General features: G+C 38.8%; 1 protein-coding gene across 1 annotated transcript; it reads right to left on the bottom strand.

Moving 5' to 3' along the window:
- Positions 1-57535: 57535 nt before the first annotated feature.
- On the bottom strand, positions 57536-70173 carry LOC120451974 (monocarboxylate transporter 13). Its single transcript, XM_039636004.1, has 5 exons — positions 69899-70173; positions 63993-64095; positions 59590-59814; positions 59392-59518; positions 57536-59335 (listed from the first exon to the last, which is right to left on the bottom strand). The coding sequence occupies exons 2-5, from the start codon at positions 64090-64092 to the stop codon at positions 57814-57816; spliced, it is 1974 nt and encodes a 657-aa protein (XP_039491938.1). The 5' UTR covers positions 64093-64095; positions 69899-70173; the 3' UTR covers positions 57536-57813.
- Between the last annotated feature and the right edge of the window lie 1916 nt (positions 70174-72089).

Here is a 72089-nt window from a genome sequence, read left to right as displayed (position 1 = left end):
CGGTAAAATAGCAGGCGATTCGTCTTCAAAATCAGTACAGCAGCGTTTGAAGCTGATTGCTTGCGTTTCGTCTTCATCTTCGTCTCAGCACGCACTATGCTTGCGGGCGAGCGAATTCATATGATTTGTTCTGCACTGTTTTTCGTCTTCAGCTTCGTCTTCGTCTCAGCGCGCACTATGTTTGCAGCCTACACGGAATGATATGGTAGGGAATGGTATGGCTGTGGGGCTTGCTCGGTGCGGTCGGAATACGTAAAAACGCTGGGAGGGACCCTGAAGTCATCGATTACGCGTGGGGGTGTTGGTGGTAGGAGAGATAGGTAACAGACCCTTAGGTCAGCAATGGGGAAGGTACGGTTGTTGTTGTAATCGGACCCGAAAGTCAGCGGGGAGAATTGTTGTTAGTGTTAGTGTTGAACCCTGAGGTCAGCAGAGGGAATTGTTATTGTTGTTGGACCCTGAAGAGAGAGTTGTTGTTGGACCCTTAAGTCAGCAGAGAGAGTTGTTATTGGACCCTTAAGTCAGCAGAGAGAATTGTTGTTGGACCCTTAAGTCAGCAAAGGCAATAGGAATGAACACTTACTATACTGGTTTATTATATTTACCACTGGGAGATCCTGCTGTAGAGCTGGCTGGTCGCTGTTTGTTGATGACTTCCATCCAACCGCTGCCGACCACTGACTGAGTTCCCAGAGGCCAGCCGCCCGCTTTATATAGGGATTGGCTGGGTCTATCGATTTTGCTTGTGCTATCGTTTTACCCGATTTAGTGTGGCCGGGTTTCTTGTTTAGTGCGGCCCGTGGCTCGTTTAGGAGCGCGCGCGCGCCTTGTTTGAACTCGAACTGGGGCTGGTTATTGTGTATGATCAAAGACATTATAATAACAAGATGCGTAACGGCCATACATTGGTTTTGCACTATGCAGCCACTTTTTTGGTGACGACCAAAATTGCTCTCTTTTCGATCTCCTAAAATCGAGAGCGTTAAAATCTAAAAATAGAATTGTTTCGCTTGTATGAGTAAAAACAATAAAGGAGATCGTGTGCATGTGTGCGTGCTTATGCTAGAAGACGATTTTAGGGCCGAAATCAATTTTGATCTAAGAAACAAATTTGATTAATGTTTTGGTCAATTTCGATGTGTAACTCTTATGGTTAGAAAGAAGGTTTTTATACCCGTTACTCGTAGAGCATTTCTTACCACCCATAAATGCGCGCTTTTTTAAAAATATCAAAATAAAATTTAAAAAAAAAATTTAAGTGAATCTTATTTGCATTTTAAATACTGAAAATTGGTAATTTTTATACTAGTAATTTGACTAAATAACTATAGTAAATAATTAAAACGTATACAAAGTAAATTATTAAAACTACTGTAATTTAAAGCAAAGAATTTTCAAAAAAAGAAATAACATTTAAAATATTTCATAAAAATAATTCATAAACTAAAATATTATTTATAAAATAAATAAAAATATGGAACTCTTTATTGCCAAATTGATTTCATTGATGCACGAAGTGCGGACATAAGCACCGAAGAATCATTGACGTCTTATATTTTTCACACGTCGCACGCTGAATACTCTAATGAAAACTATTCTAATATAAAATCATATTTGAAAATTATTATGCATTATTAGGTACATAGATTGTGCTATTATTATTTCTATGTTGAATTTAAATAATTGTTATGTTAAGGCAATGCAAAACTATAGTTTTTAAGTGGTGGCAATTTTAAAAAAAAAATAAAGATTTAAAGTCTAAGAACTTCAAAAATGAAGGGCATATTTTGTCATTTTTACAATGCATGTGTGTGCACCAATACAGAGGTATGATGTATGATGTATTAGGTATTATTTATTATTTGTTGTTTTATTAATTATTTCTTTTATTATTTATTCCTTTTAATATTTTGTTTTTTATTATTTATTCCTTGTGCGCGGCCCGCGTCACACTCTCCCCTCTTTTGGATAGTTGCGCCATATGGTGACAAAGTTATCCCCGTTTTACACTATCCCCCACCACCTATTCCCATCTCTCTCCAGCCAGCGTTTTTGTGTCCTTTTAGTATTATTTAGTTTTGCCCGTATCCTCGCCATTGTATTCTCTGAGATCCTGGCTCCAGCTGGTATCGACTTGCCTAGCTCATCTGGTTCCATGTGTAGCTCCAATACGTCTCGATCAGGGGATGTATATTCACGGACGCTTCTGGGTGTTGTCTCCGGCGGCTGTGGTTTCTCCGGTGCCGTACACGAGACTGGAGGTGTGATGGCTGCCGTTCTTAAATTGACGGGTCGGGGTTGAATCTCCGCCGCTCGTGGCTGCCCCGTCATCGCACTGGTGCCTGCCGTTGGTCCGGTGTTTACAGTTCAAACCCATACCGGCTCCCGACATCGCCCCTGGTGCCCTCCGCCAGCCCTCGGGAGGTGTGCTACTCTGGTCCGTCCCGTGTTTGCCCCGCGCATGACATCCCACGGCAGGTTGGCCCCCCGCTCTGGCCCGGTCGGTCGGTTTCCGTCATCGTTGGTGCTTTCGCGGGCTGACTTTTCCCCCCTTCGTCGGTTGGACGTTATCCGTCATCGTAGGGACCCTCGCGTCGCACCCAACTCCCTCCCGGTCAGCCAGCGATATTTCTGCCCTCATGCTGCTCCATCTTCCTTGGACCCTTAAATCTCGGAACGTTTCTACTCAACGCGCTTCTTAATGCTCCAGTGTCTACTATGCCTTTGGCGCTCCTATTCCCGATTCCGAAGCGTGCTATTATCTGGTAGCCATCGCAGATTAGGTGTTCGCCTGCCGCTGGACCTATCCTCCTTGCCTGAGTTGCCAGCTTTATCCGCTCAGGCCTCCTCCGTTTCCCGACCCAGTTCGGCAGCACTTCCTTCCTTCCGGTTCCTCCGCATCGCATGCATATTTCCGGCCTCAGTTGCTGTGGTTCTGTTTGCCCGGTTTAAGTTCCACTCTCCGTTTGTTCGATTTCCTCAACTTCCTCGGCTAGCGTTGTTACCGTTGTAAATCCGTTTCTCCTTGTGTACAGTTTCAGTTTGATCCTACAGTTTTTGTACACCCAGTCGAGTTTTTCCCTTAGACCCTTAAGTACGGTTGGACCCTGAAGTCAGCAGAGAGAGTTGTTGTTGGACCCTTAAGTCAGCAGAGAGAGTTGTTGTTGGACCCTTAAGTCAGCAGAGAGAATTGTTGTTGGACCCTTAAGTCAGCAAAGGCAATAGGAATGAACACTTACTATCCTGGTTTATTATATTTACCACTGGGAGATCCTGCTGTAGAGCTGGCTGGTCGCTGTTTGTTGATGACTTCCATCCAACCGCTGCCGACCACTGACTGAGTTCCCAGAGGCCAGCCGCCCGCTTTATGTAGGGATTGGCTGGGTCTATCGATTTTGCTTGTGCTATCGATTTACCCGATTTAGTGTGGCCGGGTTTCTGGTTTAGGCGCGCGCGCGAGTGAAGGCATGCTTGTGCCGTCACCGATAACTCCTCCCCCCTCAAGACGGAACGAGGGCCATAGCGAAGGTATGGCCGGAGTTCCGGTAGGGAGGACATGCGTGGCGGTGTACGTCGTTTTTTTCTTCCTTAACGTCCAGGCGGCGGCGGCCAATGCCGTGGAGCCGGCAATCAGGATGTAGATGACTGTAAGGTGTGTTGTTGCGTTGTCGTAAATTTCTGCGATGTCCTCTTCGGTTTTCAGTGTATTTATTTGTAGTTTCCGCAGACTGAGTGGTTCTCCTGCGGGTATGGTTTTTACCTCCTCGGCTTTGATCGAGTTAATCTGTAGTTTTTCTGTGATCGTCGTGATGGTGTCGGCATATCTCGTTCCATTTGCCAGGATAGAGCAGTTGTCGTATCTTACGATAAACGAGCCGTTTACTATTCTTTCCGGTGCGCAGTTTGTTGTTATGTTGAGGTTTACTGCGTTGGTGATGATGAGTATTCCTTCTATTGGGCTGTATATTTGCTGGTTCCTTGCGGTTTCCACCGTGTCGCGCTGGTTTGTTGTTGAGTAGGTTGTGGAGGCAGTGCTGGTTACCGGGGGTGGTGGGGGTTTCGCATACAAATTCGGAGTTTACTTTGATACATGGGTCTTGTACAATATTTAAGTCTTCGTTATTTCTTAGTATGTAGTTGGGTAGGTTTACTATCTGCGTACCGTTGAACGGTATTGCTATAACTTGGTACAATTTATAATTTATAATAGACAAAATTGGGATCTTGATTTCGAATGTTAGTGTTTTATTACTGGTGCTAGTATGAAGTGATAATAATTCATAGATCTCGTGGTCTGCGTTGATTTGTATTCCCTGTGTCCTTAGAGAGTTTCTGATTTTAACTACTTCGGGATTGGTTAGGATGTATTTGGGGATTATTTTTCATTTTGCGAATAAAAGGCTTTCCGCTACGCTAGTCAGATGAGCGTAGAGGAGGTCCAAGTTGATATTTAACCTGTGGATAAGACGGTCTAGCTCTAGGTCCCTTTGTCCTGTGTTTAGTTCTTTAAAAATTTTATTTTGATTTGAGTTAATGATATCAGTCATTACCTCCTGTTCTCTATTAATGTGTCTTGCTATTTCCCTGAATCTAATTATTGTTTCATTTTTGAATCTATTCATTCTCTCCTCGTTGTTATTTAGGTTTGTAAGTTTATTCTGTCTTCGTCGTTGGCGTCCATGTTACCGCTTACTATCTTCACTATTGTCCCTAGACCGTTGATCAAGCCTCTTCTAATTCTACCGCTATTGGTGTTGGGTAGCAGAGAGGCTAGCCTATGGTTGATGAGGTCAAGTTTCGCGAGTAGTAGGGATTTAAGGCTAGTGGCTTCCGATTTGTTCGGGAGATCCCCTATGAGCTTGTGCAACCCTTTGTCTGCGATCTCGTACTCGTTCAGGTGTATTATGTGTTGTATCGTTGTGAATGCCGATACCGTTCAGGCCTTTCCTAGTTGGACTTTTATTATTGCTTGGTCGTTGGACAATGGTTCGAATGTCAGTTCCTTGGCGTTGGTCATCGTAAATCTGTAATGGACGTCAGTTAAGTGTTTCTAGTTAGTCATCGCTGGTGTAGTATGCGCCGCCAATAAGCTTAGGCTAGTAGCTCCTAATGTAAGATTCTGATAAAGGTATCAACGCAACGAAATCCCTGGTCAAAAGGTTGGTAATAGAAGTTGGCCAAAAATATTTTAGTGGAAGAATATAAAACCCATTGGTGGTAAGAAAATAACACGGAGCCCCAAAATCCAAGTCTATCTAAAGAAAAAAAAAATGTAATTTAAGCCGCAGAAATAACTTAATCGGAACTCAAAATTTAAATCCCCAATACAGGAAAAAACATATGCGAAAAAAGGAGACCTATGTGTATTCCCATGTCGGTGGTCATTTTGGTAGGGAAATCTTCCTAATCTTTTGTTTGTGTATTTTTTGGTTCCGTGTCGTGTGGAGTGTGTGTCCGCTGTCCCGTAGTACTGTTTGTCTCGTGAAACGGGGTGTTATTTTATTCCTCCCGTTCTCCTTCCGGAAGACTGTGTTTCCGGTAGGTAAGGTAGGGGGGTCCTCCCTCGTTTCGTTGAGTTTAGACGTGCGCTTTAAAGCGATGTCTTCCAAGTGTTTTTTGACCTCTGGGTAGATTTTGGTTCGAAATTCATTGAGTTTATTTAGGAAGTCGTGTCCAGTGTTGAACTTGACTGTTTTTATGAAAACGTGGGTACGGCCGCTGAAGAGTTCGAACGGTGTTAGGTTCGTGCTCGAGTGGATCGCATTATTGTATGTGGCAACTGTCTCTGATAAGATTTCTTCATGGTCCAAGTCCAGTTTCCCCTCCTTCCTTTTTGCGAGGATGATTCGGTATATTTCCGTCAGTGTTGAGTGGAGCCTTTCGACTGTCGAGTAACTGCTTGACTGTTGAAAGGATGTCGCGTGCACCTCTACGCCGTATTGCTCTAGGAAATCCGTGAAAACGGTTCCCGCGAATTGGCAGAAGAATTTTTTAAATGCTTTGGTTACACTGATGGAATTCCTATTAGGTAGAGGGAATGCTTGCGCGAATATAGAGAATTTGTCTATGATTGTGAGGTTGTAGTTTTTATTGATTATATAGATATCCGTATGCAGGTTCGTTCGTTCGTAGTGGTTCGTTCGGGATTTCGGGCATTATGTAGGGTGGTTTCTGCGGGTGCCTGAGTGTGAGGCAGGTCTCGCAATCCCGAAATGCCTGTGCGATGAGACTTTTTAAGTGGGGTACGTAGATTTCCCTTTTTAGGTGGGCGTACATCTCGTCTACCCCTCGGTGGTTTTTGTTTACGTGAGTTGTTTTAATAAGTGATACTAACTCGCCGGTGCTTGAAGGTTCCTTAAGGAACGTTAAGCACCTGAGGATTTTATAGTTGTTAGTTCCTGTGAAATATTCGGAATAAGCTTTTTTAATTATTTCGAAAATTTCGTCGGTAGCGAACACGGCTAAGGTTTTTTTTGGTTCTAACGTTTCTTTTAAGATATCCGTAACTATCTCTAAGGTAAAGAGGTTCAGAAATCTGTCTTTTGATTTTATTTTTGGATGGGACACAGATCGTACATGACGAGTCTGGTGAAACCGTAAGGGTGGCTTGCGAATTAAAAGCGTTTAGTGGGCTCTGGGATACCGGAATGTCTCCTGGTTCGCTCGGCATAGCTATGTTTATGTGAGTGTTTGGTTCCACCCTGCTTAGTGCGTCTGCGACGACGTTTTGGAACCCTTTTCGTGTTCCAATTCGTACGTGTATTCGCTCAAGGCATCCCGCCAGCGAATAAGTTTTGCGTTCTGGCCATTGAAATTCCTAAGTCCTAATAGGGGTTTGTGGTCGGTAACTAGTTTGAATTTCCGACCGTAGAGGTATGGTCTGAAATACTTTACTGCCCACACAATTCCTAACATTTCCTTCTCTATCGTCGAGTAGCGAGTTTCAGCCTCGTTAAGGGTTCTGCTTGCGAAGCATATTGGTCTGTCACAGGTTTATGGTCCTTGCGACAGCACCGCTCCCAACGCGACGTTACTCGCGTCTGTAGTTAAGGTGAAGGGTAAGGTGAAGTCTGGGTTCTCAAAATTGGGTCGTTGACTAGTAGTGTCTTGCAGATTTCGAAGGCTTCGCGGAATTCGTTGTTGATTATTACCGACTTGCCACCTTTTAATTGGTTGGTGAGCGGTTTAGTAATTCGCACGAAATCTTTAATGAATAGTAATAGCCTATAAGTCCCAGGAAAGACTTAATTTGTAGATTGGTCTTGGGGCATGGAAATTCTTTTATGGCCGCTATTTTATTAGGGTTCGTCTTGATTCCTTCTTGAGTGACTACGTGGCCCAAGAAGTCTATTTCCTTACGTAGGAAGTTCGACTTGGTGAGTTGGATTTTCAAATTTGCTGTGCGGAGTTTTCTGAAGACGGAGCAATGTCATCCAAATGTTTCTGGAGTGAAGCGGAGAATATTATGATATCGTCTAGGTGTACTAGGCAGATATCTTCTATTAGCGTGCCTAAGACGTTATCCATAACACGTTGAAATGTGGCGGGGGCGTTTCTCAGCCCGAAGGGCATTCTGGTAAATTCATAATGGCCGTTTTCGACCGAAAATGCTGTCTTAGCCCTATCTTCTGGGTTCATCTGAATTTGATGGAACCCACTTTCCAGGTCCAGGGTGGTGAAGTACTTGGCCCGGCCTAGGCTGTCGAGGATTTCATTTATGTTGGGGATAGGGTATCGGTCGGCGATGGTTTTCTCGTTCAGTTTCCTGAAATCTATAACCAGTCGCCAATTCTTGTTGCCGTCCGAGTCGGTTTTCTTGGGTACTACCCAGACGGGTGCGCCCCAAGGTGAGTGGCCAAGGTCTATGCCCAGGAGCCCGTTGAAGTATGGGTGGAATTTGAAGAGTAGAAGGTTTATTTCGCCCTGCTCTCCAAATTTCTTTGGCATGGACAAGGTTGTTGCCATTGTCAGTGTATAACTGTCCATGACAGTGGTTATTTTGATTTTCCGGTCGAGTGTGCGGGTTGATTCTTGCGGACTGATGGCCGGGTCGATGAAGGAGTATGAGGAACCGGTGTCGATAAGGAATTTTAGGGCTTGAGGGGGGTCAAATAGGTTCAGCGTTATGTAGGGTAGAGTCGAGCCATGCGTCATGTTACTTAGGTAGCCGACTTGTCGGTCGAGGATCCTGGTTGAAAATTTACATTGTCGTCGATATTGTTAAAATTGGTTGGAGCCCTTGGAGGGGGTCCGTTGCGTCGGTCTGGGTTATCTTGTCTCGGGGCCAGTGGTCCTGCCCTGAAATTGTTATTCCAGCCCCTATTGTCGTTGTTGCGGAATTCCCCTTGTCGGAAGGGGTTATCCCTCCGGTTATCCGTCCTGTAATTGTTTTGGGGATAGTTGCGGTATCGTTCGAAGCGTCCCCCTGGTCTGTTTGGGGGTGCCCTGTTGTGGTCGAAATTGTTATTGTAATTATTTCTGGGCCTATACTGTCTTTGGTACATGAAGCTTTGCTCTGCCTGGCACCATTCGTGGGCTTGTTCTATGGTCGACGGGTTCCTATCCCGGATGACCGTCCTGAGCGGATCGCGGATGCCTACTAGGAAGGCATTTAGGCAAATGCCGTCGTAAAGAGCTCTCCTCGATGCTGCACAGCACCCTTGTTCGGAATCGGTGGCCAGTGTCAGCAGCTCGCTTCTCAATCTATTAATTTCATGAAACAATTTCCCGAAGGGAAGACCGTCCGGCTGATTCTGTATTTCGGAGATTAAAATAGGCTCCGATTTCTTGCATGCGTACATGCGTTTCAGGTTATCCCTGATGCTGTCCCATTCCAATTTTGTGTCCAGCAAATTCAGGGCCTCGTCCGCCTTTCCTATCACCTTGTTCCTTAGTGTGCGTAGCAGTAGCTGCCCGTACGGAGTCTGATCAGTGCCCCTAATGAGCATGATCACTTCCTCCACGCTCACTATGAATTTTTGTAGGGTCCCCGGTGCACCCTCAAAGGTCGGCAGTTGTTTTACAAAGGCTAATATGTCTTGGGGATTCAGTGTCATATTAATCGATGTATTCATTGAGGTGTTTAGTAGTGTGCTAGCGTTGGCCATGTTTATTACGTGGGGTGCCGGACTAGTCGTCCTCGATCCCCCTGACCCGTTTCCGGAATCCATAACTATAATTTCTTCCTCCCTTATCTCCGGTAAACTGCTGCTACTTCTAAGGCCTAGCCTAGACTTTGTCTTATCCACGATTGTTTTTCTGGACATTTGCAAGGGTACTAAGAAGTTTGAGATGTATAGGTGTGGACTGTCTGAGAGAATGACGTATATATGTATTGGTATAGGGGTTGATGTATTCTAGTAAAATGTATATAGGAATATTTGGGTAATAAGGGTATAATAAAAAAATTTTTTTTTGAATTCACGAAAAATATATATATAAGGTATAGAAATTTGTAAAAATGTGTGTATAATGAATGTATGAATATGTTAAAAAATAATTCGGATAATATATAGTTTAGGGATGTAGCGTATTCTTTTCTCTTTCCCTTTTCTTAAATTCTTTTGGGTATTTTTTCTTAATTACGTGTATCTTGTTTGCTTGTACTCATCGATAGTGGGGTGCGTTGTCGATCCTAACGAATACGTTGGGATCTGTAATTTGATATTGTTAGTGTATGTCTAGTACAGTTTATGTTGTTATGCGACACCGTCTACAATGTAGCGGCCGGACGCTGAGGCGTGCAAATTAAAATTGATGTTAAAAAATTATTAAAAAAAATATTTTATTTTTATATTTTAATAAATTTATTGGTGATAAACTTTTTCACTTAAACAATATTACAAGACACTATTATCTGATTTTATTTTCGATCGTTCTCGATCCGATCCCGAAACAGACTGACTCTTAGATTCTAAATCCTGATCCATTCAACCTCGGCCAGAAGCTTTTCTTTGGAAACTTCTTGAACTTTCAATTATGTTTAGAATAAAAGCTTGATGCTGAAATTATTTCTCTGCATTGTGAAATTCAATTATGCTGACCGATGCAGTTTGATTGAAGCGCAATAAGTTGACCATGGTTTGGTCTCCAAGCGGAAGCTGCGTTTTTTTTGGAGATTGATTGTTTATCTTAGCGGGTAGCTAAGTGCTGGCAAAGGCAATGACAAAAACAAAGACAAAGGAAATGCCACCTAGATTGAAATTTAAAATTTGTTTATAAACTGGGATAGAGTGCTATGTTTACTGGTTGGATAACTTGCATGCAGGTATGTGTGCCCACATAAACAACTCATGCACACATGCATTAATTTAGGTGGCGGAGCACTAGCATTTGTTAAGTTGTGGCACATAGGTTTTGTTATGCTTTCCCCTTTTTTTTCAGTGTGGCTATATTCACATATTTATGCGCGATGCATGAGCGGCTATTAATTATTATTGATTGCCGCCTAAATATGTTTGTATAGTTTTTCTTTGTGTAATATGGGAAATTATTTATTTTTTATTGCGGCACATATTAGACGTTTACATATTTTAATGCGCGATGCATTATGTAGCGGCAATCAGCGATTGATTGTTGCTAAAAATATGTTTCCATAAATTTTATTTTTTTTTGTAATATGCAAAATGATTAATTTTTTATTACGGCACATATTAGGCGTGTACATATTTTAATGCGCGATGCATTATGTAGCGGCAATCAGCGATTGATCGTTGCTAAAAATATGTTTCCAAAAATTTTTTTGTGTAATATGCAAAATTATTTATTTTATTTTTTTTTGTGGTAGCTCGGTAGTACGAAATTTAAATTGTGAATTTTTCGTTTCTTTATTATTTTACATTTGCACTCACTTATTGAAGTCACTTGGCCGGCTGCTTACCTGCATTACAGTATAATATTTAATAATATCCCGGTGATCTTCATATCTTTCTTCTTTTGGATACTCTATATCTCCTTTAGGTTCCTTTTTCGGCTGCGCCAGTTAAGTCGGGGTCGAGGATCTGTTCTGTTTATATTAAAGCCAAGGAGGATTTGTGGTATTGAAGTGAGTCGCTCGAAGTTCGGTGACAGAATAAATTTTATTTTCAGAATAATTTTCCTCTTAGCCTAGCGTACAATTCTTTTGTTCTGCGAAACCCCTTGCGTCGGCACTTTTCACCCGGATGCCCCTTCCAGTGCTTCGGTTGGATTCTTGGGAATCCTGACTCTGCTGATCCAGAGTGGGTTGATGACTTCGCTGCGGTGTGTGTCCGGGTTGAGTGTCTCATAAGTAGGTCGCTGCCCGTGGGGGTTTCGGGGGAGGAGGTGAAGGCATGCTTGTGCCGTCACCGATAACTCGCGCGCCTTGTTCGAATTCGAACTAGGGCTGGTTATTGTGTATGATGTATGATGTATTATGTAATATTTATTATTTGTTGTTTAATTATTTATTCCTTTTATTATTTTATTGTTTATTATTCCTTTTAATATTTTATTGTTAATTATTTATTCCTTGTGCGCGACTAGCGTCACAAGGTTCTCCAATCTTTGTGAAGAAACTGTTTTGATTCTCTCTGTCTCCACCGGTGTTAATTGTATGATGGGTGCATTTGGCTTGTCAATGTCACATGGCTGTTGCCGAATTCCATATCGTTTATCATTACAGTCTCGTTGAAGAATTTTTTCACATATAAGCCCACCAAATGCTTTATTTTATTTATCCACCTCAGCGTGCCATTAAAGTTCTTGAGCATTAATATTCCAACATCGACCTCTTCGATCGTCTTAATATGATCTTCATTACCAAATCCGCACTGCGACTGCTATCAAAAGCACAGGCAACCATAATGTCTCACTTAGGTGTACGATTTCGTTTTTATTATAAATCTAAATATAATTGTTGCTTTCTGACGGTGATCGATAGCCGCGGGCGAAAGAAATATCGTCTGGAATGAACACATAAGGCGAGGTTGGCAGTCCCAAGAGGAGAAGGGGAAAGTGGGATGGATGTAGAGCGCCCCCTACCGTCCACACCCAAGAAAGGGGAAGTGTGGATGGTATGTGGAGAGAGGAGAACACCGACGAAGTGCATCCACACACACTAAGACGGGAAATGAGCACTGGCATTGGCCTTGAAGTCGGTTCTCGACCTATATGAAGGGAAAGGAGAAAACAAAAGAATAAGAAAGGGAACCGGCAGAGCCGAGCCCATAAATAGGGCAAGGTGACCGCCATGTGGGCCAGAGAAAATTTGGGAATCAGACGACCCGCTGCCGCGAACTAAATTTAACGGCCGTGTTTTAAAATCGGTGGCGCACATAAACGTGTGAGTGCGGTCGGTCTACCGGAGGTGAAAGCTCCGAGGAAACGTTAGTGATGTTTTTTTTATTGTTCTTATAGGGAAATTAAGATAATTTAACCCGATCCGGAGATCGACGGGAGCAGGACAGAAGCAGAACAGGAAGACCCGGCAGCCGGAAGTGGAAAATAAATGTGAGTCCGTTCCGAGAGGGCATAGACATAATATTTATATATCTGGGCTGCAGAGGGTATGCATGCATTTTCTTGACTTCGGGATATCCACAGTTTGGACCCGGGGAGACCTTTTCTGGAACCCGTGGTGGATTCCAACCTCAAATCCCGCCGAGGACCAAGCCAAACCGCCCGGGAGAAGCTCGGCCAGAAAAAAATTAGAATAATTATTTATTTATAATTATTTATTTATTTATTTAATCCGCCTTATTTATTCGCATTTATTTATTTATTTCTATTTATTTATTAATCGTTATTCATTTATTTATTTAACTTATTTATGTGCCCGTGTTAAAATTATGTAAAATATTCGTCTGTGTAATTATTTACTTATTTATTAAACAAAAACACGAATACTTGTTTGAAAGACGATAAAACCTAAAGCACGTAAACACGGAGTAAAACCTAAAACACGTAAAACGATGATCAAAAATTTATAAATATGATATAAATAACCAGTAACTTATGTACAATTAAATCGAGCCGAGTCCAAGCAAAATTAAATCTAAATCTTGGAATACGACCTCAGAGAAGACCAGGCCGATCCGAACGGATGAGCCGATAACCTGGAGGAAGCCGATGAACCACATGCCAGGGAGATCCTCAAATGGGAAATAGACGGATCCTTGGTAGGGAGGGTGCGTCAGGGTCCTTTCCATCGAAGACCCAAATCTGCGTCGTGTCGTCCGGTATTAGTCCTTCACTTGTAGTTTCTTTTGATGTTTCTTTGTTGTTTTTGTGGATTCCATGCCGAGTGGAATTTATGGTGCGACCTGTGGGCACAGGGGAAGAATCCGCCCTGTTGATGACTGGCTAGCCGGCCTAGCCCCATCGAAATCAGCAGGCCGTAACATAATTAAAAGTTGCACAATTCCACAAATTTCCACAAATTTATTAATAACTCTCTGAATTTAACATTGATGATTGTATATTTTCTTACGATTGGCTTGATTAAAATGTTTTCGTATTTGTTATTCTCTAGATTTGGAATTTTAATGACATATCAAAGTGTCGTTCCGAAAAACTTAGCATTTCCTTTATGGATAACGACGATAGATTTCCTTACCATGGCATCATGGTGCCTGAACATCGGATGCCCCTCCCTCGGCCTTAGTCCTTACCCGGGACACGGGCAATAATACGCCGACGTAACAAAGTGATAATTTATTCTAATAAAATAAGTTATGGAATAAGTGGCACTAGACAATTTATCAAGTATGACATTAAATTGGTTAATAACAGCTTGTTTATTATTGTTAACTATTATCTCGTTAACTTTGTTTTCTAAGGATGTAAAGTCGTCATGATCTGGGGTACCTGCCATGTATTTCCATTCGATGCCCAGTAAATTAATGGCTCTAACGGGTCTACTATAATGAAAGATGGTGTTAATGGTTAGGAAAGTTTAGGAAGTTGAATTCATTTCGTGGTGCAGGGTATGGAAGTTGTCCGTAGTTTTTAGGCTATTTTCTATGTGTCCAAATCGTTTATTTAGTGTGTCTTCGATATTCTTCAGTTCAATGACATGTATTAATCTGGTTGTTGATGTTCTTATTTAACCTATACCCTTACGGATCGTTGCCGTTTCTACGTCTGTATAGTTTGTAATTTCCGTGGTTGCTTTTGCTCCGGTCAGCGTTCCCAGAGTCAGTATTCTGCAAAAAAAAGGGTCAGTCATTTTTTAAGATACTTTTATGTACTGTCCGGCTCTGTTATTATAGTGCTTTCTTTGTTCTTTTTAACTATTTCCCTTTTGAATTTGGATGATAACTTTGAACCTAATCTGGAGATAATTGTAACGTAAACTTCGTCGCCTATCCTTTGTTGTTTTAGTAGGTTTTCGTATATTATTGTGGTATTGTAGGTCCTGACTTTTTTTTTTGTCTTAATCTGTCTATATTGTGTATTGGTTTTTTCGAAGTCTTCGGGACTGACTGTTGATATTCTACCAAAGAAAGCCTCGATTGGTTTTTTCCTGTGACCAAATGGATCGAGAAAATATACTCGTACACAGCTCTATGTAACAGTTCTTCGAAATTCCTATGAACTCCATCCTTCTTAATACACCTCATTATATCTGAGAGTGTAGAATGAAATCTCTCGATTTGTCCATTGACAGTACTCTTATAGGGTGGTACTCGGAAAACTTCAATGTTAAGCTGATCTTTGAGCATAAAAATGATTAAGGCTGAGTAAAGAGCTTTTTCGTTGTCCACCACAACGTACTTGGGAAAGCCGAAATAAAAGACAAGGTCTCTTAATGGGAGTCGAATGTCTTGCACCGTTTTAGATTTATTTATTCAAGGTTAAGCCAATTTGGAAAATTTGTCAATTGAATAATATGACCTGGGTAATTCGGAAGAGGTGTGTGTCTTAATTCCGGGTTTGGGGGATGGCTGTCGTATTTTCCCTCTTTGCAAATTCTGCATTGACCAACTATCGTGTCTATCTTCCTCTCCACTTTTGGAAAATAAAATCCTGAAGCTTATTTTCGTGAGAACCATTATGAGGTCTTTCATGAACTTTTAAGATTTCTTCAACTTGGTCGGCTTCGTTTGCCAAATGTGATACCTTTGATTGGGTGAAACGAATCCTATACCTATTAAAATGGACTGGGTTTATTTCTTGAATTTTACCCCTAATTGGTTTAAAGGTTTGTATGCCATGATGACAGACAGGGTTGAGGTATGTCTTGAGGAGTTTTATAAATTCGTCCTTGTGGTATTGTTCCCTGTGAATCTCGTGCCTATGGAATTTAGGGAAGGGGGTACTAAACTTTTAGTGGTTGGATTTCGAAGTAAAGAGAAATATTTGGTGTTTAAATAAGATTATGGGGACTTCCATGCCAGGAACTAAATCGTAAGTTGAACTCTCGGCACTTTGCTAGGTTGAAGTTACTGAATTAATCTGGTTAGGGGAGCTCGTGGAAGAGCGTCTGCTACTACGTTTGCTTTTCCAGGTTTGTATTCCAACTAGTAGTTGTAACGGGTGTTTTTTTTAGAGGTATAGAACTTTAAGTTGGCATTACTGTTCAAGATGGCGACCGATTTAACAGCTGTCAAGTGATTTATTCTCAGTTTGGTTTGGCAATTCGTCATGCGTGCTTACAAAATCCAACTCGTGCAAGAATTGAAACCAAACGATCATCAAGCAAGGCGTAGATTCGTCGAATGGGCCCAAAACGAGATTGCTGTTGTTCCCGATTTTTCATAAGCCTCCAAGATCTTGTGATTTAACACCGCTAGACTACTTTTTGTGGGGCCATGTAAAGTCATTGGTCTATGCGGATAAGCCACAAACGCTAAACCATTTGGAAGACAACATTCGCCGTGTTATTGCCGATATACGGCCAAATATTGGAAAAAGTCATTGCAAATTGGACGTCCAGATTGGACTACATCCGAGCCAGCCGTGGCGGTCATATGCCAGAAATCATATTTAAAATGTAATGCCACAAGATTATCTTTCATGTCAATAAAATTCATGTCAATCGAATAATCCATCGTTGTTTTATTGCAATTTAAAGTTCTATACCTCTAAAAAAAACACCCTATATTATTCCAAAGTCGCCTTCCACCTTTTGATTCTTGCATTACCATTCCAATTACTCAAGGAATGGGGCAAGGGTTGGTGGTCGGTATAGATCTTGACTCTACCATAAAGATAATTCCTAAGAGTCTTCAATCCCCATACCAGCATTACTTTCTCGTTGGCTGCATAGTTTACAACCTCTCTTGTTAATGTTCTAGACAAGAAAGATATGTGCTTTTTATCATTATTATCGCTCCCAAAGCATAATTGGAGGCATCGGTTGTCAATTAAAATACCTTCTTAAAGTCAGGATAACAAAGTACGATAAAAAATATATAAGTTCACACATTGAGCTAAGCCCAAAGCTCAATACTGAATCTGATATAGAGAGCTGCACGTGTGCTCTTACTGCAACGCCCAAAATCACAAATACTACAATTAGTTCAAAAAAGACCAACGCACAAATCGAGCAACTCGTCCACGTAAAAAGACGCTTACGCAGATAATGGCAATCTTCTAGATCTCCAACTGCAAAACAAAAGCTAAAAGTAGCCACACGAAAACTGGCCAACGCTCTGAAACAAGAAGAGGAAGACGATCAGCGCCGATACATAGAGCAACTCACACCAACAGGCACGAAACATAAGTCACTGTAGTGAGCCCACTCAACTCTTCGCCCACCGACTGAAACCGTTTTGCCGATAAGGAATTCCTCAGGCGGCTGGGCCCGTAGGGATGCAGACAGAGCCACCACATTGCCGCTCACCTACAAAATGTGTTCACGCCAAACCAGGCTACTAGCACGTTCGCGCTACCGTCCTGCGACCTTATAACACCGGAAATGATCATCCAGCTGCCTCACTCTGCAGTTCGCTACATAACCCAGCTCTTTAATGCCATCACCAAACTTGGTTACTTTCCACAACGATGGAAGAGGTCGATTATCATAATGATTCCAAAGCCTGGTAAGGACCACACAGTCCCTTCATCTTACAGACCAATAAGTCTACTCTCATGTATTTCGAAACTATTCGAAAAATGCCTGCTGGTCCGACTTTATCTACATCTGAGATCCCACAACATAATCCCAGCCCATCAATTTGGATTTCGCGAATGCCACGGAACCATTGAACAGGTGAATCGTATAACAACGAAAATAAAAACTGCATTCGAAAATCGCGAGTACTGTACAGCAGTATTTTTAGACGTATCCCAAGCATTCGACAGAGTCAGGCTCGACGGCCTAATGTTTAAAATTAAAACAGCCCTACCCGAAAGCACACACAAACTCCTAAAGTCTTAACTCTATGACAGAAAGTTGGCAGTGCGGTGCAACACTGTTACTTCCACTGATCATGTAATTGAGGCTGGAGTCCCCCAAGGCAGCGTTCTTGGATCAACCTTATACCTCATCTACACAGCCGACATCCCTACAAGTAGTCGCTTAACGGTATCCACATTTGCCGACGATAAAGCTATCCTTAGCCATTCAAGGTCCCCTACCCAAGCCACAGCACAGCTGGCATTGAACCTCACCGACATTGAGAAGTGGCTCTGACTGGCGAATAAAGGTAAACGAGCAAAAATGCAAGCACGTGACGTTTACTCTAAACAGACAAGACTGCCCTCCGCTCTTATTGAACAACATACCACTCCCGAAAGCAGATGAGGTAGCGTACCTAGGAGTACACCTTGACAGAAGACTCATATGGCGCAGGCACATTGAAGCCAAAAAAACTCTACTGAAACTAAAAGCCAACAACTTACACTGGCTCATCAACTCTGGTTCTCCGCTCAGCCTCGATCACAAAGTCTTACTCTACAATTCTGTATTGAATCCTATCTGGACCTATGGCTCACAGTTATGGGGCAATGCCAGCAACAGCAATGTTGACATCATACAGCGAGCACAATCAAGGATTCTGAGAACCATCACTGGGGCACCGTGGTACGTTCGGAATGACTTAAATATCCTTTCAGTTATCAATGCAATTACGGAACTTAAGGAAAAATACCATAGCAAGCTTTACTCGCACCCCAAGCACCTAGCGAGAGGTTTAACCCAGCTCAGCAGCCGTTCGCCGAAAAGACCTACCAACCCAGCGAAGAAATTTTTAGGGTCGTTTAATCATAGAACAGTTGGAAAAATAATACAACTGTTCAGAAAAAAATACTTATTATATTTAAGATTTTTAAAATTACTGTTAGTTCTTAAACAAGAAGATACAATAAATAAAAGCAAAGTAATATAAAAAAAAAAAAAATGTTGGAGAGGTGAGGGGCTTACCAAGATCCCACGACCTAAAATCGACGACCTTACGCTGGCATCATGGTGCCTGAACATCGGATGCCCCTCCCTCAGCCTGAGTCCTTACCTAGGACACGGGCCCTAATGCGCCGACGTAACAGGCAAATATACGATTGTTAAAAAGCAGTTTTGCTAATAGGCGTTTAGTTATTCAGGCTCATGTCACTGAGATTTTGGGGCTAAGGGCAGTGCAGAGTGGTTCAGTTTCAATGCTTAGTGAGCTGTTGGATAAATTCAACGCTCATACTCGTGCGCTAATTGGAATGGGTACAAATCGCTGGATGCATTATCGCCCAAGTTCTTGTCCAGAAGCTGTATCCGGCTAGTCAGGCGAATGCTTAGAGGATCCAGTCTTCAAAAATTCAGTTACTACGTGGGAATCAATAGCATAATTTCTGGAGCAGCGATGCAATCAGGCAATCAGGTGGGAAGCAACAAAGCATCTGATTTGCGTAGGTCATCGCTTCTACATACAAATTTCAGCCCATTGACCTGTGCGTTCTGCCAATATTCTGAACACTCAATATATTGTTGCCAGAGCTTCAAAAACCTGACCCCAGCTAATCGATTTAGAAAAGCAAAAAGGCTTGCACTTCGAATAAATTGCCTCAAGACAGGGCATCAACTGAGCACGTGAAATTCCATCAATTGCCGTTCATACGGAACTAAACACCGCATTCTGCTTCCGGACGACATCACTGCTGTTATTGCCTCCAATATTATTGAAAGTTAGTCCTGCTTAGAGATTTACATTTGCAACTGGAACATGCCCAAATAACTTAAATTCGCGGACCTAGAGTTTCAGTTTTGGAATTCCGTCAAAGATCCTCTCTTGGAAAATTTCCGCACACTATACGATCAGGACAGCCATCTAGGTCAAGTGCCTCGCTTTCAGCCTCTGTTGACAAGAATGCCCTTTTTTGAGTAGCTGGGGAAGTCTTCGTTGGAGACTGTGACCGAAAGATCATACAGCAGCAAAATCGACGAAGCGATCGGTGAATAAGCTGCGCCTTAAAAACTGTTAAAAACCATTCTTCCATGGGGGAGTATGTCGGGTCTCGCTGCTGCCAGAAATTCCTAAATTTGTTATTTGTAACCATGCCAACTTTGGAGACACAGTTCAATAACATTATCTTTGTTTTCTGTGCAGATCAGCTGCGTGAGAATCTAAGCTCTTCCCCTTCGCGCTCACTCCATTCTACTGCTCGCTCTGCATTCTCACTCTCGTTTTCGTACCACAGATTATGCAACAAGTCCAGAACGTAGTTATCGAGACGATGGCAGATCAATTGCCAGCATTGTTTCAACCTTTGATCACCACACAAGCGGACTTCACACACTCTGTGAACTAGGGAATAGACCCGCAATATCGCGCGAATCTAGCAGATCTTGAGAGAATCCCGAATATCGTCAAATGTATCCGCGAGTTCGATGGTAACCCATCAGAATTTAGTTCCTGAAAATAAGAAATAGATGGAATACTAGAGGCTAAAGCAGGTCAGTTAGGCACACCCAATTACTTGGGTATATTACATAACATACGGAATTAAATTTCGGAACAAGCAGATACTGCTCTAGAGTCCTACTAGAGTCCTTGGTACTCTCGAATATCAAATGACTACCATATATCAGATTGTTTAACAATAGGTAGAAGAATTCTAGACGATTTGAGTCTGCTAGCACTTGTCGCTTATTTTAAATAAAATAAGTTCAAATGGCCTTGACGAAGAAGCAGAAATGGTCATGACAAAGTCCTACAGAGACAAAGCCTTGGATAGCTTAATACGCGGATTGCGAGGCGATTGGCTTCGACTTCTCGGTATCAAGGATCCAACAGACTTGCCGTTATCGCTCCATTTATGTCTTAGACACATCAGGTAGATCACATAATATAAACTTTAGGAACGTAGATCCACGATCGGTTCCTAAACTTCGATCATTGCTACCACCAAATACTTTGGGCTACCGCACACCACCACCCACTCCTCCACGAAATCCTATGCAGAGTTTTTCAAATAATAATACCTTCAGACAGAATCACTGGTACTCCGGACAATCAATATAACCAATACCCACAATTAGTACCGTTCCCACACTTGAGGTTTATGGTAATTAAAGGAATGACAACAATACCCATACAAGAAAGTTATTATGAAACAACATTGTAACCAGAGTAGGACATTTGAATAGACCAATAGACCAACTTATCAAAACCTATCTTAGATTTTTTGCCGACCCGAGTGAAAAGCTCAATTACGCTACAAGAGTGGAACCTAAATTTAGAACTTCAACAGACTGACCCATCTACTTAAAATTTTATCAGTTTTCCATGACACTAAAATACGAAGTTAATAAACAAATAGGCAGTCTGCAAAGACTTCCACAACTCCGTAAACTGCCCCGCAAAAAAAGAAAACCCCTTAAAGAAAAAAGTACCCCAGACGTATTTTTCGGCAAGGCAGCCAAATCTTCATTCGCTCCTCTAAATGACATAAAGGACATCTCCCACGCAGAAGCACTACGAACGGACATAAAAATCCACTTCAGCCACACTCAGAAAACGCTGTGCAGGTCCCAGGGCAGCCGCAAAGCAATTTAAAAACTATGCAACAAAGTATGATGGAACTCATGTCGTTTATGAAAACAACTATGCAAACCCTTGTCCAGAACCCAACAGTCCCAATAATAAATGGACATGTTATGTCGGTTAGCGCCCGTGTCCTGGGTAAGCCCTCAGGCCGAAGGAGGGGCATCCTATGTTAAGGCACCATGATGCCAGCGTAAGCTCGTCGATTTTGGGTCGTGGGATCATGGTAAGCCCCTCACTTCTCCAACATAACGAGAATAAATATTAGTAGTGCCTGTAAAAGTTCGTACCGTTCGTCAGTCAACAGTCCTCACTGCCACACAAGCTGTAGCTTGATCTTAAAACGAACGGGCAATGTGTCAAGGTTGTCAATTCGTCAATGTTGTTCATTCAACAATATGTCATCGTATTTTGACCTACTTCGCTTCTCGCGTCAGCATCCCTTTTGGAAATGTTTACCTACTTATTTTGTTGTAGTTAAAATAATAGCATAATTTTATTGAGTAATTAATTGTTGGCTAGTGCCATGTGTAATGTGTAATACAAAAATTCATGAATGAGTTGGTTTTCTGCGGCAACAGGGTTCCGTTAAACTTACCCCAATTTAACCCGGAGCGTTGAGATCTCGACGCGTTGGATCCTGGATGTTGTTATATACATATATAGTGATTGAGTTATACATACATATACATTCGTGCACCAATAATTTGTAACCGAACAATAAGAAAATGTACACAAACAAATAGAAAAAAAAACAGGAGAGAACGCTATAGTCGAGTTCCCCGACTATCTGATACCCGTTACTCAGCTAGTGGAAGTTCGTAGGAGAGTCTTCAACACTGACAGTTTTTGGCGGTTTGTGGGCGTAAGAGTGGGCGTGGCAAAAAGTTTTTTGGCAAATAGATAAAAATTTACAAGACTAATACAAAAGTGAAAAAAATTCAAAACATTTTTCAAAAGTGTGGGCGTCGCAGCTTTGGGCGGTTTGTGGGCGTTAGAGTGGGCGTGGCAAACAGTTTTTTGGCAAATAGATAGAAATTTACAAGACTAATACAAAAATGAAACAAGAGAGAACGCTATAGTCGAGTTCCCCGACTATCTGATACCCGTTACTCAGCTAGTAGAAGTGCGAAGGAGAGTCTTCAACACTGACAGTTTTTGGCGGCTTGTGGGCGTTAGAGTGGGCGTGGCAAAAAGTTTTTTTGGAAATCGATAGAAATTTACAAGACTAATACAAAAATGAAAAAATATCAAAACATTTTTCAAAAGTGTGGGCGTGGCAGCTTTGGGCGGTTTGTGGGCGTTAGAGTGGGCGTGGCAAAAAGTTTTTTGGCAAATTGATAGAAATTTACAAGACTAATACAAAAATGAAAAAATATCTAAACATTTTTCAAAACTGTGGGCTTGGCAGTTTTGGGCGGTTTGTGGGCGTTAGAGTGGGCGTGGCAACATGAATCGACAAACTTGCGCTGCTTCTATGTCTCTGGAGTCTGTATGCTTAATCTCAACTTTCTAGCTTTTGTAGTTCCTGAGATCTCAGCGTTCATACGGACGGACAGACAGACAGACGGACGGACAGACGGACATGGCCAAATCGACTCGGCTATTGATCCTGATCAAGAATATATATACTTTATATGGTCGGAAGCGCTTCCTTCTGCCTGTTACATACTTTTCAACGAATCTAGTATACCCTTTTACTCTACGAGTAACGGGTATAAAAATATCAAAACATTTTTCACAAGTGTGGCGTCGAACCTTGGGGCGGTTTGTGGGCGTGGCAAAAAGTTTTTAGGCAAATCGATAGAAATTTACAAGACCAATACAAAAATAAAAAAATATCAAAACATTTTTCAAAAGTGTGGCCGTGGCAGTTTTGTGCGGTTTGTGGGCGTCTATGTCTCTGGAGTCTGTGAGCTTTATCTCAACTTTCTAGCTTTAGTTGTTCCTGGGATCTCAGCGTTCATATGGACGGACAGACAGACGGCCATCTTGAGACTTTTATAAATTAGGGTTTTCTTTCAAGCGTGTTCCTTCTATTGGTGTTGGATCCTTTCAAAATACGTCCTATTACTCTAAGGGTTGATAGCGTCCTCGCTCCTCGACACTTTACCTTTGAGTGAAGTTGTTCCGTGTATTTGCTTTCAGGTAGTCAGTTTGAGTCTTCCCGGCTATAGACTTACGGATATTCGCCCGGGTATTGACGTATTGGTATTTACCAGGTATTGACTATTTAAGCGGTGGGCCACGGTTTTTTTATACCGGCATAGAGCTTTTCTGAGCTGTCGGTCTTCGATGCCAAGTGTTCCCACCTAGGGGTCGTATTTTTAAATTTCCCATACTTTGGGAGTCAATACCCCTTCGGTGAACTGTGCCCGTAACTGGAGTAGGTTTTTTTTCCTGCAACCTATTGCGGCTGCTGAACTGGTCATCGTACACTCGTTTATTGTCGACTTGCATTGTCTTTGTGGCAATCCGTCTGACTCAACGCGATGATAGTACCCCTTCCCATGCTTTAGATTCTGGTTGTGAATCTTCAAAATCATAGATCTTACAAAAAGGGTGTACGTAACAGACAATCTACGTCTTTCCATGTGGGATGCCCACATCATTTCACGGCATAATCCTGAAATAGCGCAATTACTAAATTCAAATCGAGGATATAACTTCCATATAAGAGGATGGATAAGCCCACGGCGGAACCGGCATCAGAGAACTCATCAAACACCACTTTCACGAAAGGTTTGCAACAAATTACTTGTAAGCCACGTCCATAAAAGTGCGGTCAGGAAACGGCAACCTTTGCATTGCCGCTGTCTACTGTCCACCTCGCTTTACTATCTCTGAAGGTCAATTCATGGACACTGGGGGATCACTTTATGGCTGCAGGAGACAACAATGCCAAACACACGCACTAGGGATCACGCCTTGTGACTCCCAAGGAAAGACTATATAATGCACTTATACAAGTGAGCAACAAACTGGACTACGTTTCTCCTGGTAGCCCCACATATTGGCCTGCAGACCCCATAAAGATCCCAGATCTAATTGATTTCGCGTTGGCAAAAAACATCCCACGCTATCTAATAAGCGTTTTGGGCCTACCGAATCTCTCATCTGACCACTCGCCTTTGTTAATAACCCTTTTCAACGCGCAAAAATTACGCCCCCATTGAGCTAACTCCTCAGCTTAATATAGAAGCGGATAGTGACTTCTCTACCGCCGCTCTGGAAGAGGTACTCGTCACAGCAGTACACCAATACGGAAGGAGGTGGAAATTAAAATATTCAAAAAAGTCTGCGGCAAACCAGCACATCGCCATGCTCAAAGCAACGTCTTAATGAATGAACGAATACGCCCAACTAAACTATATTGGAGAACTATCGCCAACCAGTACAAAGCATTAAGGGCTCACCCAAATTTAAGCCCACCCAAATAGAAGCTCACAACGTTATCCCAGCCCATCAATTTGGCTTCAGAGGAAAACACGGAAATATCGAGCAAGTTAACAGAATAACATCAGAGATTAGCACAGCCTTTAAGCGTAGAGAATATTGCAGTGCGATATTCCTCGATGTAAACCACACTCGGTGCAACAACCCAACTCTTCAACCACCTCATGGAAGTCGAGAAGTGGCTATTTGACTGTCGTATTTAAATATACATTAACAAAAATGCCGGCTCACTTTTTCTTTGTTTATTTGTTTTGCCGTTTGCGTTTTAATTCTGCACTTATTGGAGTTGTGGGATACTGGATTCTATTCTTTCCAGGGTATGGTGATGGTCCCGTCTCCACTGTACTGATATTTGGTACATTTTTACAAGCCAATACAATAGTGCCAGCAATATTAATAGGGCGGCGATGAACTCCGAGTATGCTGCACACCTGCTATTTCCTCTTTGTGGTCGACGACTTCCGCCGTGTTGATCATATTGGCGGTGTTGTCGGAGGCTTTAGACTCCTTGCCGCCCATCTTGAGACTTTTATAGAATGAGGGTTTTCTTTCAAGCGTGTTCCTTGTATTGGTGTTGGATCCTTCCAAAATACGTCCTGTTACTATAGGGGTTGAAAGCGTCCTCGCTCATCGACACTTTTCCTTTGACTGAAGTTATTCCGAGTATTGGCTTTCGGGTAGTCAGTTTGAGTCTTCCCGGCTATAGACTTACGGATATTCGCTCGGGTATTGACGTACTGGTATTTACCGGGTATTGACTATTTAAGCGGTGGGCAACGGTCTTTTTATACCGGCTTAGAGTTTTCTGAGCTGTCGGTCCAAGATCCTGCGAACTATCACTGTTGCACCATGGTATATTGGTCTGAAAATAAAAAGATTCAATAAAAAAAAAATTATTGGATAACGAGATAAATCGCCCTTCACTATCCCTGTATAATTCTCCAGTGTGGATCGTCCCCAAAAATATAGACGTTTCAGGAGAAAAAAAAAATAGGATTATTGACTACCGTAAACTAAACACTATTTCAGATAAATATCCGATTTCCGAAATTAACGATTTCCCAATTGCGTAACAACAAGCTATTCTCCGTTCTTGATCTAGAAGTAGATTCTACCAAATTCTACTAAAACTAAAAAAAAGAAAGCTTTTTCTGTCAACAATTTTAAATACTCCAAATACACACAAAATAAACACAATCTTCAAAACTCTACAGGAGACCAACATATAATGTCAGTTGGACAAATGCGAGTTTTATAAAACAAAAGTCGAATTCCTCGGCTTCGTCCTTTCGGATAAAGGCGTTGCAACTTACCCAATGAAAGTATTAGCAGTTGCCAAACACCCATAACATTAAAAGATCTTAGAGCATTCCTAGGAATGGCGGGATATTATAGACGGTTTTTAAGAGATTTTGGAATCGAAAAAATAGTCCACAAAGGTTATATTCAAAAAAAACTTATGACCAATTACAGATTATATTGGATCTCAAGCTGATCAAAGCTGTCTTCAATAAACTATCCCAGCATACCGAAAACGTAAAAAAAAAACCCCTAGATTGGATCGGAACCGCTTGGAAATACATAGCGGGAACCATTGACCACAATGAACTAGTTACAATAGAAACGAGTATCAATAATCTAGTATAAAAAATCAAGAAGTAAATAATAGACATAATCTTACCAGAATATCAAATCAACTTGCAAATTCAATAATAAAAAGATACCTTTTTGGGAGATGGTTGTCACCATCGATGTTCTTGATTGTTTGGTAAAAAAACATCCTTACTTTTCTTAAAATGGTCCCATACCATTGAAAACTCTCTTTTACGATTTGGAGTCGGATTGTCCACAGTTGTTGAAGGGTCTGAAATCAAATATATAATGTTTACTAAATATAAATAAAAAAAAACACGTGTAAATGCATATTTTGTAATTGTATATGTATGGATGTATATAAATACACTTCTGCACATGGTACGCGGACGAAATCATTTAATCACAATAAATACTTACTTTTCAAGTATTTATCCATTGTCTTCTCCAACCTTTAGCGCTCTTCCAACACCACCAAAACTTGTATAATTGTTTGTTTTTCTGTAATCTGAAAAAGAAAACTAAAATTTCTAATTCCATATAAAATTGAACAACTTACTTGTCCCTCTCGCTATATTATATTGTTGGTGTTAGTGGGAAGAAACCATCGATTGTTTTCAAAAACTCTCGATGTTTTTAAAATACTAAAAAACATCGATAGTATCGATTGTGCCATCAACGCTTTTCCAGCTCTAATTGTGCGGCCGATTGCCGCAAGCCAAAGCGTAAGTACGGAGCCTGCAACGGATGTGAAAGTCTGAACAACTGGTCCCATTACACGAATAGGAAAAAAAGTTCCCAACAACGGTTACGTAAGACTGTTTAAAAATGTATATTAACTGAGAAGATGATCAATGTTTATTCAGATAAAGCCTAATCGAATTTAGGATTCAGTTCTATCCAAGAATATCATAAGTTAAAAGCATATGAAGAAGTAAAATAATTAATTTAAATAAAAAAGCCATATAAACAACTTTTGCTTAAACAGAATCTATTTCGATATACTTTAGATATACTGAGAGCAATAATAATAAATTTTTTTGTTTAAATGATTGTTTGATAGTTGATTGTTGTAATTGAAAATTGTTTGAAAAGTAGATCTAAAAGGCATGTTTATATTATAAGAATCCAAAAACAACTGGACGACTAAAAATTTTAAAATTGATTGTTCTATTCATAGAAGCGAAAACGATAGCATGATCAATGCAAAAAAGCGCAAAATGGGTGGTCAATTGAAGGCGCAAAGCCGATTAATTATCTAGGCAATTAAAGCAATTAACACTTCGAGTCGGAAATACCATCAATAGTCAATTGATAGTTAAATATAAGTTAACGGTATTTTTGTATGATGTTTATGATTTTAAATTGCAAAATAAAATGAACAGGTTGCGGTAGAGAGCATCAATTCGGGACACCACGTGACACCACGGGGCGGTCGGGCCCCGCGCCCCGCGAACAAGGGGTATGAGTATGTATTATGAATGATTATGACATTTTTTCAACAAAATCAACAGATTCATAAAAAAACTCAACAAAGAAAAAAAAATTTTTATGAAAATCCTGTTCGGAATGATTTATATGTATTGAAGAAATGTATAAAGTTGATTTCAAACTATATACGGCTTATAATATTGTGCTGATGATAACAATAACAGCGCAGCAGATACGACTAACCTTGAGGCTTTGGAATTTCACGTTTATTTCCTTTATTTATATTTAGCATTTAATTTTTAATTATCTTTTTGAATCTGACCTGACAGATACGACTGAAGTTGAAAACGCAAGAAGAGATGTTGAAAGACCTGATCCTAATACACAACAACATCTAACAAATTATATTGTTTTTGCTGTAGAATCTTCGTAACCAATTACGACCTGCAAAAAACATTTGTTTCCGGCTTTGATCAGTGGTGGAAGTTGAATCCAAAAATCGCACAACATGAGGCATCTAACGAACACTTGTCAAATTTCTAAAAATGGAAAACTCTGACAGTCACGCTCAAAAACCAAAACACCATAGACCACGTCACCCAAAAAGCCATAAATTCTGAAACAAAGAAATGGCGAGATATTTTACACAGGCTACTACAAGCTACTCTTTTTTTGGCGAAACAAAACCTTGCATTTCGCGGTCACAGAGAAGATTTTGAGTCAGAAAATCGGGGCTATTTTCTAGAGCTGGTAAAATTGATGGCTGGATATGATCCTGTCTTGAGAGAATTTTAAAAATGAAATTAAAAAAATGTGCTGGTGGATCAGAAAGATTGCCTTCGTATTTATCAAAGGGTTTTCAAAATGAGTGTATTTGCATTTTGGGAGACCACGTTGTCCACATTGAAGAAAAAATTGTTGAAGTGCGAGAATCGTTTTTGGGGTTTTTTGCAATGAATGGAAAAACAGCAGCTGACATAACTGAAGATATTCTGAATGAATTTGAGAAAGACAAACTGGACATTCAACTGTGCACATCTCAAGGTTACGACAACGCTTTTACAATGTCTGGTCGACATAAAGGAGTGCAAACGAGGATTCGAAATCAAAACCCTAAGGCAATATTCAACCCATGTTCTAATCATTCTTTGAATCTCTGTGGCGTTCATTCATTCGGTTGTGTGACCTCCAGCGTGAAATTCTTTGGCACACTGGAGAAGATATATGCTTTCTACTGCTGCTTCTACTCATAGATGGGAAATACATGTAAAAAACATAGACACGACCTTAAAAAGATTAACCGACACTCGCTGGAGCGCACATCATCAAAGTGTAGAAGCAGCAAGGAATAACATCGTGAATTTGGTTGAAACAATAGAAACAATTCGTGATTCTCCAGATGAAAATTTAAATAGTAAATCTGCTGCAGGCACGTTACTGCCCCCAATCTGCAACTTCACATTTTTGTGTTTCTTGGAATTTTGGTTTATAATTCTAACTGAAGTTGATTCTACTCAGATATATTTACAAAAGAAAGGGATAACACTTGACATGACTCTGAAGAAAATTAAATCTTTACTGCTTTTTTTGGTTGAAGAAAGTGATGACATTGTCAGTAAAGCTATCACCTTTGGCACTGAAAAGAGTCGAGAACTTGACGTTGAGATTGAAAATCGACAAAGACGCAGAAAGAGAAAACTTTTACCAGGTGAGCTAGCCACAGAAACCCACTTGACCGTCCTAGAGGAAAATCGAAGATAAATGTACGAGTGTTTGGATCGTTTCGTTCAGGAACTTCAAGAGAGGTTAAGCGCAACACAGAAAATTTCTGATACATTCCAAGTGATCCAGTCTAATTTTCTCATGACTGCGTCGGAGACCTATATTTCATCTGCTGTAAAAGAACTAAATATTGTGTATGATGATTTTGATGAAGAAGAGATTTGTCAGGAAGTGAAAAGATTGCGGAGAAATATTCGAGTGACGAATACAACGATCGAAACAGCCAGTTCATGGACGACAAAGGAAACGCTTCAGTTTATCGTCACGTGGGACTTCAATGAATCTTTGCCAAATCTTTGCCTCATTTTGAAGTACTTTTTAACTATATGTGTGTCAGTAGCTTCATGTGAAAGAAGTTTTTCGAAATTGAAACTCATTAAAAATTACTTGAGGTCTTCGATGTGTGAACAGAGATTAAACAGTCTTGCCATCTTGTCGATCGAGAGAAACATCGCGTCGACAATAGATTTCGACGAAGTAATTAACGAATTCGCTTCACCTAAAGCAAGAAAGCATAAATTTTAATTTGTTTGATTGTAAAACGCTCGTGTCGAATTGTAATTTAATATTCTGAATAAATTTATTTCTTGTCAAAGAATTTCATTAATTGATAATCCAATAATCATTTTATGACGAATTTATGAAAAGCTGAGGGGGCCCCCGACTTAAACCCGCCCCGGTCCTCAAGTGTCCTTAGTCCGCCACTGTGTTGTGATATACATACCCTCGCACTATATTATAGCAGCTTTGGTGTAACCAAAATGTGATAGAAATGTTTTAGACCAATCAGGACAGAATATGATCGTATGATTGTACTGTTAGGGAAAGGCAAGCCCATTGCAGTGGCCACATAAATGCAACTTCCCATAACTTACTTCATTATCAGATAAAACCTCTTGGCAATCGCTCGTTTTTTCGGCTTTGCCCAATTAAACTCTAAATGCTCGTGGAGATGAAATTAAATTAATAATATTCAAACCGATTAAAACAAGAGTGGAATATTTTTATAAATTTCCGTGCGAGAACTTGTGAAAGTGGAAAAGGGTAAATAGTGTGATAAGTGAGTTCCAATTCTAACAAAGTTTTCATAGGGATCCGACCCCAAGGCCAAGGTCGAGAAGAGCATATTTTTGGCTCTACCGCCGACTCCCATCGACTCCGCCGACTCCAGGCAGCGGCTAAGGTGCAGCATAACCCCAGCCAACAAGTCTCACAGTGGAGGTCTGACTTAGAGATTCCGTCTTATCGCAACGCAAGCGTAGCAGCAGATCACATAGCTATATTTTCTAATTAATATTCAAGTACTTGTATAATATCTACTTTCTTTTTGCTAAATATAAATGAAAACAAGAGAGAACGCTATAATCGAGTTCCCCGACTATCTGATACCCGTTACTAAGCTAGTGGAAGTGCGAAGGAGAGTCTTTAAGACTGACAGTTTTTGGCGGTTTGTGGGCGTTAGAGTGGGCGTGGCAAAAAGATTTTTGGCAAATCGCTAGAAATTTACAAGACCAATACAAAAATGAAAAAATATCAAATTATTTTTCAAAAGTGTGGGCGTGGCAGTTTTGGGCGGTTTATGAGTGGGCGCCTTTATGATTAATCTCAACTTTCTAGCTTTTGTAGTTCCTGAGATCTCGACGTTCATACGGACGGACAGACGGACATGTCCAGATCGACAGTTTTTGGCGGTTTGTGGGCGTAAAAGTGGGCGTGGCAAAAAGTTTTTTGGCAAATCGATAGAAATTTTGGGCGTGGCAGCTTTGGGCGGTTTGTTGGCGTTGGAGTGGGCTCGGCAAAAATTTTGTTGGCAGATCTATAGAAATTTACAAGACCAATACATAAATGAAAAAATATCACAACATTTTTCAAAAGTGTGGGCGTGGCAGTTTTGGGCGGTTTGTGGGCGTTAGAGTGGGCGTGGCAATATGAATCGACAAACTTGCGCTGCGTCTATGTCTCTGGAGTCTGTGTGCTTAATCTCAACTTTCTAGCTTTAGTTGTTCCTGAGATTTCAGCGTTCATACGGACGGACAGACAGACGGACAGACAGATAGACGGACAGACGGACAGACAGACAGACAGACGGACATGACCAGATCGACTCGGCTATTGATCCTGATCAAGACTTTATATGGTCGGAAAAGCTTCCTTCTGCGTGGCAAAACATTTTTTTCAAATCGACCGAAATCGGCAAGACTAATACAAAAATGAAAAAATATCAAAACATTTTTTAAAAGTGTGGACGTGGCAGCTTTGGGCGGTTTGTGGGCGTTAGAGTGGGGGTGGCAAAAAGGTTTTTGGCAAATCGATAGAAATTTACAAGACTAATACAAAAATGAAAAAAATAGCAAATTATTTTTCAAAATTGTGGGCATGGCAGGTATGGGCGGTTTGTGGGCTGTAGAGTGGGCGTGGCAGCTTTTTTTTTTTCGAACTTATTGCGTTATTTATTGGATCTTCTCTTATTATGAGACTAACAATAATTATTCAAATCTTAATATATAAATTAGTTTAAGTACAATAGTAAATAGTTGTATTAGTTAGAGACGGCCCTAGGATTTCATTGCTGGGCTGGAGAATCTTTGCGCTTTAGTCTGGTGTAACTACATACACGCGTGAGCGACTTCGCTAGAGGATTTTCGTGTGCGGCGAGCTTTGCTTGATGTTTACTCTTTCTCATCTGGATTTCCTCGTTGACGAGGTTTATGTTGAGGTCTCTATGGATGCTTTCGCTGCGTAGGTACCATGGCGCCCCAGTGATAGTTCGCAGAATCGCTGACTGAGCTCGCTGTATAATTTTAATGTTGGTTTTGGACGCGTTTCCCCATAACTCACAGCCGTATGTCCAAATGGGTTTCAGCACGGTATTGTAGAGAAGTACTTTGTATTCCAGACTAAGCGGAGAGTTGCAATTAATAAGCCAGTGGAGATTGCCTGCTTTAAGCTTTATATGAGACCTTTTTGATTCTTTATGTCGCCGCCAGGTGAGGCGTCTATCTAGGTGAACCCCGAGATATGTTACTACGTCTGATTGTGGGATGAGTGTATTGTTTAGGGTACATGGTGGGCAGGTTTGTCTATTCAGTGTGAATGTTACGTGTCTGCTTTTGGTCTCGTTTATCTTAATGCGCCAGTCCGCAAACCATCTTTCCACTGTTTTAAGATGATAGTCAAGTTTTTGTTGCCTTTGAAGGGCATTTGGATCGGCTGAGTATTGCGGTATCGTCAGCAAACGTAGAGGTTGTGAGCTGATAGTTTGTAGGCATGTCTGCTGTATATAAAGTGTAAAGAACGGGGCCCAGCACACTTCCTTGGGGAACTCCAGCATTAATGACGCGGTCGTGTGAAGTCGAACTGTTACACCTGATTGAGAACACTCTTTTGAAGAGATAAGATTCGAACACTTTGTGGGTATTCTGCGGAAGTAGTTTTGTTATCTTGTACATTAGTCCTTCCAGCCAGACATCTTAGAATATTACTAAGCAGTATTCCCGGTGCTCAAAAGCAGTACGAATTTCGTTTGTGATACGATTGACCTGTTCGATCGTTTGGTCGATATGATTTTTGCGAAAACCAAATTGATGGGATGGTATTGTGTTTCGCATTCTTAAGTAGGGAGCTAGGTGTTTTAAAAATGCCTTTTCAAACAGTTTCGAGAGACACGATAGGAGACTTATTTTTCTGTAGGATGAGGGTTGCGTCACCAAGTCGTGTCCAGGTGATTTTTTGGGCTCAAGATCTTTTATTATAGATGCTATCTCACGTGGACTAAATGTTATTGGATTTATTGGTGGCTGGATTTTAATTGCTACAGGTAGGACAAATGAGTTGCTAGCAGTATTTGGTTGGAATACGCCTTGAAGGTGATCGGCGAATGCACTTGCTCTATCTTGTTCGCTGCGTATCCAGCTTCCTGAGGGGCCTCGCAGTGGAACGACTGTTTCTGCTGGTGCCTGAATATTTGTGTGCTTTCCACAAAGGGTTCTTCTTGCTGGTGGGCGATAGTTGTTCGATATATAGATGCTGGGCGCTTGCTTCCTCAAGCTTAAGTGCCGTGGTTAGTCTACATGTTGCTATTTTTAGCTGTTCCTTAGCCTTTGGGGATCTGTGATTCTGCCATTCTCTTCTTAGTCTTCGTTTTTTAAGTACTAGCTGTTCGATTTCGCGAGTTGTCTTAGTATGATTTGTCATTTTGTGTGTGTCTGGAGGGGTAGAGGCCTTGGCTGCAGCAACAAGATTTTCCTCAATCGATTCGGTCAGGCGGTCAATATCCTCATGGATAGACACTGTTTGAGTTGGTACCATGTGAGTACAAACATATTTCGTGTACCTTGCCCAGTTGGTCCTGTTGCCTGTCAGCCTGTAGGTGTGCTCAGTTATATGTGGTCGATGCCTGAGAGCAAGTAAAACTGGTGAGTGATTTGATGATAGTTCTGCAAGTGAATCAGCCGTAATATTATTTCTAGGGATCTTTCTTATTATTGCATAAGTCTATGAGATCCGGGAGCTTATTTGGATCTGCTGGCCAGTATGTAGGCCTACCCGGAGTGACATAATCGAGCTTATTTCGTGGCTTAATGAGCGCGTTGTAAAGTTGTTTGCCCTTTGGGTTTAAAAGGCTTGAACTCCAGTGCGTGTGCTTGGCATTGTAGTCACCAGCCGCTATAAATCGCTCACCGAGTGAGTTGAAAAATTCCAAGAATTGGTCCTCAGAAACTGAAAAACGAGGTGGGCAGTAGACTGCGGCCAGAGTGACGGGACCAATGCTAGATTGCATGCTTATGGAAGTGGATTGCAGGTAGTCCGTTTCAGTTCTATTATGAAGGTGGTGTTTGATGCGACCTCTGATAAGTATGCCAGTGGCGCCATGGGCTTTTCCGTCCGGATGGTTTGTGGCGTAGAATAGGTATCCTGGAACAAGGAAGTTGTGCTTGTCTGTTAGATGTGTCTCGGAGAGGAGCATGACGTCAATATTTTTTTCGGATAGGAACTGGGCAAGTTCGCGTTCCACATAGATATTTGAAGTGGAGACATTATGTTGATTTTGATGACACGAGAAGCTGCATTTTTTGGTTACGCATAAGCTCTTGCATTGTGGTTTGCATGAATGTCATACATTCTTTTAGGGTTTGCTGGAGTGAGATCATCATCGTTTCAATGCCAGTTGATATATGCTTCTTCCCGCGTAGTAGTTGACTTTTGTGTTATTGGATTCAAGCTTTTAATTCCCGATCTTAAGGCAGTAGCTAAGGAAACGCTAGGATTGGTACGATGTGTAGGAAGGGGTGCCGTGTAAGAGGGGCCCGATTGTGGCGGAGTGTGACTAATGTGTGTGGCCTGAGCTGGTGTTGATTCTCCGTGTTTGTTAAGACGGTTCTTTAGTTCCTTATATACTACGCAGCCACGCCAATTCGATGTGCACATTTTAACTGAGCTGTCTTCCTTGTTCTTATGACAGTTTGCCATGCTGTGGCCTTCACTACAGACTACGCAGATAGAGTTCAGTGTACAGTAAGCCTTAGTGTGGCCATATTCTTGGCAGTTAGTGCACTGCACTGGGCGGTTGCGCTTGTGTGGCTCTTCTACTGTGATACGCCGATGCAATAGGAGCTGTAACTTGTAGATTGGGTGAACTTCATTTTTTTTTTAGTATCTGGCTCTCTGGCTTCAACTCGATTTTGAACATTGGTTGTGGTTCCTTATTTTTGTTAAGTATGTTCATGACCATTTTTCCATTAAAGTTATTTTCCTTGAGCGCTTCTACGATTTCAGTGGTCGAAACAGTTGCCTCAATCCCTTTGAGAACAACCTGTAGGCCCCTTGCGCTTTTTAGTTGGTATGTATAAAAGTTTTTTCCTGCATCGTCCAGGAATTTGGTTAGGAGACGATGGCTAGCCTCGGTTTGAACTTTTGTTTCATTAATGTTCCCTTTTCTTAGGGGGATTATGTAGAATGAGTTTTCTCCTATTAATGTCGCTATTTTGTTCACTAAGGCACTTGAGCTTTTTTCGCGAATGTATATTGGAGGAGGCTTAACCCTTTTAGGTTCCTCTTTGGATGACTTTGCCGTTTGTACACTTTCATCAGTAGAATTTGCCAGAAGCTCAAATCTGTTGGTGTTTGCTGGCGTTTTATTAGTGACATCGTCTCGTGTAATTTTTTCCTTATTTTCGGATTGTGGATTTTTATTATTTTGAGGGCTGAGTTTTCTTTTAATTGTTATATAGCGATCCATTCCAGTCTGTATGGTCGACCCAGCGTTCTTGTTTATGTTTTGGTTTTCTGCTAGCACAGCGGAACCGTTAAGTTTTTGTTTTGATCGCTGGCTCAGGGCGAGCAAGTACTTGCGTCGACGAAATTGAGCGAGCCGATGATACCGTTCCAGTTGTTGTTGCGATTGCTGTTGCAATGGTTGTTGTTGTCACAGTACTAGTCACCGTAGGCAAGCGTAAAGAAATTTCGCAAGTGTTTGGTGCTTGCGGGTTTTGTGACGAAGCTAGTAATGAGGGAGAGCAAGAACGCGCTCTTTCTTGAGTTGTTGGCAAAAGTAAATTCGTCGGGTTAGGGGTGATTGACCGCTCGCTGTCTGCAGAAGTCGCGAAGACGTATGAGAAGTACGCGTTGTTTCGTTGCAATGAGAGCCGGCGGTCGTCTTGCTCGCGTTGACGCTGAGCGCGAACGTCGTTCTGACTCATAGTTGTTGTTTTTATTTGCTTTTTTTTGTTTTTGGTCTTTTGTTTGAAGATGTAAAAAAAATAAAACTACTTGTTTGTTTCAAACACAGAAAATGTATTAGAGCGATGGTGCATCTCTTTCGCTTTCGCTTTCGATTTATTTATTTGTTTTATATTAATCACCATTCACTTCACTCAAATTAACCGATAAGCTCGATTAAAAACACGTCCTCACACGTCAACGAACGAATGACGTGGCAGCATGAATCGACAAACTTGCGCTGCTTCTATGTCTTTGGAGTCTGTATGCTTAATCTCAACGTTCTATCTTTTGTAGTTCCTGAGATCTCGACGTTCATACGGACGGACAGACTGACGGACACGGCCAGATTGACTCGGCTATTGATCCTGATCAAGAATACATATATATACTTCATATGGTCGGAGACGCTTCCTTCTGCCTGTTAGATACTTTTCAACGAATCTAGTATACCCTTTATTATAATTAAGTATAATTAAGAGTTAGAGAGAGTGACTAGAAGAATAATACGTTACGTTAAGATTTATTAGCTTGTAAATGAGAATTTAATGAAGCAGATAAAATTAAATTTATATAAATGGAATTATAATTTAATATAAATGGGAAAAAATGAATTGTGCATAAATAGTTTTAATGGTTTGTTGAGTACTTATGTCGAACACTATCTTAAGTATGCGTTAAAGTTATTCTGAACTTGGCCAAGGGACAATGTAGATAGTAGAAGTAACACTGTCATGGTAGGGAGGGAAAAAACAGAGAATTTATAACATCCAAAATTCCCAATAACTATCAGAATTTGTAGCTTATCTTCGCACGTGTCGGCGTGCGTCCTAAGTATCAATATAATTGATTAATAGTCCAGCTTTAAATATTGTTTTTGAATAAGATGTATTAAATGTAGTAGCGTTTCGTACTATCCTAAGCAAAAACAAGAGAGAACGCTATAGTCGAGTTCCCCGACTATATGATACCCGTTACTCAGCTAGTGGAAGTGCGGGATAGAGTTTTCAGCACTGACAGTTTTTGGCGGTTTGTGGGCGTTAGAGTGGGCGTGGCAAAAAGTTTTTTGGCAAATCGATAGAAATTTAATACCCCAATACAAAAATGAAAAAATATCAAAACATTTTTCAAAAGTGTGGGCGTGGCAGTTTTTGGGGGGTTTGTGGGCGTGGCAACATGAATCGACAAACTTGCGCTGCTTCTATGTCTTGGGAGTCTGTATGCTTAATCTCAACTTTCTGACAAACGGACGGACAGACGGACATGACCAGATCGACTCGGCTATTGATCCTGATCAAGACTTTATATGGTCGGAAACGATTCCTTCTGCCTATTACATACTTTTCAACAAATCTAGAATACCTTTTTACTCTACGAGTAACGGGTATAAAAACTCCGACCTACGGCGAGCTAGACCCGAGCCTAGCAAGAGTGCACATCCCTAGCGAAGGAAGTACAAGGTCCTGTTTAGTAGTAATTACCACCCACTATTAAAATACCGAATTACTACGAAGGTCAGGTTTAAAATGTTATAAACTATTATATTATCGTTGTACATGTAAGTAAGTTCAAACTTGCCTAACCTTCTTGAATTTGTAAAAAAAATCAGAAAAGTCATGATAGTGTGTAGATCATCGCAGCCTTAACAAAATTTCCTTATGCCTAAATTTAAGGACAACTAGATTTATCCGATATTTTATTTTTCTAAGCGCACAATAGATGGAAGACACCATAGGTTCGAACTAGAAAATAATGGAATAGCAAGGTAGAAAAAATTCATGAAAAGATTCTTGTTCTTTTGAGGTAACCCTAGTTGTTTGTCAAATTAAAGATTAAGAAATTAAAAGCGTTGTTAAACAGCTGCCACAGAAATGATTTAAAGATTATGAAATGCGTAATGGAATAGAACAAAACACAAAAAATCAAAGAAATGAAAAGGTTTAATAATTTTTTTTTTTACTGTTAATCATTATAGCTTAACTCTATTAGACAATATTATAATAATTTTGTATACAAATAGTTGCTAGAAGTTTTTTTAAAAAACCTCCGGCAAAAGCAAATACAAATTCGGGGCGCACAAAAAAGCACGGACTAACCTGAGTACTAAAAACGGAAAATAAAAATTATTCCTGCAGTATAAGGACATTTCTTGCCGACAACACCGCCAATCAACACCGTGGAAGTGATAGAAAACAGGGATGATATCTTAGGCGACCAGAACATTCTTAGCTTTATGGGTGTTCGTTTTTCTAACGATACTGGTGAAGAGATCAGTACAGCGACGACTTGACTTCATTTAAACTTAATTTCTTCTTACGCACAACTATCCTTGTAAGGTATAAAAGGGATATTATTTTTAGCAATAATATTCCAGACAATTCAATTTTATGGATTAAAATTAAATGTTCAAAAATTACTATTTTTATAAATAAAGTTAACTTTTCAGCGGTGAATATCAGAGTGGTTTTTGTAAGCACAAAGATAGAGCCCCCAGAGTCGTGAATAGTCACAGTTTTGATGACGTGTTAAATTCGATACTCTCCGCTTAAAAAAAATTAATTTCCTTGCCGCACACCGATGAGAAAGATAGTCGAGAAACTCGACTAGTGTTCCCTCATATTTTTTTCATAGTTTTATTATTTTCGTTTTCGAATGCTAAGTGGTAATTAAATACGTTTATGAATCGTTTGGTAATTTGTATGTAAATTTCTATCGATTTGCCAAAACGCCCACAAACCGCCCAAAGCTGCACACTCACACTTTTGACAAATGTTTTGATATTTTTTCTTTTTTGTATTAGTTTTGTAAATTTCTATCGATTGGCCAAAAAACTTTTTGCCACGCCCACTCTAACGCCCACAAACCGCCAAAAACTGTCAGTGTTGAAGAGCCTCCTTCGCACTTTCACTAGCTGAGTATAAGGGAATCAGATAGTCTGGGAACTCGACTATAGCGTTCTCTCTTGTTATACCCGTTACTCGTAGAGTAAAAGGGTATACTAGATTCGTTGAAAAGTATGTAACAGGCAGAAGGAAGCGATATAAAGCCATATAAAGTATATATATTCTTGATCAGGATCAATAGCCGAGTCGATCTGGGCATGTCCGTCCGTCTGTCCGTCTGTATGAACGCTGAGATCTCAGGAACTAGCCAAACTGGCCAAAAAACGTTTGGCCACGCCCACTCTAACGCCCACAAACCGGCCAAAGCTGCCGCGCCCACACTTTTGAAAAATGTTCTGAAATTTATTCATTTTTGTATTGGTCTTGTAAATTTTTATCGATTTGCCAAAAAAAACTTTTTGCCACGCCCACTATTACGCCCACAAACCGCCAAAAATTGTCAGTGTTGAAGACTCTCCTTCGCACTTCCAATAGCTGAGTAACGGGTATCAGATAGTCGGGGAACTCGACTATAGCGTCCTCTCTTGTTTTTAGATTCTCTTTGTTGATTCTTGACAACGCTTCTGCTACGTGAATTTCTTTTGCTTTTATGTATTTTATTTTATAATCAAACTGACTATCTTTCAACGTTGTAATTTTATAATCGGGCATGCTATCGTTTTGCTATCGGAATGTTTCCTTTCTTATCGAGCAAGAAGCTCAAGCACCTGTTTTATTTTATTTGTCAAAGTGAAACAACGTGAAAAATGCCTTTTACATTTGTTTTGAAATCAGGATAAGGCTGAAATGGAGGGCTTGAGAAAATCTTGAGCTGCCACCTTTTTCACAGTTTTAATACCGATGTTCGCAATTACTTTTTTACTGCACTTAATTAATCCGTGGACACTGGACATGGAAGGACAGTTATCGAAAATCAGAACACAGGTTAACATCGTGAAGCAAATGAGACGGTCAGGACAAAGCTAGTCACCCTGCCGACTATTGCATGGCGTAAGCCCAGAGCGAAATTAAACAGGCGTGATACTGGCGTAAGCAGTCGGAGTAGTTGTGGAATTAATGTTTTGTCGTCCCGTCTGATGGTCGTTGTCCTTCTTCTAAACGTGCGAGCTACGCGGGAGTTACCGGATCCAACCGGTATACCGACCCTCCAGCTAAGCCACCCATGCTTACCCTGGAATCGGGACAAACAAACACATAAAATTTGAAACCCAAGCAACGGCCTTTCAGTGACCGGCCGTTGCCAATATATGTCTACGCTGCACTTGGGCAGGATGCCCTCACTCCGCAGCGTACCAGAAATCCACAGCTACGAGTCAGCAACAGGCCCCCACTCCAACTCAAGACAATCCGACACGGCAGTTTATTTACATTTGTATTTATGCTTAAGACTATGTATCCCTTTGTATGTACTTAAACGGCGGAGGTCTCATTGTGGCCAAAGCTAAAATATAAACTCAGTCTGATTTTGACATCCAAGTTCTTCACAAGTATTCTTTCGAACAAACTGGATTACCCTACAATTTAAAAACTATAGCCGATCTATTTCCTCGACAACTACCCCCGAAACTATATCTGGCGCAGCCGTCTACGGACCAAAAATGAAGCTTCCTGTCTTACTAACTATGTAAGAAAAAGATTGCACACAGAAATACAAACACACACAAAAACCGCAAGTATTAAGTGAAGTGTACATTTTTTTAAAGTGAAGGAAAAATGAATGAAAACGGGATGAGGAGTTTGATCAGCGTTATGCGGTCACAGGGTAACAGTTATATAAAGAGTAAAAAGAAGAAAATATATGATATATAGAAAAACTAAAAAGAATTAATCCCTAAAGTTATTAAAAAAAAAAAAGAGTTGATAAAAAAATAAATGGTATCCAACACGTAAAAAAATTTCTAGCAAATTAAAACTACATATTTTCTCAACTCTAAAAAAAAAAAGTGTAACAAGTACAAGAAATACAACACGCAAAAAAAATATAAATTCTTCTCGTGGCACATACAGGCTTTTAAATATACATACATTTCTTTAAGTGGTTGCGTTTTAAATTCAGGGCGAATTTCTAGCGTAATTAAACTTTGAATTCTCTAACCTACGAACAAAAAATAAATATATACGTTGTATGAGCTTTTAATTCATGGTGAATTTCTAGCAAAATTTAAAACTATATAACCCACCAATAAATTTTTCGTGGCATATGCACGGAAGAAAACAAAAATAATATACCAAATATATATACAACTTTTTAAAGTCTTTGCGTTTTTAATTCAGTGCAAATTTCTAGCTTAATTACACTTCGAGAGTCGAGAACTCTAAGCCGAATTCTCTGGACACAAAAAAAAAAACAACGTAAAAATAAAACAAGAGAGAACGCTATAGTCGAGTTCCCCGACTATCTGATACCCGTTACTCAGCTAGTAGAAGTGCAGGTTTGTGGGCGTTAGAGTGGGCGTGGCAAAAAGTTTTTTGGCAAATCGATAGAAATTTAGACGACTAATACAAAAATGAAAAAATATCTAAACATTTTTCAAAAGTGTGGGCGTGGCAGCTTTGGGCGGTTTGTGGGCGTTAGAGTGGGCGTGGCAAAACGGTTTTTGGCAAATTGATAGAAATTTACAAGACCAATACAAAAATGAAAAAATATCAAAACATTTTTCAAAAGTGTGGGCGTGGCAGTATTGGGCGGTTTGTGGGCGTTAGAGTTGGCGTGGCAACATGAATCGACAAACTTGCGCTGCGTCTATGTCTCTGGAGTCTGTATGCCCAATCTAAACTTTCTAGCTTTTGTAGTTCCTGAGATCTCAGCGTTCATACGGACGGACAGACAGACAGACGGACAGACGGACAGACGGACAGACAGACGGACGGACAGACGGACATGGCCAGATCGACTCGACTATTGATCCTGATCAAGAATATATATACTTTATATGGTCGGAAACGCTTCCTTCTGCCTGTTACATACTTTTCAACGAATCTAGTATACCCTTTTACTCTACGAGTAACGGGTATAAATATATGGAGAAAAGAAATGTGTATATGTGCGAAATATGTGTATGTGTGGGAAATTTATACATATAAGTTAATTACTTTGCGGTTAGCAAGGTAAAAAAATAATAAAATAAATTGGAGTTCAGTTAAGAACGACTTTATTTGTAGTTATAAATCCAATTTGCAACTCAATTACCCTAAGCTGTCCCTTGGCAGCTTGGCAGCTCGGCGTGTGCAGGAAATTATGCAGACGCTGAGCTTGCAGATTGAAGCTTGCTTATTGGGGTTCATTGTTCTGGATTTAAACATTTTTGTTGTTAACTCTTCCCCCTCCAATTTATGCTTGTCCTCAAGCTGTCTCTAAAAGTATGGAATGTCGTTGAACTGAGGTAGCTGGTACTGTGCCTCAGTCGAAGATTGCTCGCGGGTTGTAGGTGCGAGAATCGCGGTGAATTTCGCTTCCATTCCAGGCGTGGGACCTAGTTGCAGGGTTATGCTCTTCTTCCGTTGGCTATAGATGTGCAAGCCCAGGATGAGAACCAGCACAATCCCAAAGAGCGTTAACAAAGTAATGCTGTTAACTGTTGAATGTGTTCTTATGTTCATCAGCTGTCCAGTGTTGTTTATGTGCAATGCTTCCAATGCTTCAAGAGATAGAACCTTAAGTCTTTCTTTTTCTTCGGCCGTAAACTGCACAAGAGGTGCTCCGGGGGTCGAGACTGTAGGTTCCAAGTTGCTGAACTGCTGGTTGTCGATAATTATCGAGTCATTTGATAGTTGAACCAGATAGGTGCCCTCTAGGTGAAGTTCTGTGTTGTTCCATGTTGCGTTTCCATCGTAGTCGTTTAGTAGGATGATTCCATCGTCGACTTCTTCTATTTTGGGTACATGGTCGGCGTTGCTAAAACTACACAGCGCTTTCTGTCCCTGAACTAGCTTTGTTATACATTTTGAATTACTTATATTACCAATTTTTTTCTTATCGCATATTTTTATATATTCTACGGTTTTACAAGTTTGGGGAATGCCATAGGTAATGTTTTTGTAAACAAAGATTTCTTGAAAGTTTAAGTGTATGATTGAATTGTTTTTTACTATGGGTTTTATAATAAGGTCTTGGTATTATATTTCTTCTAAGTTTGGAACTTTTACAATATACAGAAGTGTTGTTTTATTATGTAGAATTGACACATCGGAAAACTCCATTATTTCTTCCATTGATAGGGTTGGCATATTATTTCTTTAAAAAATTTCCTCGATTTCAATTAGCTCATCTTCATTTAATACAAGTGTGTTAACTACGTTTAATCGTGCCCATTGAATGGCATATTTAATGTTAATAATTTCTTCTTTTAAAAGGCGAATCTGGTTGTGCAAACTAATAGCCGTCTCGATACTTACTGAACTGCTTTTTTGAATAGAATTGCTGAGAGCATTAGATACTGAAGTTAGTTTATTTATTCTTCCTTCTAACTGTTTGTTAATAATGACCTCTTGGTTATTATTGTCAATAAGTTTATCTAAGTTCTGCTCTATCATAACCAGGTCATCATGATCTGGGCTACCCGCTATGTACTTCCATCCTGACCCTAGCCAATTTAAGGACCTAGTTTTTCGAGTTTTGGGAAAGGCTGTGATTGTTCGGAATATGTGAGTAGTTGTGTTTATCTCATGGTGAAGGGTAGCGTATAATGGACTGCGTTTAAGGCTATTTTCCGTATGTTCATGTAAAATATCTAAAGCGGTTTGGATTTGGTCGAGGTTAATGAGGTGTATTAGTTTAGTTGTTGAGGTTTGTAGTTTTCCGATCCCCTTGTTCATTGTCAATATCTGTGCGTTCGTATAGTTTGTAAGGTTCATCGTTCCACTGACATCGTTCGTAATCCATAGTAATATTCTGAAAAATTTTAGATTTTGATATGGCTTTTATGTACCGTTTTTCCCGATTCTGTTGTTACTGTAGTGTGCTTGTTTTCCTTAACTATTTCTTTCCTATATCTTGGGGAAAGCTTTGAACCTAATCTAGTGTTTATTTTTACGAATATTTCTTCTCCTGGCTGATAGTTTAGTATTTCGTCTTTCAATATTGTCTTGTCTGGCTGTCTCGTATTGGTCCGGGTCTGTTGTTACTCTCCTACCGAAGAATACTTCTAATGGTCGTTTCTTTGTAACCGAATGAAAACTGTAATTGTACTCGTAAACTGCCCTTTCTAAAAGTTCTTTAAAATTTCTCTCAGTGCCCTCTTTCTTGAGGCATCTCATTATCTCTGAGAGTGTTGAATGGAATCGTTCTACCTGACCGTTAACGGTACTTTTGTATGGTGGGGCAGTATAGACTTCTATCTGTAGCTGCTCCAACATGAACTTAATTGATTGGGAATTGAAAGCTTTTTCGTTGTCCATAACGATATGTTTTGGGACTCCGAAATAAAATATAATGTCACGCAAAGGCGTTCTGATATCTTCTATTGCTTTTGAATTTATAATTCGTGCTTGCGCTAATTTAGAAAACTTATCTATTGCAGTGAGTACTAAGTGTCGTTCTGTAGAATAAATGTCAATGTGCAATATGTGACCGGGATATTCTGGAATAGGAGTTTCTTGAATTTCCGGATTTGGGGGGTGTCTGTCATATTTAGCTTCTTTGCAAAGTTTACATTGCTTAACTAAATGTATAATTTTTTGTTTCATTCTTGGAAAATAATAGGTTTCTGCTAGTTGCTTTTGATTTTCTAGAGCGTTTCGATGTGCTCTCCTATGTATTTGAAGAATTCTTTCTTCCTGTTCAGTTTCGTCTGTCAAGTCTTCTACCCTGAATTGGGTGAATCGAGTTTTGATTCCTTTAAAGTGACTTCTGTAGGTTGTTTGTATTTTTCCCATAATGTCTTCAGTCGTGTGAATGCCGTTAATTACGGAAGGGTTGAGGTGTTTTTTTAGGTCTGTTATTATATCGTCCGTGGTGAATTCGAGTCTGTATATTTCATGTCTATGGAAAGTAGGAAATGGGATGGTGAACTTGTAGTCATATTTATTTAATTTATAAAAGAATATTTGATTTTTGAAAACATTTATTGGGGCTTCGACGCTAGAGATTAGGTCATGGCTAGAACTTTCGGCGCTATGTTGTGTAGAGGCAACAGAGTTAATCTGCTCTAAAGGTATTCTTGAGAGCGCGTCTGCAACAACATTTTCTTTTCCTGGTTTATAAAATATTTCATAATCATATTCCTCCAAATAAGCTTTCCATCTCTTAATTCTGGCGTTTCCATTCCAGCTACTCAGAGAATGTGTTAAAGGTTGATGATCTGTAAAGATCTTAACCTTTGCTTTACCGTATAGGTAATTTTTGAGGGCCTTGAGTGCCCAAATTATGGGTAACATTTCTTTTTCGTTCGCCGCGTAGTTCTCTTCGGCTTTGGAAAGTGTTCTAGAAAGACATGATATAGGGTGATTATCTTGCGATAGAACTGCGCCGATCGCGAAATTTGAAGCATCAGTAGTTAAATGGAACTCCTTATTGAAATCTGGGTAACGGAGAATTATTTCTTTTGACACTAAGTTACTTTTAAGCTTCTTGAAAGATTCTAGAGCTTCTTTGTCTAATGAAATTATTTTTTTGGATGACATTCTTTTGGACACGTGTCCATCTTCCCCTCTTAAAAGTGAAGTTAGGGGTTTTGCTAATTTGGCATAATTTTGTATAAATCTTCTATAATAGCCGGAAAGGCCTAGGAAGGATCTTAGATCCCTCAAAGTTTTAGGGCAGGGATAATTTGCTATCGCTGCCACTTTACTCGGGTTTGTTTCTATTCCCCTATCGGAGACAACAAATCCAAGGAATTCGACTTTGTTTTTCATGAACTCACATTTGTCTAGCTGACATTTCATGTTGGCGTTCTGTAAAGTTTGAAAAATTTTAGCCAAGTTCTCAATATGCGTATCATCATCTTTGCTAAATATGATGATATCGTCTATGTAAATAAAACATATTTTTCCAATATGTTCACGAAGTATGTCATCTAATGCACGTTGGAAAATTGAGGGCGCATTCTTAAGACCAAATGGGAGTCGTGTAAACTCATATTTTCCGTTGTTTACGGAGAAGGCGGTCTTTTCTATGTCACTATTTTTTAACGAGATTTGATGGAAACCACTTTTCAGATCTAAAACGGAGAATACTTTATTGTCCCCTAATTGGGTAAGAACTTCATTTATCTCAGGAATAGGGTATTTATCTGCAATGGTTATTTTATTGAGTTTGCGATAATCAATAACCATGCGATATTTTTTTTCGCCTGAAGCGTCTGCCTTTTTGGGTACAATCCACACTGGTGAATTGTATGGAGACCTAGAAGGTCGAATTATACCATCTTCTAAAAGTTCTTTTATCTGTTTGTTTACTTCATTTTTCAGTGTCATTGGATACTGATAGAATTTTGAGTAAATAGGATTATCGGACGAGGTTCGGATAGTTGCCTTTACGTTAGTTGTGTAGGTCAGTTTTTGGTTTGGGTCTGCGAACAAGTCTGGAAACGACTTGAGTAGTTCGCTTAGCTTGGTTTTTTGTTTGTCGGACAAGTGGGATGTTCTCGGAATAATTGTGTTGACTGCTTCGAATGTTTTTTCTTTTATGGGGATCGAGAGACCGTTCTTTAATATCATAATATTTTTGCTGATTTTTATTACTGCCCCTAATTCTTTTAAACTATCATTGCCCAAAATGGCATCGAAAGATTTTAATGTGGGCAACAGAAAAAATTTTACTTCAACATCCTGAATATTAAAAAGGTTTGCTACCTTATGATGCGTAATTACTGTGCTGCCGCCTACTGAGACAGCATTGAAAGGTGATTTATTCTGTATAGGGTTATTGACGAATTTAGGTTGGATATAATTTCGGTTTGAACCGGTGTCTATAAGTATTCTAATAAATTTGCCATTCCTCATCTTGCATAAAAAGTATGGAAGAGAGGAATTTTTTATTCTAAAAAATTTAACCCAGCGTTGTCGTAGTAGTCGTAAGTGTTATTGTCAGCATCCGCTTCATCTATCTGATCTATGTAGTCGTCCAAGTTGTCGTCAAGGTAGTTGTGGTCCTCGTACTCTGCCATAGCTTGTTCGTAGTCCGTCGTGGTTAATGGAGTCTCCGTGGAACGCGTTTCGTTTTCTTCTGTTGTAGTCTGTATGTTAAAGTTCCTTTGACGCTTCATCCCATCTGGTATTGGGCCAGGTGGTCTTTTACCTAGTTCAAAGCGAGGTCTGTTCATGTAGTTCACCATTCTCGTCTGTACACTGGGATCCACATCCATAGGTTCTGGACGAGGCAGTGGTTTTGGGGCCTGTGGCCTAGGTGGCGCTGACTGCTGTGGCGGGAATTGCCTATTCTGAAAAGGTCGAGGTGCAGCTACTGGCTGTGCAAGCTGGTAAGTGAAGTTTTGTCGAGGTAAAGCGGTCGGTAGTTGCTGTCCGAATTGATAATATCGAGTTCGGGGGGGTGGAATTGGTGGTTGTCTATTGATAAATAAATTACTGCGAGGAGCAGGTGAAGGCTTTGAAGACTGATTCCTAAACTGTCTTGTCTGTCCTATGTTTGCTGCATGTTTTGCCCTGAAGTTCTGATTTTCTAACTTGAGGCAAAGGTGTAATGCCGAGGGTAAGTCTACTGGTTCTTTAATTCCCAATAGACGAGGCAAATCGCCTTGTAATCCTCGTACGAAGGTGTCTAGAGCCTTATCTCTGTACATTTTCGTCATTAACAGTTCTGCTTCTCTACCTAATCCCATACAACCGATCTTGTTTAGGATTAGGGATAGGTGTTTATAAACCATTTGATGGAACTCTTCCACAGATTGGTTGGCACCCTGTATAAGCATCGTCATTTGGTATTCTAATGTGTTAATGTCGCGCTTGTCAGCATAATGCAGAGTTAGACATTTCGAAATCGCTAACCAGTTCAGAGGAGTATTGTAAGATTCTAATGCCGTATCGGCGGGTCCTACAATTTTATTACGTATGGTATGTAAAATACCATAGTATTTCGGGGTACCCTGGAAAGCACTGTATGCTTCTAAGATACGGTCTACTCCTTTCTTCCAAGAACTAAATTCTGACGGATCACCGGAAAAGTCACGGATAGATTTAACTATATCCGGTACTCGGTCTAAATCGCCTAAGTTCCCTGCATGCTCTGGGGCAATTACCTGGTCTGTTACGTTTGCGTATTCTTCAGAAGAATTGAGGCGTCTCAAGAAACTTGGTAATTGTTGTGCTAGGATTTCGCTAATTGTGGCTGCTAATGCAGCTCTGTCTACATTTTCGACCGTGATTCTATTGTGTTCTAATTCTTCCAGTTGTCTGACGCGTTGTCTAGTCGCTTCGGCACTAAGTATCGAGGGTCTTATCAGGTTGTTCGCGTTAGCCATAAAACAATAAGTAAAACCGAACTAAGAATGGGTCGAGTTTTAAAAAAGATCAAGGGAGCAAATGATGGAGCTTATCTCTAATTATGTTTGGATTGGGTTAGTAAGACCTTGTGTTTTTACTTGAAAATAATATGTTTTTGTGTCTTGAAAATAATATGTTTTTGTATTTTTTTTTTTTTTTTTTTAATTTTATAACCAGTGGCTGGTTTTTCCTTGTACTTTAGAGGGTCCCTTGGGAATCGTAAAGTTGGAATTTGTTATATCACTTTTGTGATCTTTTTGTTTGTTTTATCGTTTTACGGTTTTTCATTGATCACTTAAATTTATATGTTTCTTTGTTCAATTTGTTTGTTAGTTTTTTTTTTTTTTTTTTTTTTTTATTTGGTTGGTTAAGCTTACAGTACTATGGGTATTCTTTTTGATGTGGCTCCTCCCTCCGACGATCCGGATTTCATCCTTTTTATCTAATGAAGACTACTTGGGATCCAGCGATGCGTACAGGGTTGAGGGGTGGTCTGTGGCATTGCCTTCAGTCCTTGGAGTCCACCGATGGGCAAATGAACAAGTTAAGTTCGATATGCCAGAGTGAATTTGAACGAACGAAAGATGTTAATTTTCCGTGAGTTGCGCGTTCTTGTCACTCGCGATTAGGCCGGTTGCCGCAAATGTTATTGCGAGCCGCGAACTTACAAAACGTTTTGTTGTATCGTACGCGCACCGGTCCCTGTTTGGGCGCCAGTTAATTACTTTGCGGTTAGCAAGGTAAAAAAATAATAAAATAAATTGGAGTTCAGTTAAGAACGACTTTATTTGTATAAATCCAATTTGCAACTCAATTACCCTAAGCTGTCCCTAGCAAGCTGTGAGTCTTTGGCTGTGAGCTGCGCTGCCCTTGGTGGCAGAGGATCGGCGTCGGCTCCGTAGCTTTCCAATAGGCCACGACATCGGCTGATGTTTTGCTGGTCAAATCAGTGCAGTCTTCTTGGAATCACTTGCATTGGTGGGAGCGGAAGTTGTTACCAATCAGATTCTTCGAACTCTACTTGGCAGCTCGGCGTGTGCAGGAAATTATCGAATTCTGCTTGGCAGCTCGGCGTGTGCAGGAAATTATGCAGACGCTGAGCTTGCAGATTGAAGCTTGCTTATTGTGGTTCATTGTTCTGGATTTAAACATTTTTGTTGTTAACTTATATAGTTGAAGCCGCAAAGGCATGACAGATGTATTACGTACTAGCAGCTAGTAGATATTTTTTTTAAACACTCACTAAAAATTTTTTTCTCCCTACCTATAGGTTTTGAACAACGTTGAGTTAGGCAAGCCTAATCTAAAACACAAAAAAAGAACACAATTAAAGAGAGGACAACACGATCATTACTACTTCAACTTGAAGCGCAAGGTATCGAAATCCAGCTACAAATACAAAACGTCTTACTAGAATTCAGGAAAGAAATATACACTTCACGAGCGGAGGCAAAACAACAAAACACATTAAGTAATTAATTTAAAAAAAAAACAAAACAACAAAATTTTATATTTAAGTTTTCTCTGATAAAACAACAAATAGTTGGTATATCCTCATAAACATAAATTAGAGCATACACATATACAAAAAAGATATAAAAAAAAAAATCATCCAATTAATGTCGAAAATTCAAAAAGTAAAGAAATATTTGCCTGGCTCAAGAATTACCACCAGGAGTAGTAGCACCGGTAATCTTCCGGATATTAACGAAGAACCTACTAATCTTATATATAGTATCATATCCATTCTACACCCACAACTCCCCAACTCACACACTCACATTAATGTCTAAGAACAAAATGTTATCAAAGATCGAGAGCCCTTCGATTAAGCTTAGCTGTCATTTACGCACAGCATCATATTCCAAAGTCTAGACTCTGTGGCGAGCTAACGTCGTCCCCTAAACATTCGATCACTTGGCGAGGCCTACTAAAATAACCAAAACTTATTCCCACGCAATGGTCTCAGTATTCTCCAATTACTCCTATTTTTCGGGAGCTTCTCTCTCCTATTTTTCGAGAGCTTCTCTCTTAATAAACAATTATAACTTAATTCTCTTAAACTTCACTCTTAAGCTATCCCAATCTGCCTATATAAACGCAAACATGTCCCCATAAGGCAGTTCAGTTCTGAGTACGCTATCAATTGCGATAGCTTTGCTAAAGCCCATTTCAACTTCGAAATCCATTGTCCAACTAAGTGATAATCCAAAGGCTCTAGTTCTTCCTCTATTGGAATAAATAAAACGTTTAATAATATATCACAAACCAACCGTGTTATTTTTTTTTATTAAACTCTCGGACTGAAATCGTAAATATGCATATATATATATCTACCATGAGTACTAATACAGGTTCACCCTTCATTCTCAAATTCCGATCGTAAATCCATCTGATTTATTTAATTCTATGCGCATTCCGAATGTAATCCGCTTCTTACCACCTTATGGGGGGATTCCTACACGTTAAACGATTTCATTACAATCGTATAGGAGATCATTTTACTTATTAGGGGTACAGATCAAACCCCATATGAACAAATGTTACTCAGGGCAATTCGTCAGAAAATCGAAGGCAAGGCTAATGAGGCAGTGATAGCTTCTGGAGCATCTCTAAACTGGGATGAAATTAAGAAAGCCTTAATTGTACATTGTCGGGATAGAAGGGATGAGGTTACTTTAATGGTAGAATTGTTTAATATACCTCAGAAAAAATACCTTTGCAAAAACTATATGATCAGATAACTAAGATTAAACTCACATTATTTAGGCTGGTAGACTCAGAGGAAACAGAGTTAATAGCGATCAGGGTTAAGAGGAGGTCAATTTCGCAGGTCTGTTTAAAGTCCTTTCTCACCGGAATTTGGGGACCACTAGGTAGTACAGTCAGAGCTATAAGACCGGAAAATTTAGAAGAGGCATACGATTTGGCACTAAAAGACCGAAATACCTATTTTACGGAAAACGCAAACAAGCCAAGACAAAACAGGTTTCAAGACAGGCAAGTAGATAGGTAAAAAACAGCCAATACAAAAATCAAGGTTACAATAGTTCTTATAATAGATATGACAGAAGGGATTTTACAACTAAAAACAAGAGAGAACGCTATAGTCGAGTTCCCCGACTATCTGATACCCGTTACTCAGCCAGTGGAAGTGCGAAGGAGAGTCTTCACCACTGACAGTTTTTGGCGGTTTGTGGGCGTTAGAGTGGGCGTGGCCAAAAGATTTTTTGCCTGGAGTCTCTGGAGTCTGTATGCTTAATCTCAACTTTCTAGCTTTTGTAGTTCCTGAGATCACAGCGTTCATACGGACGGACAGACAGACGGATAGACGGTCATGGTCATATCGACTCGGCTATTGGTCCTGATCAAGAATATATATACTTTATATGGTCCGAAACGCTTCCTTCTGCCTGTTACATACTTTTCAACAAATCTAGTATACCCTTTTACTCGACGAGTAACAACAACGGTTCCACAAATAGGTACCCAGCTATTATGCCCAACGATGACAAAACCTTATTGGAATGAATATCCTTCGGGAAATCCAAGCGGTTGTCGTCATTGCAAATCTGACATAACTTCACCATTTTGTCTTTCGAAACATTGGAAATCAAGTTAGTTCAAGAAGAATCCAAATCTTTGATAAATCTACCAGTTACAATTAAAGATGGCCCGTTCTTTTTTCACCAAATCCTATTAAATAATAATTTGTTCATAACCTCCGGTATTTATAAAGCAAACGATAATTTCAGCCTTTTAGAAGTTAATAATTTCTCCACAAAAGAACAAAAATTCTGTCTCGATTCAAGGCTAGATGTTACGGAATTTAATAAGGACAATTATGAACTTATTGAAGTGATGTCACATAACCTTGACCCGGAACAGAATCATACACCCTTTGATCTTTTACCGAACACCGAACATCTAAACAAAGAAGAAAAAGAAGAATTATTCAAATTATTTAAAAAAATTTAAAAAAATCATTTTTAAGGACGGAGACAAATTATTATTTTCAAATCAAGTATAACACGCAATTAACATTACAGACGAGAAACCCATATTCTCCAGGCCATTTAGGTTTAGTCCCACTGAGGGGAACGAAATTCAAGACCAGCTTAACAAACTTTTACAAGAAAATATAATAAGACACCCATTCGCCCTGGAGTGCTCCAGTCTTTCTAGTATCAAAAAAGGCCGATACTTCGGGAATTAAAAATTGGAGAATGGTAGTCGACTTTAGGAAATTGAACGAAATGACAATAAAGGATAAATATCCCATGCCCAATATAAACGACGTATTAGATAGGATTGGTCGAGCAAAATATTTTACAGCTCTTGACTTGGCTAGTCGGTATCATCAAATTGAGATGGAACCCAAGGATATCTCAAAAACTGCGTTTACGGCACAAAATGGCCACTACGAATTTCTTAGAATGCCATTTGGACTGACAAACGCACCAGCCACTTGTCAAAGAGTAATGGACAACCGGATAAATCCGAATTTTTACGCAAGGAAATAGAATATCTAGGACACATTGTAACTGAACATGGAATTAAACCCAATCCAAACAAAATAGCTGCTATTAAATCGTTTCCTCTACCAACAACCAGAAAAGAAATTAAATCGTTCCTGGGATTGTTGGAAAATTTAGAAAATTTATTAGAGACTTCGCAAAAATCACAAAACCTATGACCCAACAATTCCCCCTATATATTCGGTAATAAGTTCCAAATTGTAACTGATCACAAACCACTAAAATGGCTGACGAACCAAACTCCAAATTAGTACGTTGGAAACTCCAACTGTTAGAATATGACTACGACGTTGTTTACAAGAAAGGACCTCAAAATGTAGTGGCAGACGCTTTAAGTCGTATCAAAGTAAACACTAACGTGACAAGCCATAGGCGACAACTTCCAAAGACTATTATCACTTCAGACAGGCCTATTAACGAATTCAAACTACAATATATATTTGAATCGGGTAACCAGAGTAAAACTTCAGTAGCAATTCTATTCAAAAACAGGGTTTGAAGAACGATTTCCAACCAAAATTTCAATTTGAATAACGTTACTAAAATATTAAAAAACTTTTTACAGCCCCATAAAACGTATGCTATCCTAACTTCTGACGAGATCTTTAAAGTTATACTTGAAGCGTATGACAAATATTTTAAAAATCGAAATACTTATACTTTGATCAGATGCAAACTTATATTAATCGATATTACAACAACAGACGACCATAATTCAGTCATTCTTAATTATCATACCAAAAGTATCCATCGGGGTATCGACGAAACGCCTAATCATTTAAAACGTACCGTTTATTTTCCGACATGAAACCAAAAATCGCGCAAATTATTAAAAAATGCGACACATGTCAAACACTAAAATACGATAGACAACCGACTAGACCACTCTTTCAAAAGACAGAAATTCCTTATACCCCCTACAGATAATACATATGGATATATATACAATTAACGGAAAAATAATCTTGACTATAATTGATAAATTTTCAAAATTTGCTAGCGCATATACAATTATCTCTAGAAATTTTATAAGCGTAGTAAAATCTCTTAAACATTTTTTCAGTATCCACGGGATTCAACAGAAACTTGTTTGCGATCAAGGTACGGAATTTTCTGGACCAGTATTACTCGATTTTTGTAAACAATTTAATATAAATATCCATGTCACTTCTTTTTCACAATCTTCAAGTAATTTCCCAGTGGAAAGACTCTTCGTTAACAGAAATTTACAGAATTATATTGGAAACAAGAAAATCCAAAGAATTGGAATGTTTACATGAAGACATTCTTTTTGAAACACTTATTACGTATAAGTGTCATTCATTCATCAACCAAACATACACCTTTCGAACTATTTACAGGGAGAACACACATGTTTTTGAGACAAACAAACTTTAATAACCAAAACAAAAATTCCAAAAAACCATATATCCAGTAGTACAAAAAGAAATGGAGGACAAAATGAACCAAAATATCAATAAATTAAACAAAGGCAGAAAAATACCAATGACAGTAAAACCAGGGGATATAATTTTTCGAAAAGAAAATAGACGAAACCAAATAGCTCCTAGGTTTTCCAAACACAAAATCGCACAAGATTATAATATCACACTTATATCGACTAGACTGCAGAAATTACACAAATCCAAAATAAAGCGCTTAATTCGTAAAAAACAATAATAAATCCATTTTTCAGGTTCTTTACTATCTACGCACACCAAATTAATCTAATTCAATTGGACGGAACTAACTCATTGGTAAAAATAAAGGTGGGACTAGCAAAATTAATTCAATTATACACCTACTTAAATCATCAAATCGATATACAAGAACTTGCACACACAATAGAAAAATTCGATATTCGAAATTTCCTATTCTAGAGAGGTAGTAGGTAGTCTGTTCCTAAAAATAAATAAATTAAAGGATAGAATAAATATTATAATACCCAAAAGTAGACAGAGAAGAGGATTAATAAACGGTTCATAAAGACAGTAACAGGAAATTTAGATGAGTCAGATGTTCAGCGAATCGAAGAGAATTTCAAAATTATTAGAGAAAACGAAAAAGAGTTAGTAGCCAATTCAAATAAACAAATGACATTTAATAACAAAGTAATTGAAAGATTTGAAAATATCACTAAACACATAAATGAAGAGCAAGAAAACATTAATACTTTCATAAATAAATATAAAAAAACATGATTTTTAAGACAATAAATACAGAATTTAAACAAATACACCTCCTACAATAAGTAACTAGAATAAGTATTAACATTGATATTCTATCAAACTTTTTAAATAATATAGAAGAAAGTATTCTTTTATCTAAACTAAGAATTATACCTAAATTCATTTTATCAACACAAGAAATTGGACTAATAAAGAAAGAAATACAAGACAACGAGATTCAAAACATGAACGATGAAGAAATAATAAAACTATTAGAACTTGAAACATTTATACAGAACAAAAAGATTACATTCAAAGTAAAAATACCACTCTTCAGCAAACTTCAATATGAATTCTTACATATTATCCCTTTACCTGTTAATATATCAAAGTACTTAATACTACCTAAATTTATAGCTTATCACGACCCAAATAATTTTAAGAACTTCGATAGATGTTAACAAATACAAAACCTATTCTTCTGCGAAAACCTATTTTGAACCCACTTGTATAATCGATATTTAAAAAACTGCGCATTGTCTGAGTAAGGATGTCGGAGAGCAGGAATCCATCCTGGAAGAAGAAGTCGGATATATCTCCATTTTTAACACCAGGAAGACAACAATCGAATCAGATTGTTCAGCACCAAACGTCATAATGGGATCAGCAATTCTAGAAGTTCAGAATTGCACAATATCTATAAATGGAATTACCTATGACAAACAGATTTACACCAAAGAAGAAAAGCCAGAATTAATCTTCACCTCCATTCAAAGTATCAACCTAACAAATAACATGGATGATTTAAATCTGCATAAACTTAACTTACAAACAATTCAAGATCAAAATGATCTAATTTATTGGAAAAATGTAACGACAACAAACTTCACAATTATATACATCTTGGAAAGCATCACATTAATAGCATGCTTAATCATCGCCACCAAACCTAAGAAGATACTCTTTACACCTTCAGTCCAACCGGAAACTTTCGTGATGACCACTTCTTCGTTTTGGCCATCACTTCAATGCAAGGGGGGAGGAGTTACCGGATCCAAACGGTATACCGACCCTCCAGCTAAGCCACCCAGGCTTACCCTGGAATCGGGACAAACAAACACATAAACTTTGAAACCCAAGCAACGGCCGTTCAGTGACCGGCCGTTGCCAATATATGTCTACGCTGCACTTGGGCAGGATGCCCTCACTCCGCAGCGTACCAGGAATCCACCACTCCAACTCAAGACAATCCGACACGGCAGTTTATTTACATTTGTATTTATGCTTAAGACTATGTATCCCTTTGTATGTACTTAAACGGCGGAGGTCTCATTGTGGCCAAAGCTAAAATATAAACTCAGTCTGATTTTGACATCCAAGTTCTTCAAAAGTATTCTTTCAAACAAACTCGACTACTACCCCCGGAACTATAACTCAGGCCACCGGAGTGAGCTCCGCTGAACGTCGACCCACGGCTAACTCACGGAAATGTTGAAACATTCGTCTTTTATCGGGCTTTTCACCATGCCCTGGGATGCCTTGAGAGCCCAGCACCTGTTCACCCTAGTTTAAGAACTGTAACGCAATATATTAGCACTATAGTAGGCGCGGTAATCTTATGAAAGAAAGTTTTGATGCATAATTGTCACTAGAAACCGCATGGTAAATTTTTGGCGTTTATAGTTTGCTAAATATCGACGTTCATGCGGGCAGACAGACTGACGCACAGGGCAAAATCGACGTGGCTAGTGATCCTGATCAATAATATGTATATTTTAAACGACTGTTACATACTTTTTACTCTCACCATCTAAAGCAAGAGAGAACGCTATAGTCGAGTTCCCCGACTATCTGATACGCGTTACTCAGCTAGTGGAAGTGCGAAGACTCTTCTTCAACACTGACAGTTTTTGGCGGTTTGTGGGACTTAGAGTGGGCGTGGCAAAAAGTTGTTTGGCAAATTGATAGAAATTTACAAGACTAATACAAAAATGAAATAATATCAAAACAGTTTTTAAAAGTGTGGGCGTGGCAGCTTTGTGCGGTTTGTGGGTGTTAGAGAGAGCGTGGCAAAAAGTTTTTCCGCAAATCGATAGACATTTACAAGACCAATACAAAATTGAAAAAATATCAAAACAAATATCAAAAAATATCTGTATGCTTAATGTCAACTTTCTAGCTTTTGTAGTTCCTGAGATCTCGACGTTCATACGGACGGACAGACGGACATGGTCATATCGACTCGGCTATTGATCCTGATCAAGAATATATATACTTTATACGGTCGGAAACGCTTCCTTACGCCTGTTACATACATTTTAACGAATCTAGTATACCCTTTTACTCTACGAGAAACGGGTATAAAAAGTGTAAATTTATGTGCCGTTACAGTGACAGGGCATCTAAAACCTTTTATTCCAAACGTAATTTAAAAAAAAAATGTGACAGTTTCATTATGTAGTTTTTTTTTTTATTTGCCATTCTTGTTTGCATTATTCCTGTATTTTTTTACTGAATATCTTATTTTTGATTGTTTTTACGTATTTATTGAAAAAATAGTTATAAAACGTTACTTTTACGAATTCTCATTCAATCAATTTTAATTTTTTAATATGGTCTAAAATATTAAAGTACTGGTATTAAACAAACAATAATTGTAGTAATTAACAACGTACTAATTACGACTAAGCAGTAATTCAATAAATCAGCTGGAAGAAAGGAATCAAAGGTTACATAAAATGGTAAAGGTTTTTAAGTCCTGGCTGTTATCTTCATCACTGTTTGTACGCTGTTTTAAGCCTTAAATCTAATTGTTATTGTACGTGGTTTGGTACGACAGTTGTTCGACCATTTAGTAGCTATCGACAGCAGCTTTTTCGATTTGTGCTTCTAGCTTCTCCTCCGCGTTGGCTTTGCGTCGGTTAATCCATGGCATAAAACTCCAAAGGCTAGCCCCAGCCAGGAGCGTTAGTCCTAGGGCGTGGAAGAGGGGATTATAATTATTGACTGCCTCCAACCAGTAGTTACATAATGGCGGCCCAACCAACTGCAGCAAACCATTAACAAAAAGGCTTATGCCATAGGATGATGTCAAACGTTCGGTTCCAAGCATGTCAGCCATTATTACTGCAGTTATTCCTACGTAGATACCAGAAGCTAACCCAAAAAGCGTACACCAAAAGCATACAGAGCCGTATGTCCATGCAAAAGGAAGAAGGGCAAGAGAAAGTCCCGATATGGACAAACCACCAACAAAGTACCAGGTCTTAGGTATGTATCCCATGTCCGAAAGTGCTGATCCTCCAATACGTCCAATTAGATCTGTAGCTGATACAACTGAAAGCAAATATGCAGATAATGATTTGTTAAAGCCCCTGTCTTGTCCAAAATTGGGCAGCAAAATGATAAAGTTTGTGTAGCTTATGGCATTTGTCGAATTCGAAATAAGTATGACCAAGTACATTGGGTCTTTTAAAAGGCTTAGATCAAAAAACTTCGATCGTTGTGGCTGTTGTGCCTGGCCGCGGGCTTCGACGTCTGCAGCTCCATCTGGCCCGGTTGAGTCGCCTGCATGTCCCGTTCCACTACTCCCCATAGAGCGAAGGGACAAATGCGATGAAAATTCTTTAGGCTGAAACGACAATGTGCTGCCATGATATGGTGTGCTGACGTATAAAAAACTGCTTGTAGAAGGCGAGCGCTTGGATAACCGTGACTTTGAAGAATTTCGCAGAGTCAGTTTGTTGGAGCTTGATCGCCCCTCGGGCACAGCGTACAATGAAGATTGGGAGTTTAGTTGGCCAGGCGTAAAAGTCTGATTTCTCTGTGGTAACCTCACCGGGGTACTGATCTTACGGGATCGAGACTGAAACTCGTCTCCAGACTTTGAGTAGCTTTGGACAACCGCTGCGGATGCGCTACGCACAAACTGCAGCCTTTCATCTCCGGGTAAATACAAAGGCGAAGGAGGCGAGTTATACGGTAACAACGGCTTCTCAGCCTGCTCATTTTTGGGAACCGGCTCGTCAACATTTTCGAACTTCATTACAATTCCAATATCTTCCTCTTCTGGAATATTTTCCAACGCCTGGCGAGCACGAGGTACTCTTACCATATGTTGTTCAACGGGCTCATAGAAAAGAGCAGCAACAAGAACGTTTAAAGTAATGCCACCCATAATTAGGCAGGAGCCGTGATAGCCGTAGGTCTCTAGTAGCCAACGGAGAAGTGGCGGCAAGATAATGCTGCCCAAGGCACTACCGGAAATGCAGAGGCCATTAGCTAATCCGCGTAGTCTCGCAAAGTACGACGTCACTATGTAAACTGTGGGGGGAAAAGAGAGACCAGCCCCAATTCCGACCAAAACACCATAGCTGTAAAACAATAACATTAACATATTTTATACAAGTATCTACGACGCCTAATTTACCTGATATACAAGAACTCAATAGATGATGCCCAGAAGGAGAGTATCATACCCAGTGACGCAGATGCCCCACCAAGAAGGGTGACAGTACGATATGAGTACTTCACAGATAGAATGCTTGAAACCGGGCCTGAAATAAAAAAAAAAAACTATAAATTTAGACTATTTCCTACTCAAATTATTGGGCTAATAAACACTTACCCAATGAACTATAAAGAAAATAGCACAGCGCTGGTATCCAGGCAGCCTTCGTGGATGAAGAGTTGAATGCATTGGTGAATTCCGAAAATAATACTCCAAAACTTTTTATTGTGCCAGGGATTAAAATGTTAGTCAAGCACGAGCCCAGTAGCACTAGCCAACCCCAACCACCATCAGGTGGGACAAGGTCGTATTCTTTGTCATCTTTTTTGTTAATCAAACTGACTGTGTAATATTAAAAAATAAAAAAAATTATTATTTAGTATGTTATAAATATTACACAATGGGATTTTCTTTTCCATAAAAAAAGAAAGAAAGTTATTTCTGACTCGTCAAATCTTATACCATTACAAAAATAATATAGAATGACAAAAACATTTTAGACTAAAGCTGTTCTTTAAGTGGGCTTTGGTTCTTTGACTCTATCTGCCAGGCGACAATAAAAACGTTGAGAGCCGGAATGCCTTTGTCCCTCTTGACTCTCTCGTTTTTTCCTATTCTTTCTCTACTCTTTTCTAACTCGTGATCTTAAAACAGACGCAAGTTGCGTCCTCTTCCAAAAAGTGTGTGGCACTCAATAAAATTAAAATATAACCAAGATACGCATATGTGTATTAGGTGAGTTCTTGACCGGATCTTGGCAAGCACACCTATCTATAAAATTCCGCTCCGATTTCTCTAGCGATCTCGGCTTTCCGAGAACAACAGTTTGTTACAATAATAAAAAATAAAACTGGTGTATTATAAATATGAACTATACATATGTTTAACAACAACAATGGTTTCTTATTATTTCTTTTCTGTTTACTGTTCGTGTGGCATTTTTATATGATCATACAATTTTAATAAAATTAAAACCAAAATTATATGTGTCAAAAAACTGGTGTATACCGATTTAAATGTTTTATTACTTTCATTTCATACAGCCGTCAGATTTGATTATTTAATTATTATATATTTCAAATATACATTGTCAAAACAAAAATAAAGATAGGATTTTTCCAATTAATAGCCAGTAATTTCCGACAGTTCCTGTGACAGCTATGTGTTATAGGCGTGTGCTTTTAATTAAATAACAACCGAAGTTATATATGGCAAAAATTAACTAAAAGAAAACCAAACCCATTTTCCATTTGTATTTCAATTATTTTGATGGGAGCTATAGGATATAGTGGTCAGATCACGGCCGTTAAGATTACTACCTGCAATAGAAAGGAGTCTTTTAAGAATATTTCATATAGCTTAAAAGCTATGAGACAGACGGATATAGCTATTTCACTGCCTTAAAATCTTCGGACCGAAATAAATATACCCTCTTTAAGGTAATAATAATTCTCTCCATAATAATGAAGATGCTGACGTAGTGGCTTTTAATAAATTCTCGAATTACTTGATTTGTGTACATAATTGTCATTTTGTTTTTGCGTCATTGTTCGTTTTGCGAAAGAAAAGAAAATCAGAATTTTTGCACCATTAAATGAATTAAATTTTTTTGAACCATTTGGATTTCTTTGTTTTTGTCTCTCTCTTTCGTGCGTTGTCCGTAGTGCTGTTTGGTGTTGTTCCGTATTGATAGAATTAACTGCGCTGCGGACCCGCTCTCTCACCACACAAAATCTAAAGTTCTAAGCTTGCAGACTGCCCTCGCAGTACACTTAACAGCTCGCTGTTTTCGTTTCTGTTTTCTTTGCACAGTAGTCCGCATTGAAATATGATATGGACTAAAACATTGTCTGCTTCCATATCAATCGCAGCAAATCCTCAAATGTTGCTAAGATCGGCAGCTAAAAAAGATTCGGAGCAATTCTATCAATTTGTTGTGGAGGTAGTCCAGCTTGGGATTGCTAGATATTCGATTTGTCTGCACTGGGTTCTCAACCAGTGATTCCACCTGTCCCGATTAGTTTACCACCACTTAATCTGCAGTGCCGATCCCCTCACGGTGGTGCCACTAAAGAAACAAATCGTTTCCCACATCCAATAATCTGATGTATTGTCTTATACACAAGACAAAACAAAATCCGATAACATAAACGTGGAAGAAAATTTCATTTTCTTACGCTAGGGACATTTCATCTTTCGAAATAACTGTCCCTAATGAGCTATTTTCGACCATATGATCTAGTGATTTTTGGCCGGAGAGTATGGTTGTGAAAGAGCTAAGATCAACACCAGACAGAACGCTATACAACAAGAAATTTTCACATTAAGAAATAGGTCAAAAAATAAGATTTAATTCATCAAAAATTTAAGAAAGAAAAAAAAATGTTTTTAAAGTGTGGGCGGGGAAGTTTTGGGTGATAGAGTGGGCAAGGCAAAAAGTTGTTTTTATCAAAGCGATAGAAATTTATAAGACCAATAAAAACATTAAAAAATTTCAAATTTCAGATTTGGGCTGCTGTGGGTGTTAGAGTGGGAGTGGCAACATGGTTTAACAAACGCTTCGTCTATGTCTCTGGAGTCTGCAAGCTTAATCTCACTTTCTAGCTTTTATAGTTGCTGAGATCTTGTCGTTCATTCGGAAGGACAAACAGATAGACGGACATGGCCAGTTAGACCTCGTTATCGATCCAGATGAATAATATATATAATTTTTATGGTCGGAAACGCATCTTTCTGCCTGTTACATACTTTTCATATTTTTATTGGTCCTATAAATTTCAATCGCTTTGAATAGAACAACTTCTTGCCTTGCCCACTCTAACGCCCAAAACTGCCACGCCCACACTTTAAAAACATTTTTTTATTTTCTTAAATTTTTGAAGAATTAAATCTTATTTTTTTACCTATTTCTTAATGCGAAAATTTCTTGTACGTGCTTAACTAGTTGACTGATATCCGATAGTCGGGAAACTTGACTATAGCGCTCTGTCTTGTGTTGATCTTAGCTTCAAACTCTTTCACCGCCTTACTCTTCGGCCAAAGATCACCAGAACATATGGTCGAAAATAGCTCATTAGGGACAGTTATTTCGAAAGATGAAATGTCCCTAGCGTAAGAAAATTAAAATTTTTTCCACGTTTATATTATCGGATTTTGTTTTGTCTTGTGTATAGGACAATACATCAGATGATGGGATATGAGAAACGAAAATTTGTTTCTTTAGTGGAACCACCGTAAGAAGTTTTGGCACTGCAGATTGTGTGGTGGGACAGGTGGAATCACTGGTTAAGAACCCAGTGCAGACAAAACGAAAATCTAGCAATCCCAAGCTGGACTCCCTCCATAACGAATTGATCGGATTGCTCCGAATCTTTTTTAGCTGCCGATCTTAGCAACATTTGAGGATTTACTGCGATTGACAGCTGATCAGCTGTGGAGTCCTGTTGATCACTTCCCAGTGGCTGCGGGGGGTTATCCTTGGGCAGCCTACCACCTGCTGCTTTCATGCGCTTTGGAGATAGCTGATAATAACTAATAGCTCAAGGGTATTAAACTGCGAATCTAGCGTGAAAGAGAGGTAATCTGATCGACGAAAACTATCTCTAGCTACGCCAAAGCTGAACAGTCCCTTCAAGCCACCTTTAGTTTGGCGCATAAACAATTTCATCTCGTTTGCAACCTCTAGGCAAGCATCACAACAGTATTTTAGATTTTGGCTATTATAATCCTCACTTGTTCGGCCGGTAAAACCAGCGCACTTATTGTGCTCCATTTTTTCGCACAGTCATTTTTGGCTGTTCAGGCTTACCTGACGGCATTTGTTATAGAGCAGACAAAATTTGAGTCCATATCATATTTCAATGCGGACAGAAAGCAGAAACCAAAAAGCGAGATGTTAAGTGTACCGCAAGAGAGCAGCGTTCACGCTTATAGAACACCAAGCAGCCCTACGAACCGAACAAAGCACAAATGAGAGAGAGAACATAAAGGAAAAAAAGTTATTATTAATTTGTTTGAAAGAGTGTACAAATCAAAGGAGATCAACCCGTGATGCGAAAAGAGTTTTAATAATTTTGTATACAAAATATAATTATTAAAGAATTTAATAAAAACCACCGCTAGTTTTGGCAAAAGCAAAAAAAAAACAAAACTGTTCGCTTTAAAGACAGAAGTCGATTTTCGGTCTAAAATGCTTCCTTCTGCCTGTAAATACTTTTCAACGAATCTGGTATACCCATTTGACTCTTCGAGTAACGGGTATAAATATCAAAACATTTTTCAAAAGTGTTGTCGTGACAGTTTTCGATGTTCATACAGACGGAAAGACGGATATGTGAAGATCGACTCCGCTATTGATCCTGATCAACAATATATAAACTTTATATGGTCGGAAACGCTTCCTTCTCCCTGTTACATACTTTTCAACGAATCTAGTATACCCTTTTACTCTACGAGTAACGGGTATAAGAACCTAGTTTAGTCTCCGACAAAGTTTTTTACCATAAGTTAGTTTTACTGACCTGTTCTATGTCTAGTTTCATTTGTAAGTCCATTGGATTTTTGATCTGAGTGATTTATTTTGATAGCATTTTGTGAATTTATAATTTTTTCCTTGTGCATGGCCTGTAAGAGAAAAAACATTTTTTAATTAATTCTATAATTTGTCTTGGAAATTTCTATCGGTAATCCAAAACATTTTTGCCACACCCACTCAAAATACTTCGAAAATTGTGATTTGCTTTGACTTTTAACGGGTATAAAAACTAAAAACGGGCATACTCGACTCGGCTCGATGGAATATATACTTTATACGATCGAAAACAGAACCTTTTACCTGTTTCTTACTATATTCAACGAATATAGTATTCCTTTTTACTTTAACAGTAACGAGTAAAAAAACATAATTGTGTACAAGAAGTAAAGTATGATATATGTATATTAATAGTCTCCTGTTTTATATATAGGTAGACAAGTTCCATGAAGTGCCCTAATTGTTTTCAATAAGCTTCAATTGATTTGAACGCTAAACATGGCAATTGCTTGCGTTACACGATAGATCATTTACTGAATATATGAATGTGTACATATGGACGACGCGTGCACGCAGTGATGCTGACCACCGACGGCTACTTTTCAGCGATAAAAATACAATACCAATACAATAGGCAACTTCTAGCACGCCACACCTAAAAGATCATAACCCGATACTTTGTTGGTTCCTTGGTTCCTGAACTTATATAAATTCAGCAGAACAACGGCTAGAATATCTTACGCCCACAGACTATTAACGATTTCGGAAAAGGAAAACTGCTGAAAATTAGTATTTAATTGTCCATAAATTATGTTAACCCTTTTTGATTATATTTTGTACTCCAAATATGAGTATTGTATTAAAAGAGTCCAGTTCGAAGAATATCAGATACCCGTTACTTAGGTAAAATATGGCGTCAGTTGCCTAGATTTCCCAAGGGCCTACAAATTAAAACATGTATTTATCAAATACTTCTAAGTATTTAAATTTCGGAATATTGATGTTCATCCATATTGCACAGAGCAAACATTATCAGTAAAGTTGTCGTGTTTAATCTTAAAATATCACTGGAGATATTGAAGAATATTTAAAAAATAATTTATTTTGCAGAGATGATTTCATCGAATTTTGGCATATTCGAAATTCAAAAATATAGAATTTGCAAATTTTTTTATCTTAAAATAATATGACAACAAGAAAAATTTTGTTTTCTTCCTTTTTGAATTTTGAAAAAGCTTCCTTTAGGATTTACATGACTTTTTTCGATTCTAAACATTTTCAAGAACTTTAAAAATTTACTTACAAAAAAATTCTATAAATCGCATGACTTCCATTGCTTACCGTTTGGAATTTATAAAAAACTTATATTTTGAAATATATTTAATTTTCCGATTTTTCAAATTGTTTAAATTCTAATTGTTCTTTCAAACGTTTTTCTTTTAAATGTTTGACCGCCATAGCCAACCTCTTAGAATTTTCAATAAACTAATACTTTGAAATATTTGTTACTTTTTCAATATTTGGCATTTTTACTTAGGTTACAACACCTGCGAACTCTTTAACCTGATCAGCAATGTTACCCAATAATAAGTTGCTTAAAATTGGGAACAAAATTTCGAAACTCTATAATCTATAATAATATGTCTGATATTTCCTGGTTAGATGTAAAATTGTAGGGTTGAATTACGTAATGTAATTTTTCAAAGACCCGTTAGATCCCAATGTTAAAATGGTTTATCAAAACTATGTGCAAAGTTTGTTATTGGAAGGATCATTTATTAATTGAAATGTTATGATTTTGTTATCAAAAAAATAAAAACGAAACTCTTACAACTTACAGTAACATAGAGGTAACGTTGAAGTTTACCAAAACCCACAAAAACTGACCAGTCGAAACTAGAGTTATTTGGTAAAATAAACCGGAATACCACACAAACCACCCGCTCAAAACAGTCATGGCAACCCTACGTGGTGGTAAGGACTTTTTTTAACATACAACGGTATAATATTGGTATTATAAAGCCATATTCTGAATTAAATATAGCCTTCTAACAAGAATGTTATCCTAAACAAACTGGAAAATCGGCTTACAAAATATTCGCAATGGTGTACCCGAAAACCTGTAGGGCGATCTTAAAAATAGTGTCAAGAAAGTCTCCAACTTCTAAGGCTCAGCTTTGGAAAGTTGTACTGGATGGCATATTCCGTTTGGTAGACAACATAGAAAATATTAGAAATTATATTAAACAAATATAAAAACATTTAACAAAGGTAGACGTGGCAGTTTTGGGCGGCTTGTGAGCGTGGCAACATGGGTCAACCAACTTGCGCAGCGTCTATACCTCTGGAATCTGCATTGCTAATGCATGCTCTTATAGTTCCTGAGATCTCAACGTTCATACGGACGGACTGACGAGCATGGCAAGAACGAGTGGGCTATTAATCCTGATCAAGAATATATATACTTTATACGGTCGAAAACGCTTTCTTTTACCTGTTATATACTTTTTAACGAATCTAGTATTTCTTGTACTCTACGAGTAACAAGTATAAAAAAATTTAAACTTTGGTACATTTTTGACATTAAATATACAATTTTATCTCATAAAATGCAAAGTCGTAGGATTTTATCCTAAACTGCATATCAAATGCACTGATATTTTAATGAACACAACTGTATACAATACATATGTATGTACATATATACATATATACTAAGTCGGAAGTTCAAGAACGCGTTGTGGTAAATAAGTATTTAGAGTGCTTCTTTTTCCACAGAACATCTTCTTTTTCATTAATACAGTTATATGTATACATTCTCTATAAAATGCAAACGCTCGCTTTTCCTCTACCAGGATAAATAAACAAGGCTACTGATACTGAAACTTATAGATCAATTCTAGTTTAATAAAACTAGAGAGAACGCTCTAGTCGAGCTCCCTGACTATCGTATACCCTTTTTTTTGGCAAATGGAGAGAAATTTACGTGACTAACAAATATGTGGAAATATAATATAAATTTATAGTTTCTGAGATCTCGTCGTTCATTCGGACGGACATCGCCAGTTGGACTCCGTTTTCAATCCTGACCAAGATTATATATATGTACTTCATATGGTCGGAAACGCTTACCTCTGCCCGGTACATACTTTTCAACGAATCTAGTTTGCCCCTTTACTCTACGAGGAAATAAAATATGAAATATTTATTGAACCGATACTGTTTTATTTTCTTTTGAGACACATCCTCTTTTTTAGTTAGAAAACAATCAATAGAAGTTTTTTCTGATAATTAATGCTAAAATTTTATGCTAAAATCATGAGTAAAATTTATATTATATTTATACCCGTTACTCGTAGAGTATACTAGATTCGTTAAAAAGTATGTAACAGGCAGAAGAAAGCGTTTCCGACCATATAAAGTATATATATTCTTGATCAGGATCAATAGCCGAGTCGATATGACCATGTCCGTCTGTCCGTCCGTCTGTCCGTCCGTATGAACGTCGAGATCTCAGGAACTACAAAAGCTAGAAAGTTGAGATTAAGCATACAGACTCCAGAGACATAGAAGCAGCGCAAGCAGCGATTCATGTTGCCACGCCCACTTTAACGCCCACAAACCGCCCAAAACTGCCACGCCCACACTTTTGAAAAATGTTTTTATATTTTTTCATTTTTGTATTGGTTTTGTAAATTTCTATCGATTTGCAAAAAAACTTTTTGCCACGCCCACTCTAACGCCCACAAACCGCCCAAAGCTGCCACGCCCACACTTTTGAAAAATGTTTTGATATTTTTTCATTTTTGTATTAGTCTTGTAATTTTCTATCAATTTGCCAAACAAAATTTTGCCACGCCCACTCTAACGCCCACAAACCGCCAAAAACTGTCAGAGTTGAAGACACTGCTTCGCACTTCCACTAGCTGAGTAACGGGTATCAGATAGTCGGGGAACTCGACTATAGCGTTCTCTCTTGTTTTTTTATAATAAAACAAGAGAGAACGCGACTATCTGATACCCGTTACTCAGCTAGTGGAAGGGCGAAGGAGAGTCTTAAACACTGACAGTTTTTGGAGGTTTGTGGCCGTGGCAATAAGTTTTTTGGCAAATCGATAGAAATTTACAAGACTAATACAAAAATGAAAAAATTGCAAAACAGTTTTCAAAAGTGTGGGCGTTGCAGCTTTGTGCGGTTTGTGGGCGTTAGAGTGGGCGTCGCAACATGAATCAACGAACTTGCGCTGCGTCTATGTCTCTGGAGTCTGTATGCTTAGTCTCAACTATCTAGCTTTTGTAGTTCCTGAGATCTCAGCGTTCATACAGACGGACAGACAGATGGACATGGCCATTTCGACTCGGCTATTGATCCTGATCAAGAATATATACTCTTTTGGTCGGAAACGCTTCCTTCTGCCTGTTACAAACTTTTCAACGAATTTAGTATACCCTTTTACTCTACGAGTAACGGGTATAATTATTCTGGAATACCTGTTACGAAAATGCATCCAGAAGTCTTTCACGAAAAGCTTAAAGATGTGATGCGTGGGAAGTATTAGGGAGAGTCTCACACCCGGCAAAGTGGATAGTAACTTTCCATCTTGTGGAACGACTTCCACTTGAAGAAAAGTTATGGAATAACGTGTTCCGGAATAATTCCACTTCCGGCTAGGTATTCGTTACATGTATTCAAGAAATTATATACAAATGTATATTGTTGCAGGCAACAATTGTTAAATATTTCACAAATAAATTAATTTCGTATTGATGCTTATAGAACACAATTAAGAGAATTTTTTTGTAATTGATGGCATTGAAGGACTGTGTGGTAACTGATATTAATAAAATAAGTGATTTCCAATTTCTAAAAATTACCAGATAATAACGAAACTAAGCTAAAAGTAATGAGTACAGAATTCGCATTAATAATTCGACTGCTTATATGGCAGCTTTATAATGCACGATAAGATAGAAAAGTTCACCATTTAAAGAAGTCTTTATTATTTATGTATTAGAACCAAATCTAACACATAATAACAATAATTATCAGAGACTTAAGACGAGGATTTTTTTTTTTTTTTTTTTTTTAATCTTTAAATATGTATTTACTTTTTTTTTACATATATGCACTGTCTAATTTCCATTGATATGACAAACAAAATTTTATTAACGCAACCTAATCTTCTTCTTTAATTTCCCATCCCCCTTGCACAGCACTAGCTACAAATGGGGTATTTGATAATCGAGGAAATCGACAGTGATTTTCTCTTTAGTTTTATATTTTATTTTTATAGTCTTAAATTTTTTTAAATTTCTACTTCGATCTTGTAAAATATGATGTATTTGTTTTGGCACTCAAAATCTGACAAATATATATACATATGTGCAAATGTCTCTTTTACTGTCTTGCAAACATGACTGAAATCAATATGCTTTCTGCAAGGTCATAAAAGGTACACTTCTGTCTGGGAAATACATAGCTTAAGTGACTGCTTTGATACGATGAGAGATGTGCACATGGCTAGTATGACCCTGTGAATGATAATATTTCTTTTTTTATCTGATACGTATGCTCGTGTTGTTTAAGAGAACGGTTACAAAATGTAAAAAATTAATTTTTAGAAATTTTAATGAATGTATTGAATAAAAGTATTCTTTGTGCCAAATTTAATAAAAATCAACCACACTGGTTAGATTTCGCATCCATAAGCGATTATTAATGGTGGGCCTATTATAGAAGGCTATCTTTGTCACGTTTGCTAACATATGTATTTAAGGATGGATCTCTATTTTTGAAGTTCATTTCTTTCAGTTTTTCGTAGACATCGTTATTCTGTTGATTTGTTCATTTGTTCATATTCAGCAATTCAACTCAACAACTGCATGCTAACTAACCTTCGAACCTAATATATTGCTTTTTTAAATTCGTCCTAGATAAGATCACACACCAATTTAAGCACAAAGGGGAGGCGTATTTTTTTTTACTTTTCGCTAATAATTTTGCATTACAACCGATGTTGAGTAATTTAAACGCGATCCATTTAATATAAAGCGTAATTTTTCGAGTGGCAAAACGCGTTTTAAAACATTTATATGTACACGATTTAAATTTACACTTATTACTTTTATGTATTTTTCCAAAATATATACAAAAACAAAATGTGAAAAACAAAAGACTGTCACTTGTTTTCACTCACTACCAGTGTGACCGAAACATGAACAAACGAATAACAACGGTAGAAAAAAGTGATTTTTTAAACAGTCCATACACACTGATTTACATAAGTTTAACAATAATTCATTAAGACTCGCTACTGCATTTTCATTCGTCGCCTTTGGAGACGTCCTCTGCTCTCATTTCTTGTTGTAATGATTTCCTTAAATCTCAGCTTAAAGCTCAATTAAGTCGAGAATTGATTATTAGGCGTTCCCACGATATCTGACCGAAAAGTTGCAAGCAAAACTGAACTTTGAAATTATTGGCGGATGTTAACACTTTCCTCCGCAGTTACAACGTAAAAGATTATTAGCCCATACTGTAATGCCTATTGTGTTTCCAACGCTAAAACTGCTCTACTTCCAGTCGACTTACGACTTCGTATGAGTTTAGCGATTAAAGCATAAATAAGCATTAAAAGGATCATGTTGGGAAGCGGAAGATTTATTTATTGCTCTGTTTTTTTCTATTATGTATTTGATCTTGAGTTCTTTGACCATTTGTGATGATAAAACTTCGCTGCAAAAACGAATACACCTTCCTAAACTTTAAGAAAACAGAAGAAGACTACAAGCGCAGCCCTCTCACGGTACATGTCCCACAAAAAACATTACTTAATACCGACAAAACAACTTTAAAACTTTAACATATATAAATCTAATTCCGTCTCTATCAATCAAAACAATAAAATACCTCAGGTCCAAGCACTTCTTCTACACTTGAACGTGAAGAGTTATTTTTACCCGCTACTGCAAAACAACTCAAAATTTCTCTTTTAATTATGCAACAAAATATTAAGGTAAATAGTAATATCCTACACCTATATGTTAACAATCAACCCCAATCATCTTCACGTTACTAACTAACTCCGCTACCACCCACATTTGACAACCCAACTTTAGCACCATATAGAAAAAAGAAATCATTGGATGACCTACACGGATGCAACCACTTCGAAAACGTCATTAGAAAATGTCATAAACTACATTTAAATTTAAATAAATTAAAAAATTTCTACATCCTCATTTGCCTCACACATTCAGCAATCTTAATCATCAACCAAAATATTATTCAATACAATAAGATTTTGCGGCATGAGCGACGGTAAACATAAACATGCAGTTACGCAGCCGATGATCAATAAAAGAAAAATTGGTGAACTAGACATGGCAAATATTTTCGTTGAACACTGGTCAGAGTTTTAACACAACGCGAACTGCTAAAAATAGTTTGGTAGAAACACAACATAAATGTTACCTTAGTTTTTAGGCTACACTAAGAATAATAATAATAATCAAAGCGATCACCTAAGGCAGTCATTTGTTTTCCTACCAGCTCACTTAACTCTGCTAAAGATCGATTAAATATTTTATTATTCATGTAAATTTCTTTCGATCTGCACGCCCAATCTAATGTCCTTTTGGAAAATCTTTTGATATATTTTCATTTTTTTATGTCTTGTAAATTTCTCCTTTAGTATTTTAAACGACTTTGCATTGACGAAAGAAATGTTGTATGATTTCTTTAAAATTTGGCAGAATAGGCACTCTTTCAGTCTAGTGATTTCCATCCTGAACAGATCTATATTTGTTTTAATGAATTTACTGAAAATGCTAGAGTGAAAGTGTATGGAAGAATACCCGTCATGGAATCAAGAATAATCAAGCTTTAAATTTTGAAAAGTGTGATTTTTTGACCATAAGCTGTTAAAATTAAAATTTTTTTTTAATCTCGCTTTACATATTTTTGTGACGTTAAAGTACTTAAATGTCGAAGCTGGGCATATTATATTTTATTTTTGAATTTTATAAATATATTATTGTTTATTATTTAGCTGTTAGTGCAGATGCGTCCCTGTCTGAACTTGTT

The sequence above is a fragment of the Drosophila santomea genome, chromosome 2L (genome assembly GCF_016746245.2).
Source record: "Drosophila santomea strain STO CAGO 1482 chromosome 2L, Prin_Dsan_1.1, whole genome shotgun sequence".
Taxonomy (NCBI): Eukaryota; Metazoa; Arthropoda; class Insecta; order Diptera; family Drosophilidae; genus Drosophila; species Drosophila santomea.
The sequence above is the reverse complement of the archived record's forward strand: the minus strand, read 5'-3'. Positions and strand labels throughout refer to the sequence as shown.

Excerpts from the sequence above, each read along its gene's own strand:
- LOC120451974 (XM_039636004.1), bottom strand. The coding sequence starts at position 64,092 with ATGCACAAGGAAAAAATTATAAATTCACAAAATGCTATCAAAATAAAT. Across the intron at positions 59,815-63,992 it reads TGAAACTAGACATAGAACAG|TCAGTTTGATTAACAAAAAA; the intron begins GTCAGTAAAACT and ends AATATTACACAG. Across the intron at positions 59,519-59,589 it reads TTTTCTTTATAGTTCATTGG|GCCCGGTTTCAAGCATTCTA; the intron begins GTAAGTGTTTAT and ends TTTTTATTTCAG.